Source organism: Raphanus sativus, chromosome 6 (genome assembly GCF_000801105.2).
Source record: "Raphanus sativus cultivar WK10039 chromosome 6, ASM80110v3, whole genome shotgun sequence".
Taxonomy (NCBI): domain Eukaryota; kingdom Viridiplantae; phylum Streptophyta; class Magnoliopsida; order Brassicales; family Brassicaceae; genus Raphanus; species Raphanus sativus.
In genome coordinates, this window is record NC_079516.1 from 48019555 (window position 1) to 48088300 (window position 68746).

At 35.0% G+C, this 68746-nt stretch overlaps 11 protein-coding genes across 13 annotated transcripts in view; 3 read left to right on the top strand and 8 right to left on the bottom strand.

Annotated features, from left to right (window-relative positions):
- The window catches only part of LOC108808728 (myosin-10-like), a 9417-nt gene extending 6147 nt beyond the window's left edge, over nt 1–3270 (bottom strand). Inside the window, exons 1-15 of the mRNA XM_056988407.1 lie at nt 3157–3270; nt 2900–3043; nt 2599–2744; nt 2347–2503; nt 2165–2223; nt 1907–2066; nt 1670–1819; nt 1454–1590; nt 1215–1361; nt 1027–1128; nt 720–777; nt 525–626; nt 377–414; nt 148–274; nt 1–29 (exon numbers count right to left, since the gene is read on the bottom strand). The exon at nt 1–29 is cut by the window's left edge and continues 142 nt beyond it. Coding sequence (XP_056844387.1) covers nt 1–29; nt 148–274; nt 377–414; nt 525–626; nt 720–777; nt 1027–1128; nt 1215–1361; nt 1454–1590; nt 1670–1819; nt 1907–2066; nt 2165–2223; nt 2347–2503; nt 2599–2744; nt 2900–2977 — 1490 coding nt within the window. The 5' untranslated portion in view covers nt 2978–3043; nt 3157–3270. The remainder of the gene's footprint in view (nt 30–147; nt 275–376; nt 415–524; nt 627–719; nt 778–1026; nt 1129–1214; nt 1362–1453; nt 1591–1669; nt 1820–1906; nt 2067–2164; nt 2224–2346; nt 2504–2598; nt 2745–2899; nt 3044–3156) is intronic.
- Nucleotides 3271–4330: 1060 nt separating this feature from the next.
- LOC108807190 (uncharacterized) lies at nt 4331–6277 on the bottom strand. Its single transcript, XM_018579448.2, has 2 exons — nt 4710–6277; nt 4331–4590 (listed from the first exon to the last, which is right to left on the bottom strand). Exons 1-2 carry the CDS (start codon nt 6167–6169, stop codon nt 4512–4514), a joined length of 1539 nt encoding a protein of 512 aa, XP_018434950.1. The 5' UTR covers nt 6170–6277; the 3' UTR covers nt 4331–4511.
- Nucleotides 6278–11594: 5317 nt separating this feature from the next.
- LOC108811098 (histone-lysine N-methyltransferase family member SUVH2-like) lies at nt 11595–13571 on the top strand (the record flags this gene model as incomplete). Its single annotated transcript, XM_018583151.2, has 1 exon — nt 11595–13571. A coding segment is annotated over one exon (1854 nt), but the record flags the coding sequence as incomplete, so codon positions are not given.
- A 491-nt stretch (nt 13572–14062) lies between these two features.
- LOC108806315 (auxin-responsive protein IAA13) lies at nt 14063–15802 on the bottom strand. 2 transcript variants are annotated; one of them, XM_018578394.2, is made up of 4 exons: nt 15292–15802; nt 14649–15035; nt 14502–14563; nt 14063–14414 (listed from the first exon to the last, which is right to left on the bottom strand). In XM_018578394.2, exons 1-4 carry the CDS (start codon nt 15510–15512, stop codon nt 14365–14367), a joined length of 720 nt encoding a protein of 239 aa, XP_018433896.1. In that variant the 5' UTR covers nt 15513–15802; the 3' UTR covers nt 14063–14364. The 2 variants fall into 2 exon arrangements, with proteins under 2 accessions (XP_018433896.1, XP_018433897.1); XM_018578395.2 differs by having other exon boundaries at nt 14649–15032; nt 15292–15793.
- Nucleotides 15803–25808: 10006 nt separating this feature from the next.
- On the bottom strand, nt 25809–27961 carry LOC108811001 (uncharacterized). The gene has a single exon (XM_018583068.2). The coding sequence runs from the start codon at nt 27612–27614 to the stop codon at nt 25809–25811; it is 1806 nt and encodes a 601-aa protein (XP_018438570.1). The 5' UTR covers nt 27615–27961.
- A 5740-nt stretch (nt 27962–33701) lies between these two features.
- LOC108813865 (plasmodesmata-located protein 3) lies at nt 33702–36341 on the bottom strand. 2 transcript variants are annotated; one of them, XM_018586540.2, is made up of 4 exons: nt 35612–36341; nt 34905–35270; nt 34445–34543; nt 33702–34040 (listed from the first exon to the last, which is right to left on the bottom strand). In XM_018586540.2, the coding sequence occupies exons 1-4, from the start codon at nt 36039–36041 to the stop codon at nt 34033–34035; spliced, it is 903 nt and encodes a 300-aa protein (XP_018442042.1). In that variant the 5' UTR covers nt 36042–36341; the 3' UTR covers nt 33702–34032. The 2 variants fall into 2 exon arrangements, with proteins under 2 accessions (XP_018442042.1, XP_018442041.1); XM_018586539.2 differs by having other exon boundaries at nt 34445–34552; nt 35612–36338.
- An 839-nt stretch (nt 36342–37180) lies between these two features.
- Nucleotides 37181–42038, bottom strand: LOC108805976 (pre-mRNA-processing factor 19 homolog 2). Its single transcript, XM_018577982.2, has 18 exons — nt 41854–42038; nt 41669–41754; nt 41280–41351; nt 41137–41199; nt 40697–40783; nt 40443–40584; nt 40231–40352; nt 39804–39920; nt 39420–39515; nt 39286–39345; nt 38920–38994; nt 38724–38828; nt 38468–38584; nt 38299–38376; nt 38124–38208; nt 37984–38035; nt 37820–37890; nt 37181–37735 (listed from the first exon to the last, which is right to left on the bottom strand). The coding sequence occupies exons 1-18, from the start codon at nt 41867–41869 to the stop codon at nt 37599–37601; spliced, it is 1581 nt and encodes a 526-aa protein (XP_018433484.1). The 5' UTR covers nt 41870–42038; the 3' UTR covers nt 37181–37598.
- A 4497-nt stretch (nt 42039–46535) lies between these two features.
- LOC108810411 (uncharacterized) lies at nt 46536–47777 on the bottom strand. Its single transcript, XM_018582526.2, has one exon. It carries the CDS (start codon nt 47158–47160, stop codon nt 46555–46557), a length of 606 nt encoding a protein of 201 aa, XP_018438028.1. The 5' UTR covers nt 47161–47777; the 3' UTR covers nt 46536–46554.
- A 2364-nt stretch (nt 47778–50141) lies between these two features.
- On the top strand, nt 50142–51799 carry LOC108808729 (uncharacterized). The gene is made up of 5 exons (XM_018580837.1): nt 50142–50156; nt 50251–50964; nt 51203–51397; nt 51475–51603; nt 51692–51799. Exons 1-5 carry the CDS (start codon nt 50142–50144, stop codon nt 51797–51799), a joined length of 1161 nt encoding a protein of 386 aa, XP_018436339.1.
- A 9119-nt stretch (nt 51800–60918) lies between these two features.
- Nucleotides 60919–63931, top strand: LOC108812694 (uncharacterized). The gene is made up of 3 exons (XM_018585024.2): nt 60919–61271; nt 61905–63416; nt 63507–63931. Exons 2-3 carry the CDS (start codon nt 61971–61973, stop codon nt 63684–63686), a joined length of 1626 nt encoding a protein of 541 aa, XP_018440526.1. The 5' UTR covers nt 60919–61271; nt 61905–61970; the 3' UTR covers nt 63687–63931.
- Nucleotides 63932–64294: 363 nt separating this feature from the next.
- LOC108812695 (probable peroxygenase 3) lies at nt 64295–65783 on the bottom strand. The gene is made up of 6 exons (XM_018585025.2): nt 65592–65783; nt 65293–65442; nt 65077–65162; nt 64880–64974; nt 64676–64801; nt 64295–64589 (listed from the first exon to the last, which is right to left on the bottom strand). Exons 1-6 carry the CDS (start codon nt 65692–65694, stop codon nt 64430–64432), a joined length of 720 nt encoding a protein of 239 aa, XP_018440527.1. The 5' UTR covers nt 65695–65783; the 3' UTR covers nt 64295–64429.
- Nucleotides 65784–68746: the final 2963 nt, after the last annotated feature.

A 68746-nucleotide genomic window follows, 5' to 3' on the forward strand; every position in this document is an offset into this window, starting at 1 on the left:
TCCAAAAACAGTTCAGTCTGATAAGTTACCTGAAGTTGAACGAGGATACAATCATCACACCAAGTTTACATGTTTTGAGAGAAACTTCCAAAACAGACATATATATAAAATCATACGCTTCTAAGGTAATTTAATAAGATCACTAACATCACCAGCATAATGGCAGATGGTAAAGTCTGTACGAGCCAGTTTCGGTTTTGTAAAACGCTTGTGGCCGTTAAATGTCTGGTATAGCTTTTGCGCAAGTGTTTCATGTGTCGATCTTGGAAACATACTGCCGATCAGGCAAACAAAAACTCGGCCAGTTATTCAAGAAAATTAAAAAAAAAAAAGGAATAAATCAAGAAAGAAAGTAAATGACGGTTTGATACATTACCAAGCTTCATCGATAAGGGCAATAATGCCGCCAGGTTTCTGACATGACGCAATGTGATATTAGAAACTGGAAATCAACATGTACGAAAATTTGAACTACTAGGAAACTGATCATAGGTTTCAACACCACTTATTGTGCTATTACTTACCTTTTCTATAAGTTCAAGGACATCCTTATTATCAATGAACTCTATGTAACTCCAGTCAATCTCTTCTTTAGTATACTCTTCTTGCTCCATTTTGAATACATGCTGTAAAATAGAAAAACAGATGCATGAATATGGATCAACATTATATCATATCAATCAAGAATCAATAATCTGAGAAGAGCATCAGTCTCCAACCTGGTTGAAGTGTTGTTGCAGCTTCTCGTTTGTCAGGTTTATACAAAACTGTTCAAAACTACAAAATGTTTGTGAAAATAGAAAGTCAACGTTGGAACTGTAACACAATCTGCTATCAAATGAATCACTGAAGGAATGTAGGTAAGTAACTGAAAGCTATGGTATTAACAATAAACCATCAGCACATTGCTTGAAATATAATATTAAGAGAGCATATATATGCAGGAAGTAACGTAGCTAGTTAGAATTCAAATCTTAAAACGGATATTTAACATTAAAAGAATATAAGAGCGTACCGGTTAAGCACCTGTTTGTCTTAAAACTCTCGAATCCATATATATCAAGGACTCCAATAATGTATTTTGAACTTGGGTCTTGGCCAATAGAATTATTGATCGTAGTCACAAGCCTGAGAGCAATAAGTTTTGTAAACCTCTTTTAAAACTAAACCCCTTGGGAAAGAGTGGGAGTCAAGGTATTGTTAAACCTACGTACCAATCAAACAATTTAGAATAGACGATCTTGGCAAGAGCATCTCTGCTTAGAGCTGCACTACCAGGATCAAGCGACTTTGTAATGCTTTCACCACGAGTCACCATTACCCTTTTGCACAAGGAGTCCTCTAAAGCTTTCTCATCACACCTGCCAACAAAAGAACAAGCAGGGTTTCTAACACTCTCGTAGACAAGAACACTGTTGTTTTTAAGAACACAGAATACTGGAAAAAAATGTACATGAAAAGTTCTGCAGCTACTTTCAGATGGAACCGGGATTTATCGTCCTTGGGCTCTGCAGCATCTGATTCTTCTCCTTTTACGAACTCAATGTTTCCCAGATGAAGAATAGCAGCAACTACCCGGAAGATTGCATCCTACAAAGTTAAAATGTAAGATGAGTTGTCCTCGTTACTGAATATACTGATAATGTGAATGTCAAAAGTTAGAAAGTACCTGTTCTTCAGAAGTGATCCCGACAACGTCCATAGCTTTCCTCGTATCTATGTATTCCTTGGAATCATCAAATGCACTCAATGCATGGCAATTCGATTGATTTAGGTAGTGGAATGTGCTTGGTTTCCCTAGTTTATACCGCTCAATTTCCTGAAATCTCATAACAGAAGCTAGTTTTTGTCAGTATGAATATCACATACACAGCCTAATGTACGCATGGAAAGGGACCATTTTAACCTGTTCTGGTGCAGCGCAGAGCATGTAAAAGCAATGATAGTTTCTTTCAGGGTCAGAAACTTGACAAACTCGTGACCTCTCAAGCAAATACGTCCTAATAGCAGCTCCTGAGATTCTTCCCATATGATTGAACTGAATCTCCACAAATTTACCAAAACGACTGCAACATGAGATTAATAAATATGTCAAAGTTTTGGCTTCAACAAATACATAAACTGGAGAAGAAAAAAATCAAGAAATGTGAAAGAGACACTCCACCTTGAATTATTATTTCTGACGGTTTTTGCATTACCAAAAGCTTCTAAAACAGGATTTGACTACAGAAACAGAAAATTTAAAATGTGAGAAGAATAACAAGACATCTCCGGAGAGGTAGAACTGATCAGTAAGTCTATATCTATCTTTAATAAAAATATGTTAGATAGAGAGTTTGTATCTACCTCCAAAACTTGCTGCTCTACAGATCTTCCTTCACTCTCAGCTTTACCACCCATGTATGCAAGATACTGCATGAGCATCTTTGTGCTCTCAGTCTTCCCAGCACCGCTTTCTCCACTCACCAAGATCGCCTGGCTCACTCCCTCGTTGATCATCTTTCTAAATTTTACATTATTGATCGATGATTGTGAGGCCAAAAAGAAAAAATTGCTAGTTAAAAAGGTATTCAGCTAGGAAACAAGAAAGATCATGACCTATAGGCAGAATCAGCAACAGCAAAAGGATGTGGGCTTAAGTCACCAAAATCTGAGCCTTTATACTGTTCCATGATCTCATTTCCGTATAGGTGGGGTAATCTTTTAAAGGGATTCACAGCTATGAGTATATTCCCTGTGTATGTCTGTAAACCATTTTCAGTTAACAAATTAATTAGCCATGATTTTGCAGTAATCTTAACATGAAAGGAATATGATAAATAAGCTAGTGAATGAATTCACAAGTGAGTGTAAAAGAAAAGAAGGAAAACTGACAAGGGGTTACATGGATGAAGCTTACATAAATTTCATTTGCATTGTAGCGGGACTTGAGATTAAGAAGAACCCCTGGTTCATGCAAATAGGCAAGCTTTGTCATGTCGTCGACACCAAGTTCAGGAAACTCAGGATCCTTGGGGTACACAGCATTAACCTTTGCTACTATCTACATAACAAGTATGAGCATTTTCATGATGTAGCTTAAGAGCCAAGCAAATCTCATATCTGGTAACAGATGGATTTATGCTCAATAGGAGGAGGGAGGGGGGGGGTGCTAACCGTCTTAGTTTCGCATTTTACTTTGACCTGATCATCGTTAGATTCAACTACTTCTCCATCTAACCAGGCCTGTTCTGCATCTTCTACCCAGACGTAAGACCCCAAAGCTACCGCAGCAGCCTGATCAAAAGTTCAAAAAAATGAGCAACACGGAGAAATAGCAATGCAGCTTAGAGAAGAGACTATAGTACCATTGTTAGGGCCAAATATATTTGTTAGATTTTCCTAGAAACGTTCCCGAATAAAGATTTCCAAACGGGAGGAATCATTAGGAAAAGTAAATCTCAGAGAAACCAATTCAAAAGGTGTTTCCTGAGAAAGTTCTCCACCATGGATCCAGCGATGAATCAGACACACAAAATATTTCACTAACGTTTATCTCTGTCTCCAATATTAAGGCTGCATTCACGTTTCTGTCAGACGAAATTTTACCAAATAGAGATAGCAGAGACCTTAAACCCCTTAAAGCTTGTCCCTTTCCCTGTGCACAGAAAAATAAAATAAAAATATGCCCACAGGAAAGCAACAGATTCTCGTAGAAACTAGGAAATTTTCTGGCGTTTTCCCTCGGATGTTTGTTTTTCCTGGTTTGATGCATTGTCTCTCCCCCCTGGTTGCTGGAAAGAGAGAGAGAGAGAGAGACCAGAGATCCACGTAGACGTGCCAGGTAAGATATTTAGCTTTGTGATTCCGAAACTAACCCTATGATCAAACCGGATTGTTATTCAAACATTCTCCCACGGACCAATCCAGTTAGGATTTTTTTTTCTGGCAGTAGTACTAGTACATGTAATAATCAAAGTTTGTGTCTTTCTGCTCAAATAAAGATGTCTTGTTGATCTATCATATTTACTAGTACACTGTATGCTCTCTGACTTTTAGGTTGATTTCCCTGTCCAAAAAACTCAGAACATAATTGGAGACGAACTTTGACCTCAACCCATAGCTTTTTTTGTTGTTTTCAAGTTCCTCATCTTGTAGTCTCAGTGACCAAAATAGTCTCCTACTCAGCACAGGCTTTAGTTTTGTATCAGGATAGCTATTAAAATCAAATTACTGAGTGATATTCACTTGACATCTTATGTAAATTCAACATTTAGATTTTTTTTATACATCATCTCAAGTCTCTGCATTTGATTTGATTTATCTTATCTCTTTTTTTTTTCATCCAGCGTGAAATTTGAATTTGCTATGTGATAAAAGACTTTTAGTGTTTCTACAAGGAACCAGAGAACGCATTTTCTTTGTCAAGGTCCCAATCCTTCTACTTTATCTACGCCTGGTTAGCCCAGTAAGATCATGTCTTATGTCTCCGTAGAATGAAGCAAACATTACATATCTGTTTGATGCCCTATCTAATGCCATATTCCCAGTATAACAGCGATTACAAATAAGACCAACAAAGTAAAGTTGCCTCCTGGAAGAACCCATAACCTGCAAAATATCAAAAACCTTTTCGTTTCATATCACTCCTTACAAAGATAATTGACATAAAGAAATAAAACAGAGGACTAAACAGAAAGTTGTATAACATTGCTGGGTGAAGAAGATACCTGAGCTTCTTTCTAGACTGCTGAATATAAGCCATCGCAGGAGGCAGTACACCAAAGAGGAAACAGTTTGCATAAACACCTGCAAAATCCAAAGCCCTCGAAAACGTCGAGGGAAAGTACGTTGCAATCAGAGCTGGAACTCCAAGCACAAACAGCATCACCACCGCTTCAAATCCATCACGACCTCTCCCTACTGGTTCACTGTACGAAACTCCCCCATCAGTTACCGTACCAATTCTTCCATCTCCACTCGATTGCTTAGACTTAGACACAAGCTCCCATGTATCAAGAAGCTGTTTAGGGAAGCTAACAGCGTATCCGATCAAACTAGTGGCTAAGGCCGAGAAGGCAAAGCCTCGAACAGCAGATAAAGCAGAAGGGTTCACAGATAGAAGAAGCGAGATCGGGTCAATGGCTGAAGAAGAGACTTTGATCCTCGCAAGCCCCAAAACAATGAGGTTCCACGACAACACCATAACAAACGGCACAACACCGCCAACGAGAACCGCTCTCCGAGCATCCGTAACCGAATCCCCCGCGAGGTTGCATATGAAAGGAGTGATGACATGAAACCCCAGCGTCAGCACCATAACAGGAACCGCGGGTAAAACCGCGGAGACCTTCCAGCAAGACTGACCAAACGAGGCCAACACGTTGGACCTCGCCACGGACAGACCAATCGCAACAAGCGAAGTTATGGAGAAGAGCATGAGGAAGCAGAGACACCTGTTGGTGACATCAATAGCATCAAAAGGGAAGAAACCGATCAAAGTTCCAGACACCAGAGGGAAGATAGCATTGGCTAACAGAGGATTCATGGTGGGGAACCATTGAGAGACAACAGAGCCGATGCCAGAGACGCAAGCAACCATCAAAGCGAAACTCAGCGAAGCGTAGACAAAAGCCACAAAGATTCCAAATTTGTTCCCAAATGATTTAGTTGCAAGGGATGTAAAGCTGACCTCCGACGCGTTGTCTTCTTCCATAGCTGCGAAGCTGAGCTCAGCGACGAGGAGGATAGAGGAGATGACGTAGACCCAAGAACAGAGGAGAGCTACGGTCGATGGGATGGAGCCGGATCTGATGGTTGCGGCGGGGAGGCCGAGCATTCCGGGACCCACGGCGGTTCCGATGATCAGACTAACGGCGGCCCAGAAGCTTTTCCCCTTCTTGGGTTGTTCGTTGGTGATCTCCGAGTCCTGTAAAGTTTGGATCTTTTCGTCGTGAGTTGACTGAGTTTCGTCGTGGTGACTGCATCTGACGAGTAGTGAGTGGAGAGAGACATTCGGAGAGATGGGTTTGGTGAGCTGCGTTGGAGGCGAGCTACGGATATGACGACGGTCGGAGAACTTGAGAAAATTACTCCGGCGAGAAGAGAGTGTACGAGGAAGGGTATTTTGGGGAGAAAGATAAGATTTTGTGGGGGTTATTAGGCAATGCTGACGGAGAGGAAGAGCCATTGATTGTGATGTGGGAGATTCTCTGTCAAGTGGACCTGATCTGATTTGGTTTTGTTGCGAAGTTTTGGAGTGTTAACTGTGTTGTGTAGAGAGTTTGGGAAGTTTAGTTTAGTTGACTATTTTTTTAGGGCTTTTGTCTGGTAAATCAGACGCTAGAGCTTGATCCGTGCATCCGCACATATTGTTATTTTTATTTTTATACATTTGTATTTTTGTTTTAATAATATAGATGAGTCGTAGATCTTAATTAAAACGGATTAAAAATCGGGGTTAATCCTCTCGTCTCTCACTCGCTGCTCTTTAAAGTTTTTTTTGGGATGTGACATGTTTCTTGTGACACAAGGAGCTTCTTTTTTCTGAGTAAAATTCATGGTGACAAAGATGTTCATCAAGTTCAATCTAATCTCTATTGATCCTACCAGTGATCTTCGGTCTTATTGTCAGCACCCCGATTTTATGGATTGGGTTTATTAGATACAACTTAACTAATTTTATTTAAATATGCATTTCCCTATTTGTTTCTACAATAAACATTAGCTATAACTTAACTAATTTTATTTAAATATTTACGATAAACCATTTTTGTTTTTATACCAACTATTTTTTATTAAATACTAATTTTATGTTTAAAAAAATTATATCTTTTTTGTTTTCTCTATGAAAAAATTTCATTAATGTTAAAGCAAATACACGACGTGTAGTCTACTTTACTTTGATTTTTTTACTAAAAGTCAGATGAGTAATCTATATATATTTTATGAAATGCCGTGAATCCTCCATGTTTCATAAGTATGTTTCATAAGTATATAAATCTTGGCGTTTATTTCCTCAATATTTTTATATATTTTAGTATAAGATTTTTTAGTTAACTATTGATTTTATATTCTTTGTTTTACTTTTTTTATTAAATATTACCGAATATGTAACCTTCATTAGTAGATTCATTTCTGGGTTTTAAAATTTTGTTTCATCTATAAAATTAAATATCTATTAATATTTAAAATATTCACGACACGTGTTTATTTAACTTGATTACTTACTAAGTGTTTTAGTAAAAATAAGATATGTAATCTATATATATAAATCATCAACTCAAAATTCTCAAAAATAACTTATAAATATTTTTTACAGAGAAAAAAAGTCCAATCAAATATTCATCTTTTCAAGAAATGAGGTATTCCCCCAACTTTTAGTTTTGATTTTTGTTTTTTTTTTTCATAATCAATTATGGCTACGAACTACAGTGCTTCTTGTGGTTGTGGAAGAAGAACTCTAGGTTTCAGAATCCTTATAAATAGAACTGATGTTAAACTAAAGTATTTTTATTTCATTGTTTTGTAAAGAACTCTGGTGTCTCAAAAACTGTCTAAACTTTCAAAGATCTAAAAAGTTTAGCCTTGGTGGCAACTGATACAATATGGATGCATATTCAATCATTGCAATGTTTAACTTGTCTAAGCATTGATACTGATCATATCCATATGACAAGGTCAATGATCTCGATATTTGGATTTGTCAAAATAATTAAACTAATAATACCTTGATATATAAATAAAATATAAAATATTCAGAATATGTAAGAATATTGAAAATTATGAAGAACATTAGTTCTTTTGATGGAATGTTATGGACATTGAAACATATGTTTCTGTTCTTATAAATAGAGATTTTGTTTTTCATATTCGTGACATTTTATAGTATTTTTAAATTTAATACTATTTAATAATCTAAATATCTCAATTTTTGAATCCACACAGTAATAACACAAGGTTCTTTCCTGCTCTTGACACCTCAGACTTTTAGAATCATGTGGGAGTGACATGTCAATAAATGAAAAAACTTTTTAAACCACTCAGAACATTTTGTTTCTCCACCTCAGAAATCTTTCTACGCTCTCTTCTTCGACATTGTCGCTCTCGTGCAATCAGAAACTTCATTCAATCTCCCCTTTTTCAATTTGACCTTCTTCGATCTATCGGTTCCATAACCTTCGCTTTGATTTATCAAGGCCAACGACGATCGGTTGATTTCATAGCGAAATCAACACAACTCCTCCTCTCGCATCTATACTCAGAACAGAAGAGCACCGTTCACAACTCGATCTATACTCACAACTCCTCCTCTCTCTTCCTCTCGCATCTATGGTTCTTCTCGATAGAGGCAATCTAAAAGAGAAAGTCTCAACCTTTTTTTATTCTGTTTTGCTTTGCCTCTGATTTGCTTTTGCTTTTGTCTGTTTGTAGTTATCAAATACGCTTATATGTTCTTTAAAAATGTATCTATATATATTGATTTATGCGTGCTAATGTTTCCCAGGATCTGTCCAGTGCCGTGGAGCAATTCAAACTCGGTTCTCTGTACCAGGAAGGAAACAAACGGGTCTTACCTATTTCCGTGCAGATGAAATCCCAATCTAGGCTTTGGTACGTACGACAGAACTTGGTCTACCCATTATCTTTGTTTAAGTTCTGAATCAGAAAGGAAGAGATGTGTTGCATAGACAGTGATGATGGGTTTTGATGTCTAGATTTCCTATCCCATTTGATTTTGCAGGGCATAAGGAGAAAGCGTACACGGTGCTACTGACACGGATGAAGAGATTAGTGGTTGAGGCAAGAGACAGTGTTGTGTCCTATATAGTTGCTTAGTGCAAGCTGCAGAAAAAAAAAAAGAAATGATATCCTATGGTGTGAAGAAGATAGTGAGAGGTCCGGACCTTTGTTTGCTTACTAAGGTATGTTTTCCTCATGAGCTCTTTAAGTTTTGAAACCACACCCATGTCAGTGTCTTAAAAGAATGGTGATTTTCAAATAGACATAATACATAGCAAAGACAAGAAAAACATAAATATTAATAAAGTAGGTGTTGCATTATGTTTCTAATAAAAAAATAAAGCAAATGTAGAAATAGAAACCTACAAGATGAGACTGTGCCTAATCTTGATTTACACATAATTCATATAATCAATGAAACATAATATTTCTTTGTAGATTAAGTAGCAGTCACATACTTCGTCAAACTGTCCAACAACTCATTCATCACCAACCTCAATTTGAGAGAGTAGCATTTCATAACCACGGTAATCCCTTACACTCATCTCTAGAACAACTCGACTGCAATTTTCTAGGCATTGCCAAACAGCTTCAAATTTGGATGTTTTGCTCCCTTTTTTCTTGGGATATCTCAGAACAGCCTTTAATCCTTCAATGTTTTTCTTTGTCGAAATTTTGCAGCTTGCAAAGAGAGGAAGAGAAGATAGCAGTTTGGAACAAAATGCACAAGGTTTGGGACACTTGTGAGGATGAAAGTAGAACCTGCCATTAGAAAACTCGGTCCTCCTTCACTTATATGAAAACTCCCATAAACCAATCAAACCATGATGATTGTACTGATTTTTTTTTTTTTTGCTTGAATCACATGTGAAGCTGGAGAAGAAGAAAGACCATTACTGGATAAGATCTTTTACAAGCTTCAAACAACCAAGTCGAGAGGTCAGGTGGAGTTCAGTATTCAGTGATCATCAACGAGAACAAAAGTTTTGACTATAGATCCCTGCAATAAAACAGTAGCACAATATATATATACCAATAGCTACAACTCAAAAAGTTGAGAAATGAGATTCATGACATAGTGATTGGTGTCATGGAAGTTATTGAGAAACCAGAATTAAACTCTCATATATAGTTCCAGTTGGTTCTAAACGTCTGCACCAAAACCTGTAAAGTAGACAAAGGATAAAAAAAATCATGGGTTGTTTTTTTAAGCTTGGTCTGAGTAGTGACGGATGCTTATGGTTTGATCAGAGATGCGTGTATTGTTTTATACGAAAGTTATAAAATGAGATATGATGATGGTTAAATATTATCCTCGGGTCATCTAAAAAATAGACTGCACATTTAAAGTGATGAAAAGAAACAAGATCAACAATTAAAAATATAAAGGGATCTTGAACAATCTCCAATTCAAAAAGATATGAATTTCCTTTCACTTTGTTAAGGTTTTTTTTTTTTTGAAAAGGCCATTCTATTGTTAAGAAAAAAAAATGCACATTTGAATTCTTTGAAACTAACAAAAAAATAGAATTGTGTATTAGATCAGACATGTCAACACTATTGAGCCTCTCTTCTCTCTGTTATAATAAAATTAGAGAATGATTTTAGCTATAAAAAAAACTCTTCTAGAAAAAGTTTTCGTAAAGAATGCCCTTTATTAAAAAAAAAGTTTTCATAAACACTACATTTTTAGAAAGATACCAAAATCTAACAAAAAGTAATGTCAAAAATAATAACTACTATACAATAATATTTGTCATGCTATTAAATCACATCAAATTTCACCAATTTATTCTCTAAGATTTTAGTATTTAGTAACAAGCGAATACACAAATGTAGAAATTACAATATATGTTAGATTGTAAATATAAGAATAAGAAAACTTATAATTGATATTGATGTACTTATTTATTTTCAAAATATTTTTAAAATTATATTAAATTTAAGAAAAAATTAAAAAAAAAACTGCAGCATCGCTCGGGTAATTACTTAGATTTTGATTTCAAAATCTATCTTAATCATTTAATTAAGTATTTTTTCGTTGTGAACGACAATTATAAACAGAAATCGAGAGTTATCTAACTCCAACAAATATTGTCTATATAAACTAACAATAAGTATTTCAATAAGATGTATATACTCTTATTATATACTAAATTTAAATGTTTACAAAGAAACGTTATGATTTGATCTTAAGATATATACGTCACATTAAGAAATGATATTTATTCAAAATCACACAGAAAAGAACACATAATTTAGAGAAAAAAATATCTGATTTGAATTTTTCTATTAGGCCTCAAAATTATTTTATGGGATATCATTTTTATGTTTTAATATAAATTAAACCAAAAATTTTACTCCTTAGAATATAATATTTAATTATTTTCTTTTATGAAAACAATCCCATTGTTAACAAACACAACGAAGAATTACTATTTTTAAAACTACATAAAATGTAAAAGTAAAACCAAAGTTAGGAGTGCATTGTCTTACTAGATATGCATGGCTTCTTATATATATAAATATTCATCATTTTTTATTATAGTTTATTATTCATTGCTAACAAAATAAATTTTATAAGTTTAGTAACATTTTCTAGAATTGTAACTTCTCAAAATGTAGAAATATTTGTTATAAAATATTCATTTTTAATGATATATATATATATATAGATCATTTTCTCAAATCTGTAAGATATAATATTTCAACAATATTTATTAATTTTATAATATTTAAAAAATATAAGTATAAAATGATTTTAACAAAATTCAACCGCGGCGTAGCGCGGGAAATATCCTAGTATTATTAAATCCTTAGAAGAATCGTAACCTCTTCCGTCTGGTTGTAACATCTGGATGTTGTCACTGTAATCTCTGACTAACAGGAGCAACTCCTTAAACGCACCTGGAAATGATGGAAGGTCTGATTCTGATCGTGGCTCAAGTTATTCCCGGCCACGAAGTCCAGGTGCTGTTCTGCCTCTCCCCGCTTCGCATGGGAGAATGACTTTTCTAGTCCCGATCCCAGACCTTAACCTCATGCCGGATTCCCCACCCCAGGAAACCTCCTCAACCGCCGGAATCACCCCCGGAGGGTCATTGGCTTCGACACTAGACGTTGAAGCGGACAAGGGTTCGAACTCCCTCGCGATCGTCCCCGTACCGGATCACGAAAACCACGTGGTTCAAACGCTCGACCAGGACAACCAGAAACTTGACCGGTATGTCTTCAAACGGACTCGAATGATCTACGACTCTCTCCGGCTTCATCTCACTGTGGAGGAGTTGAGGCGTCCCGAACCTAACCCCTACCGGAGGGCCGTCAATCTCAAAGCTTCGAGACTGATGGAAGAAAGTGAGCTGTGTCTGCACAAGGGTCAACACTTGGTAGGTTCAGTCCCCGGAGTTGAGATCGGCGACCTTTTCTTTTACCGTAAGGAACTGTGCATGTTCGGTTTACACCGCCCGTTACAATCCGGGATTGACTATACATCAGCTCACCGAAGCTCCTTTGGCGTGCCTATAGCAACCAGCATCGTCGTATCAGGTGGTTACGAGGATGACGAAGACAAAGGAGACGAACTGGTTTATTCAGGCCAGGGTGGTCGGGACAATTCCGGGCAGCAACGTCAGCACCAGAAGCTAGAACGCGGGAATCTAGCTATGGTACAAAGCATGCACCACGGTGTCGCGGTACGAGTCATTCGCGGGTTTGAGTACGACAACGGAGTCAGATCGAAGGTGTTCGTGTACGACGGCCTGTACAGGATCGTGGAGTACAGCCTTGTTAGAGGGAAGTCAGGGTTTGATATCTTCAAGTTCACACTTGTTAGAATCCAAGGACAAGCTGAGCTGGGCAGTGCAAGACTGAAGCGTGCACAAACACTTATAAGCACACCATTATATGCGTTGCCTGCTGGGTATATAAGCTTTGACCTTTATGGTAATAACCAGGGTGTCCCGGTGTGTCTGTATAACGACATTGATTTTGACCGCTCACCGCTGAACTATGAGTATATTGCGCAATCTGCCATCAGTAGTGTAATAACTGGTAAGGGAGAGACCGACGGTGGCTGCGAGTGTAAATACTCATGCAGTGATGATTGTATATGCGTAAGGAAGAATGGTGGTGAGCTTCCTTACAGCCCTTACGGAAAGTTATTAAGAGGGAAACCAGTTATTTTCGAATGCGGGATTACGTGCAAGTGCGCTTATGGCTGCGCGAACCGTGTCGCGCAGAGGGGGTTGAGGAAAAAGATGGAAGTTTTCCGAACCAGGGAACTTGGTTGGGGTGTGAGGTCGCTTGATTTGATTCACGCGGGCGAGTTTATCTGTGAGTATGCTGGTGTCATGGTCACAAAAGAGCAAGCGGAGATTATGTCGATGAACGGGGATATGCTGGTCTATCCGGGACGGTTTGCTGGAACCTGGAAGCTGTGGGGTAATTTATCTGATGTTTACCCGGGTAATGTCCCGCCGAGTTATCCTACTCTCCCACCAATTGATTATGCAATGGATGTGTCGACGATGAGAAGCGTGGCTGCTTTCATTCGTCACAGCAAAGAACCAAATGTGATGGTTCAGTTTGTGTTCCATGACCATAACAACTTGAAGTTTCCTCGCGTCATGCTTTTTGCACTTGATAACATCTCTCCGTTAACTGAGTTGAGCCTGGACTATGTGTTGGCCGATGAAGTGGACGAGAGACTCGCCATCTGTAACTGAGTACTTGTTTCCAAAGCTTGTTTCTGTGTTTGTCTTTTTTTTTTTTTTTTGAACACATGTGTTTGTCTTTTCTTTTTTGTTGGATCTTGCAAACAAATGCTTTTGACTTTGTTTCTCTATTTCTTCCCTTATCTTTCTGCAAGTTAATTTGTCATATTCTTTTCTTATTATCTCATCTGATCTGATATTTTTGAGAGTATTGCCATTTTCTAAGCCGGTATGAACAAAGTCATAAGAATATGATTTCACTTTCAGGACCAAGACATTCAGTGGACATACAGTCCTTACATAAGAATATGATTTCACTTTCTGAACTGTGAATTTTATGGGAATGGACATCCATGGAAAAGCTGAGGTGGAAACAACTAACAAATAAGGAGGAATGAGTCAATAGTGAGTCTGTGTACCAATCCAAAACTAAAAAACTTCGTAAATGAAATTATATTTCATTCTAAAAATAGAGAAATTAAAAGCTTTGTTTCCATTTTGTACAGATTGTCATTTCTCTATTTTTAGAATGAAATATAAAATGTAGATTATAGACTCGTTTATAGATGTCGTGTGGATTATAGACTCGTTTCTTGGATCAATTAGAGCGAACCATAAAACAAAAGTTTTGTTACAAAACCCTTAAAACGAGACTAGATAAGCTTCAAATATTTACAGTGTGGTAAAAGAAATAAAGAGCATTCTCTTCCATAGTATATGATGAAATCACAAACAGTAAAATAAAAAGACAGCAACCAAAGATAAGAAAGAAAAAAACTAAAGAAAAAACTAGAAAAAAAAACCATTAGAAGAACCAAGAAACATAAACAAACTTGATAGGATCAATCTAGCTTCTGTGTTCTTCCTTATGCTTGCTTCAAAAACCCCACAAAATAAAACCTGTAACAACGTAATGTCGAACAGAGAGCTAAACCGGTTGCTTTCTTTGTCTCTCGTTCGGTTCTTGATGCCTTGCAGCTGCATATACTAATATGTTTTAGTCCAATATTTTTATACATGTCTACACAAACAATAAGAGACACCAAGACGAGATAGTCTACATACCAAGTCCATTAGCTTCAGAGGTTTTCATCACCCTAAGCCTTTTCACCGAGGTGGTAAACATTCTGAAAAAAAAAAAAATTAGATCATTATAAAACATTCATCAGACTTTAAGACATGATAAACTCAAAGTTTTTTAGATGTTTTTACCTCCATGGGACATCACCAACAAGCATCCAGTCTCCTTCCTTGTCTTCATAAGTAAGTACAAACTCAGAAGATCCATCTAAAAGCCTCAACGGTTTGGTGAACTGGCCCGTTAACCCGATAGTACCCGGTTTAGAGCGAAAGAACATATCTTCCAGTGTCTGCGCCAGATTCTCGTAAGAGGAATGAGCATTCAAGTCCACTTTCCTTCCTATAGCAACTCCATCCATGTTCACCTTAATAAACCCGACTTGCACTTTCTTGGCCACGTCTTTAGGCTCATCATCATCTACTTTCTTCTTACCAGCTTCCTCTTCTTCCCTAGCCGACTTTGCAGCTAAACTGTTCATCCTGTGAGATCCAATAGGTGGCCATCCCACAACTTGACTGCTACAACACAAAGCAAACCATCACTACTCAGGACTTGTTGATACCAAAACGAATCAATAGCTATTTTCTCAACAAACCAAGAACATATGAGACTCTTAATTACAAAAACAGAGCATTTCTTCATACATAAGTTAACAGGGTCGGTCCATCTGAATAAACTGAGCTAACTCTTAGCAATAGCCAAACAATAAGAGTCTTTAGCTCCTTTTTAGACAAAAGCTAGGAAAGGATTAAACTTTAATGACAAAAGACGAACCTTGAGCGAGGAGGAGATGCACCAGCGTGAGAAGCAGAGTCAGCAGCTCGTTTAGAGCCAACAGAAGGAAAATCTTTTGCTGTCAAGAGTCTCCCACGCTCTCCCCACGCGCCGCCGCCGCCTGGTTTACCAATCTTGGCCGCCGTTCCACCGCCAAGACTGAGCCCTAAACCCAGTTCTAGCTCACTTTCAGCTTTCCCCATCTCAAGCTCAGTAATCATTTTAGAGAGCACAACAACAGCAACAACAAACCCACTAAGAAAGAGTCGTAAAGAAATTCCAAAACAAAAGCCAAAAGAGACTTTTACAAGTGAAGAACTAAAGAAAACAACCTGAGAGTGCAAAATGGAAAGGAGACAAAGAAAGAGAGAGAGAAGAAAACAAGAAAACAGACAACACAGAAAGAGACAGAGAGAGGATTTTAAGGGGTTTCTTAAAATCTGGAGAGAGTTGAGGGGAGAAGAAAGAGAGAGAGGATTAGGTGGTGGAGAGAGTGATGAGAAAGGGGACCCATATGTCTGGTAGTGGTAGTGGCCATACCAACAACAATGCCATTCTTCTTCTTTAAAGTCCTTTTCTACTTTTTCATTTTTATTTTTTTTTAAGTAAAGATTTTAACTTTTCTTCCCGACATTATCATACTTGTCGTGCTCTCGTCGCGTTAATTGTTTTGTTTTTAAATGAAACTAGATTTTCACCCGCACGCCCGTGCGGGTATTTATATTTATTTTTATTTCGAAATAGTTACGGTATTTGTTTTTATAATTAGTATATATATATATTTTAATGTTTACCGTATAACTAATTATGTATTATTATATTTTTAAATGTATCGTGAGAAGGTTTGTTGGTCGATATTGACCAATGCTTATGATATAGAAAATGTTTGTTTGTCGATATTGTCCAAATGGTTCAATATATAATAATAATTGGAATTATTTATGAAAAAAGTATTCAAATTATAAAAGTTGTTTTCCTTAGTTTTTATGCTCACTTTGTAATCCAAAGAATAACGAACTAATAATATGTTCTTAGTTGAATTTCCATTGACTGAATATATGATAATTATATGGTTTATATTTTCCATAAAAAGTTATAAATTTATAGTGGAACAGTGTATGATAAGAAGATGCCATTGTATTTTTGGTGTGATTCCAAATTTATAAGACTTCGTATTGCTTAAAGAAATGGATGATGAGTGGTTAAGGCTTTTAACTAATTCTGGTTTTAGTAATGTGATTGAATTGACCTTTGTTTGGTTATTTATTACTACGTACAGTTTGGTTAGTTATATAAATTATATTTAAATGGTTTGATTTAAGTATTAAACATGGTTTAAATTAGTGACATAGACTTGTAATATTTAAAGAATATTGAGGGCGAATTTCAGTTTGTATTATATAATTATTACTCCATCTGTACCATTTTAAGTGGTGTTCAAAGATTTTTATTTTGTTTCATAATAAGTGATGTTTTCACTATTATAGATAATATTTATTGCAATTTAAAATTTGTAACCAATTAAAAAATGCTGTAATTTTTTTATTAGTTGAATTAATTTTTTTTAATGTTATTTTTATGTAACCAAGATAAATTGTATAGAAATATGTATTTTCTTAATATTTATGGAAAAACCTTAAACACCACTTAAACTGGTACAAATGAAGTATATTTTAGATTACATTGAGTAATTTTATTTGGTTGTGTTTTTCATATATTTTATCATCGATATTAGATATCATATAACAATCCAACATTTATATATATAAAGTTATATATGTATAAGATATATAAATAACGATTGCTTTGAATTAAAAGTACGAAAAATAGACAACTACGGGTTAGTATGTTATCAAAATATGATACATAAGTTTTAACTATTGTAACAAAATAAAATAATTGTTCAATTTCTATCTACTCTGTAACATATAACAAATTAAGATTATAATTTTTAAGAAAATAAAATGAAAATACCAATTCAATTTAACTGATAACAAATTACTATTGGGCTTAACTTTGTGTAGATTTTTATTATTAAATTAGGTTATATTAAATTGTTAAATGCAAAGGAAAAATTTGATAAATGCCCACTACCCGAATAGTTGAGTAATTATTTTGTAAACCCTATATATATATATATGAAACCTTAGAGTGAATTTAAGTTCACAAGATATTATGTATGTATAATATATTGGTTAGCACAAATTTAGGCAATATTTTGGATGCTAATTATTGACAGTGTTTGATATGGAGATTTGAGGAACTAATTTATAGCTGATTTTTAGTTAAAATTCAAATTAGGAAATCATAAATTAAACAGCAAAAATAAAAAAATATTTAATTAATTCAATGGCATTCCACTGTAAATATTGAGCAAATCTATGGGGTATTTCTTATTTGTACTTTAGTTTTAATAGATTAGATTAAAAATTTAAAACTATATAGTATCAAAAACTGTTGTATGTGTGTTATATTATTTTTGGAAAGCTTTGTTTAAACATCACTCTTTCTTTTTCTATTTTTGCAAGAATTTGTATTCGTTTTGATGATCACCATATATGGAGTTTATTTTGTATTCATACAATCTTACTTGGTTGTTATGCTTCATCATATTCATTACACGCAAAAGTGCTACATCTATGAACGTATACAGGCTAGCCAGTTTTGAAAAGTTTAGTTAGGAACTTAGGATTAATAATGCAATCTATATAAAGATAGTGGAGATACATCTGTTAAAATCTAATTGGAACGACTAATCATTTTTAGTCTTTAGTCATGCTATCATCGTTTGAACTTAAAGATTGCTATGTTTATTCATATCTATATACATGTATCAGTGATAATGATATGATATGTTTTCTTCACTAATCAAATGAGTTTCATTTTAATACCCATGTATTTGTTTTTAACAAAAAATATTGTCATTAGATCATGTATATTCATTCCCCTTGCTTATTTATTTATGTTTCGTTGGGGACTATGATTGATGTCAAATAAAGTGAGTTGCACAATATGAATTATCAAATAAATAGTAGTGATGAGATTAGGCATCATTATGTTTCCTGATATGCTATGATGATTCTTTGAAAACTTTTTTCAATCGCAATTGATGTGTGGAAATTCCCCTTTCGATCAAAATCATGACTAAGTGACATTATGAGCTCATATATTTCATACTCTATTGATGGATTTGTTAGAAAAAAAGGAACTTGGTTTTCTTTAATAATTTGAACATTTTGAAAATTGAATTAATAATTTCGATGGTCTAAAACATGACCGTCGCAATATGAACAACTAAACAACTATTCCGAAGAAGGAAAAAAAAAAGACAATATAAAAGATAAGACTTTTTTGTCTTCAACAATACAAAATTGCATAAATATAATTTTAGTGGCAAGCTTACTCTTATCTTGACGTAAACCTTTCCATATAAAAATATTTCTTATTTATATATTATATTTTTATTATTTGGTAAGATTGTATATTTCAAAAAAAAAAACATATAGACACATTGCTGTTTTTGAATAACCAGAGGTAATCCGACCAATCTTCCAAGACCAGGCGCATCAGTTGGTAATACCGAAACATGACGTAAATCCATCCTCTTAGCGAGAATCGAACTATGGGCAAATATCTACATACATTGTTGCATACTATTTATGATTTAGTTCCATGTTTTTTTACCAAATCATATAATTACTCTCTTCTTACAATTTTAACAGTTTAATCATCATTCTAGTAACATTTTAATCAATAATCGTAAGCTAACTATAACATACGTTTGTTGTAGATGTGAAATTAGTAATCATAAGATGTTAAAATTTCAAAATGTCAATATCATATTTACAATTGTATTTTAGCAAAAAAAAAGTTACACATGTGGTATTTTTCTTAGGAATTATTTATAGGACACTTGCATATCTTCAAAGCAAACGTATTCTCTCGGTTCCAGGATCCATCAGTTAGTCAATATCAGATATTTGATTCTATGTTTTTCAAGATATATCACATTATACGTTTGTTCTAGAATTCCGTGAAGTTTTTAAATTAGCGATTTATTCATCTTCCTCCTTTTGCAATTTTCGTCGCTTCTTCTTTGGCTATCTGTGTCGTTCCTTTATAGGACAAAAGGCACGAACATTGCTTTAACCATAAAGTCGGAACCCAAGTGGGCTGTGGGGTTTGCTAGATATGTAATTAAGAAAATAGATTGATAGAAATTAACATTTATTTATTCATAACCGCGATTCCGCATTAGCATTTTATATATTTGGAAAATTAGAGAGAAAGTTGATGTGTCGAGTTATAAAATTCTAAGAACTGCCATAAGTGCATAGTAATATCGATGTATCATTTATTGGTTGATTTCACAAAGTATCGGACGATGCATGATGCTCGAAAAGTGGAGAAGCGTATTAAGCTAAGACCACATGCATAAGTAAAAGCAGACCACATGCAGATACGTATGAATCAAGAAACAAAGACTCGATCATCTCAATAAGTTGAAACTTGAGATAAAATGTTGTGGGAATGCTAGAAGCTTCTCACGCTGAAACCTAAACGAGTCATCTGATATATACCTTTCAAAATATTGTTTACTTGTCTGTTAACTCGTTTCAATGGAAACAAAAATTCGTTATAATGGATTTACCCCTCGTTGCGTAGATTAATTTACTAGAAACGCAGATGAATCTTAATTCGAGGATTGCAAATTTATGTTTCGCCACGTATATAATACGTGTTGTGATCCTTTACGAAGTGCTGGTGAAAAGAAAAAAAAAGAGTGAAGCAACAGATAAATTACGTTTTAGCTTGAAACAATATTCTGTAAAGCTTTATCAACGTTATCTAGCGTTCGTGTATCTTTTAACTAATCAAGTTTCTATATCTGACGAATTATAATCGATCAAATTTACCGTGAATTGTGTATGTCTCCTGGAACATGCATGCGCAACTTGAAGTTAATATATATGGAATCATAAGGAAAAGACAAAAGGAGATTCATGATATATAATTTGTAATCAAATGTTCAGGGTAAATGATGAAGACTTCACGCTTGAAAATAATAAATATATTTATGCAACATATATATGTGATAAAGTATAAACATTCGAATTGTACCATATTCCAGACTTCAAGCTTTCATGCATCTATATATGTGTGTTTGTTTTAATTTATCGTATAAACATTTGGAGTGTTTGCAACATTCCTATTGTAAGTTTGTAAGAAAACTGTTAGTTGCCAAAACAAAAACTATTTGGTAACGTATTGAGTTTGTAAAAAGAATGTATACTGTAAAATAAGATTAAATACTTATGATTTTAGAAAGTATTGATTGTTTATGTGAAATCATTTTATAGAATAAAATAAATTAGTGTTGTTCTTTTATCAGAAAAGATTAGCGTTTTCCTTAGGATTATATGGCATCCGATCGAATATCATGCTATTGAAGAAAAGTCTTAGTCACGATTCAAAGATTAAAGCATATAGTTGATAATCACTCGGTACTAAAAAAGAAAACGTGTGTAATATTATATATTTATATATGACGACGGAAATAATATATAACTCGAAGACATGTAAGATGAACTTATCGTAAAGTAAATTACAGGAAGTGTCTTTCCAGCTGCCAATCGGACTACAACACGTAACAAAGCTTCTTCGAACAAATTGACGACACCTTCTTGTTACGTGTTTCGTTAGTGTTTCACACTAAATCAGATGCTTATGTTCTTTCTCGAAGATCACATCTTCTGTTTCATTCATCCTTTACCAGAATATAGTATATAACAAGATTATAAGAATATAGTTCTCTCTATCGCATCTGTTCATCTCCCGGATCATTTCTACCCACAACGCAAATCCCACCATTTATAAACTCACCATATTGTCTATTATTGACCATTTATGCCCCATATATCTGTTACTGACCATGGCTTATACCTAGGGGTGTCAAAATGGGTCATGACCCATTGGTTGACCCAATCCAAGTTGACCCATTAACCCAAATGAACTGTTTATTTTTGATTCAATGGGTTAATGGGTTAACAGGCTAATAGGTTAACAGGTTAATGGGTTAACAAGTTAATGGGTTAACAAGTTAATGGGTTAACAAGTTAAATAGGTCTATTGGGTTGGATCAAATCTGATCCATTTAAAAAAATTTAATTAAAAAAATCAAAAAAAATCAAAAAACAAATTCTCACAAAAAAAACAGAAAAACACAATTTTCCGCCACGACCAGAAATGCAATTTTCCACCAAAATCCGAAAAAAAACAATTTCCCGATAAAACCGGAAAATTGAAATTTTCCGCCAAAACCGAGAAATATAATTTTCTGTCAAAACCGGAAAAACGCAATTTCCCGCCAAAATCGGAAAAATGCAATTTCCCGCCAAAACCGTAAAACACAACTTCCCGCCAAAATCGGAAAAACAATTTCCCGCCAAAACCGAGAAAACCAATTTTCCGCCAAAACCGAGAAAAACACAATTTCCCGTCAAAAACGGAAAAACGCAATTTCCCACCAAAACCGGAAAACGCAATTTTCCGCAAAAACCGAAAAATTGCAATTTTCCGCAAAAACCGAGAAATATAATTTCCTGTCAAAACCGAAAAAACGCAATTTCCCGCCAAAATCGGAAAAATACAATTTCCTGCCAAAACCATAAAACGCAATTTCCCGCCAAAATCGGAAAACAATTTCCCGCCAAAACCGGGAAAAACAATTTTCCGCCAAAACCGAGAAACACACAATTTTCCGCCAAAACCGGAAAAACGCAATTTCCCGCCAAAACAGAAAAATTGCAATTTTCCGCAAAAACCGAGAAATATAATTTCCTGTCAAAATCGGAAAAACGCAATTTCCCGCCAAAACCGGAAAAACGCAATTTCCCGCCAAAACCGGAAAAATGCAATTTCCCGCCAAAACCGTAAAACGCAATTTTCTGCCAAAATCGGAAAAATAATTTCCCGCCAAAACCGGGGAAAACAATTTTCCGCCAAAACCGAGAAAAACACAATTTCCCGCCAAAACCAGAAAAACGCAATTTCCCGTCAAAACCGGAAAACGTAATTTTCTTTCGAAAGCGGAAAAACACAATTTTCCAAAAAAGCAGAAAATATTTTTTTTTTAATTCGATCAAATTGGTATTAACTTAAAAATGATTCATTATAAAGATGTTGGGTTGATGGGTCAACCATTAATCCATCTGACCCATTCAATTTAATGGGTCATAGGTCAACCCAACCCATTTAATAAATGGATTGGGTTGACCCATGACCCTTTAACAGTCAACCCATTTGGATTATGGGTTGGGTTGACCCATTTGACCCATTTTGACACCCCTACTTATACCTATTACAACATTTCTTCTAGTATTTAGGTTTCTCCGGCCAGTCACTTATCCCCTTCTAGTTTTAATTAAAGAACTAGATCATGATCCGCGCGTCTGCGCGAGTTTATCTTTTGATTCACATATTTTATATACATGTTGTATATTATTTAAGATTTATAATATAAAAAATTAGAATGATCCGGAACAAAAAAAATCGATCCGAACAAAAAAAATCAAATACCTACTTAGATCCAAATGTTGAGAATTCGAAAAACTCATACCTGAAATGAACAGATTTATATCCGACTCATTGAGCTAACTTTCAAACATAATATTTTTTGTTATATTTTTAATTCATTTTTTTGGGTTAGTAAGATTTACTATTTATTCGGAAGGTTTTTGGCTAACTTATTGGTATATATATTCATAGGTTTCTTTTTTTCTGAACAGGAAAAAAAAGATTTGGGTCTTGATTAAATTTATTTTATATAACAAATTACTGCTACAAATAATTTTTATAAAAACTAATTTGTAACAGTAATATCATTTTTTTTATAAATTAGTATATCATGGTTTATAGGTTCAAAGTATAGAGTTAGTCATTTTCATAGTATTGCTAATATTGATAGATGCAAGTTAATGAATACATATAATATATTGTATTATTAGTAATATGTCGTATAGTATTATATGTTAGTAGATGTATTATTAATAATCTATCTTATAGTATAATATGCTAGTGTGGATGTATCTAGTTTATAGTAAAATATATGCAATATAAAAAAACATGCGTAGTGGATATAATAATAAGGTAAGAAGTAAAAAACTATGGTAATGGTTGATATTAGTTATTTATAAAAAGGCATGTCTAATAATAAGTAGATTAATATATCATTAATTACATAAGGTCCAACTTTAAAATCTAGCTAGAAAAAGTTGTAATGTTTCTGTTTTAATAAGATAGAAGATATACACTAATTTTTGTATCTTATGAGAAACCCCATTAACCATATTCAAGTTTCATCCGAAGATATGTCTTATCTACATCCGTCTAGCAAAGAACCAAACTTGGTAAGTTCAAAGAAAAAAAAGAACCAAACTTGGTTCACCTCTAATTATTAAATTATCTATTCTATTCTCACCGGCAATTGAGGGAAAAAACAAGAGAAATTGTCAAAAATATCATTTTTATAATACCACTTTTCATGTTTACACTAATCACTTTTACCATTACTTTTAATGAAGGTTTTAAATTTGAAGGTTTAGGATTTAGGGTTTAGATTTGATATTTTAGGGTCTAGGGTATATAGTTTAGGGTTTAGAGTTGAGGATTTAGGGTTTAGAGTTGAGGATTTAGGGTTTATAGTTGAGGCTTTAGGGTTTAGGGTTCAAGATATTGAATTTAGGGTATAGAATTTAGGGTTTAGGGTTTAGAATTGAGAATTTAGGGTTTATGATTTAGAATTGGGGGTTTAGTATTTAGAGTTTGGGATTAGATTTTTGAAAAACATATAAAAACAAGTATATAAGAGTGTTTAACCTTTTAATAAATAACTAGATTTTAACCCGCGCTTATAAAGCGCGGTATTATTTTTAACAAAATTAGAGTTTATTTTAATTAGATAGTGTATACTTATATATATATAACTTTTGAGATATTTTATATAGCTTACTAATTTAAACCTGTTCTGAATGCAAATGATATTTTAATTTATTTTCTTTTTAATATTTAACATTGTATTCAAATATCCATGTGGAAAGTAAAAAAATCACATATTTTATAGTTTCATTTTGGTATAGATGATGATAGTATATAATTTATATTAATATGTCTTTATAATTATATTTAAATTTGCATATATTATATAGTTTAATATTTTATTTAATATTTTTGTAGTTTAAATGAATGCATTTCATATTTTCAAAAAGTAAGTAGGCAATAACATTAGTTTAATATGTCTTTTATCAACAAAAATATTTTTTTCAAATCAATGGAACAAAAAATCTACAGAAGATATAGTTATAGTTATAGTTAATTTTAGAATTTTCTCTTCTTAACAAATATTTCACTTTCAGTTATTATTTATTTTTTTCAAATATAATATGTATTTAAATTAAAAAGAAAAAAACTCTCAAAAGTGAAAGCTATTATTTTAGATTGTTTTGGAAATATATTATGTTCGTATATTGTTTGAAATAACTATTTTTATGCTTTAATATAGTTGATTGATTGAATGTTAAATGATTATTTACTGTTTATTTGTTTAGGCGAATTTTACATGGTCTTTTTTTTGGGAAGTTGTTACATATTTGTAGGTAACTATTTCAATTACTGTTAAACACATTAAAAATCAAGATTCTAAGAAGATCTCAAAAAAATAATAAGGTAATAAGATAATTAAATAATAGTGTCATATCTTGTAATTTTATTTGTAAAGTATTTTTAAATATAATTAATTTGTTTTAAATGCAGTGGCATAAGTTGGTAAATATTAAGGTAAATTAAGGGTTATTTCTTATTTGTACTTCAGTTTTAATAGATTAGAAGGTATTCTTGAAAATGTGTCTTTAGTGGTGATAAAGATGAATAATAATATCTTCAAAGTGGTATTTTTGAAAATTCCCAAAAAACAACTTACCCACTGTTGATGGATCCAAAAACTACTCTTTCCCAACACAACACTTTATTAATTATATACTAAATAAATTTAGCGAAAACATTTCTAAGTTAATAATTTATGAAAAATGTATGTTTCGAGTAGTAATATTTACTATTTAGGAACGATGGAATGTAAAAATAATTCTATTAAAGGCATCTATCCAATAACACTTCCTAAAATGCATCAGTAGGAAAGAAATAGGACTATAGGATAGTAATATTTCAGAAATACTCTTTTAACATGTATTTATGCTTAAACTGGTTCACATTTTGAAAAAATATTACATTTCAATTAGAAAAATATTCTAAGAAAATTCATATTTTTATTTTAATGTTTGGTATTTGTATATGCTTTTGATATTCTTTTTAGAACGAATTAGAAAAATGACCATGAAATTGAGCTTAATCAATTATTTCACAATTTTTTTTTTCATTCACAAACTCCCTAAAATAAAAGAATATTGGTTAATCTATTTTATTTTGACATATTAATCGGTCTAAAACTGAAAATGTAAAAGTAGTTACAAATAACTCAAATCATTAGCGGAGGCCAAACGAGGCAGACGCTTGGACCCACCTTTCTTTCTCGACCCGTCATGATCCGACCCACCTCCACAAACAAAAGTGCATCCAACACCGCAGAGATTACTAAAACACGAGAAAATATAGTTTCCTCCCTCGCTGTGCCGGCGGTTATGCTTCTTCTTCTTCGCCGTCGGAGTTTTCCGTCTCGAGCTCTTCCTTCCTCCGCATGCGTTCGCCGATACTGGAACAATCTCCATCCCTACATCGCTGCTTTGATGACTCGATCCAAGATCGTAAAGCGGAGGAAGCTCCGTCCGCCACCGCTCGAGTTTCGAGCGGACACATTCAATGTTGCTATCGTCGTCGAAGCTCCACTCGCTGAGGATCGAACTCTCAGCGTCGTTGCTTTGCGATCTCTCTTTCACCTTCTTATTTGCTACTTCTGAAGACGACGGACCTAACTCGGATTCGATTAAAATCAATCCTCCAACTAAATTAGATCTCATCGGTGTTGATCTGTAGTTAGATTGTATCGGAGTCGATCCGACGATATTAGATCGCATAGGACTAGATGTAACCACGTTAGATCTGATCGGAGTAGAACCGACGATGTTAGATCGTAACGGAGTCGGCACTAGGAAGTTAGATCTCCTTGGAGTTGATCGAACGCATGTGGATTGCATAGGACTAGATGAAACCATGTTAGATCTGACCGGAGTAGACGCGACGATGTTTGATCTCAACGGCGTTCCGTGCTTTGACAAGTACGAGGAAGCGCGATTGCTGCTACGGTCATAATCCCTCGGTTTCTCGATCATCGGCGTTGTTGACCTTCTAGGAGTTTTGCGTGAATTATCATACAATTGATAAGGTGATGATGAGGACTCGTCGTATCTCTCACATCTCGGCGGTATCACATTGTAGTTCTCGCTTAATTGGTCCACGAAATCTAGCTCGAACGAATCATATCTCTGCCTAGGAATATTAGGAGTTTCATAAGGAGACTTGTTATCGTCTAAGTCCGACGTCGTCGTATGGTGTCCCGACGTCGTAGTCGTAGTTTCCGAATTGCTGCTCACAGGCTTCGTATTAGCCACACGGCTCCGCTCAGCTCTGTTCAGAAGATCAGAAACAACCATCGAGCTAGTATCACTTCTCGTACGACGGAGCAACAACAGTGGTTTAGAGACTATGGATTGGTACTGTTTCGATGACGATAATGGAGATTGTGGATTCTTGGAGCTCTCTTTGAAGCTGTTAAGATGAAAATGCGGATCCTCTTCACCAAGCAAGTCTCTGGGACCAACGGCAGACCTGTCTATGTGCGAGTAAAGCGGCAAACTTCGCATAGATCCGTCAAGGACGCCCACACCGATGTTCAATATCCCCTGAGGACGACCAGATGGCCGACGAACTTGAAGCGCCACGAATCTCATCCTAAGAGGTGGAGTATGGCGGTACTCGTCGTTGCTTCGGTATCCAGGTCGACGGTTTGGTGGGATTAGGTTGCTGATGAGGACACGGATTGTGCCTACGTGAACGTCACGGAACCAATGCAAGGTGTAGATTTCAACCACTACTGCTGAAGTATCTGCGTAGAGGAAATCCTCGCTGACTCGGAAAACGAACTTGTCATTCCAAGTTGGGTTAGCGCCGCCGGAGTAGTCGATGCGGGTGGTGAGTTTACGCTCGGAGTGAATCCAAGCCACCGCGTACGTCTTCATTTTACGGGAGACGGGAGCTAGTTCCTGTGCGGACATTATGTTGAGTTCTAGTAATTGGAACGAGTGAAACATCGACATTGTTTGTGTACAACGATCAATATGTGTTGTCTAAGTCATTAGATGAAATCTTGGTCGGAGTTTTAGTAAAATTGTAAGGGATATGGAATTGGAATCCCAAGTTCTTGGTTAGACCCCGAAGGTGTGAAGGGTTCTCCATTGGATAGATCATTAGATTGTTATTGTTTGGTGGCTAATCTCCGAATGGTGTGGATAAAGTATTGGCCATTGCTTCTTATCTTTCTTTTTTTGCTCAATCATTTTCTTAAAAGCATAGAGGGGGGGAAGAGTCACTCCTAGAATCCATTTTTGGTTTTGCTGTGAGAGGAAGATTAGATTAGGGATCGTACGTTATATTATTTAGTAGTGATTTGTAGAAGTTTGCTATATTAGGAGGAGACATGATTGTGATAGAATTGTCAATTCTCGGAGATATTATTAGAACTCTTTGTACGATTGACACCAGAGGCTAATGTATTGATGCAATTAGATTTAAATTGTCAATTAAATATCCGCTTTGGTACCAAAATATAAAAGAACTAATTTACCAAAATTTTATGGTAAAAGATTAGTATAAATTTACATGTAAATGTGTATGACCTTTAAATCCGAGGGCCCTACTGTCTTCATACACAGGTGCATGATTGATTGATTGTTGTTGCTTATCAATCTTGAGGAGCTGTTTTTATGGGTATATACGGCAAGTCTTCGGCCTGTGCTACTAATGGGCTTTTCTGATTTGTAGCCCAAATTAAACAGTCCTGGATTAAATCCAACTTCATTGTAGGTTTGGTTAAAGCCGCGAGTTTAAGCGTCACTCTCTATCTTAACTCGTGATCGGGGTGAGAAGCTTTGTTCTGCTTTTTCTTCCTTTGTAGCTTTTTGTGAACTTCATCTTAAATTCGATAACATTAATTCTCTTATTGAAAGTAACAACTGGACCACCTACCATATTCCAGTCTCATAGTATGCAATTAAATGCCAAAACATTTGCTTACAATTTTAGCAAAAAAAAAAAAAACATTTGCTTACAAGTCAGCAAGTCATTAAAACTTGTGCGGAGAGTATAGATGTTTGATCCCAACAGGTAAATTGAGATTCAATTTTTCGCTATTCCCCAAAAACATTAAAACAATTATAGGCCTCGCACAGTCACACGTACTTCATGAAATCGCATGAGCGACGTAGTAGTATAAAAAATTACAACGAGTATACCGTCATACCGCATGATATTTACAATTATAAACAAACGCACGTTCAGAAAATACTCAAATACATAATCCGTGAAGTCAACGTTCGCATTTCAAGATATTTAAGCAAATAAGGTTTTAAGAACGCGGTGGAATACAACTCATTACAAAACAAATAAAAAACTCCCCTCGTTATATTATTAAAGTTTCTTATCGAGCGAGATTTTGATAAAAGTACAAAAACAAGTTGGCAGAAAAAACAAGATGACAGGAACTTAAAAGCAACGTAACGCTCTTAAAAGTTGCAAAAAAAAAAAAAACGTAACGCTCTACAGACAAAATATTATAAAAACATACAAAAAAGATATCTAGCGTAATTTATACACAAAGAAGTAATATAAAATTTGCATCTATACAATGTAAAAAGTACTAACACTACTGATTCCAAGAAGAAAACAATAAATTAAATTGGGTTCTAGTGTAAGAATTGTCTCACATTACAAGGCTTGGATGGACAAACAATCGAGGAGGATGATAGAACCGTGTCGTATGCGGCCCCTTCGAGATTTGTTCGATCTCTCCTTCTGGAGAAGGACTGACTCTCCGGGAAGCCCTTACGAAGTGCAGAGAACCGGGCTACTCTTCAGTTTGCCGTGAATAGGATTCAAGCCAGCTTATCGAAGCCATTAATTCTGAAAGCTCTTTCTCAGAATTATATGGCATCATTGCTCATATTCTTGCTTTAGCTTCCTCTTTTCATGTAATTACTTTTCACTGGATCTCGCGTGAGATAATTAGTGATGCTGATACTTTAGCCTTTTTTTTTTTTTTGCTAAATTGTAAATATCATAGAAATGAAGCAGAAGTTACAAAGTTAATCTACAAACTTATTCCATCCTGGCAAAAAAAAGAAGTAAAAAACAGGATGGAATACAAAACAACCAACAGGAACAGATTAACTCATCCACATTGTCAAAAGATGATGAAAACCTTTCCTTTTTCTCCTAGCTGATATAATAACCCTCATCTCTTTATCAATTCCACAAAATACAGTTCTCGCCGGAAGAGATGTGTGGTTATGAACCAAGTTATTCCTCTGTTTCCAGAGATAAAAACAAGTGTCTGGACTGCCAACTTCTTTAGAAGCGTTAGCCTTTTCGAGCTTGACGATCTGATCCAAGATAGGAGTTCAGCCCAGGTAGTGAACATCGTAGAAGGTGACACGCACCTGAGCAAAACCTCTTTCCATACATCAATGGTGAACTCACAAGACAGAAGCAAGTGGTCTATAGTCTCCTCATGCTTGGAACAGAGAGGACACAGTGGCGACAGAGGGAGCCCCCACGCCGCTAGTCTCGACCTTGTGGGAAGCCTGTCATAGTTGGCTATCCACATTGTGAATTGGTGCTTCGGAATGCCTCCCTTGAACCAGACCACATCCACCCAATCTTTAATCTCCTCCCTAGGTCTCAGCAGCTCCCACGTAGTAGAGGACCTGAAAATAGTAAAGGAGGAGTCAGCAGCAACCCATTCATGTTGATCAAGCACATCAGTAGATAAAGGAAGTTCTATAGTAGTGAGATAAGAGTGTAAGTCTACTTCCTTTTGGGATCTTGGGTGAGGTAGAGACCAGACAGTGTTAGAAACAGCGTCGGCCACCACTGCGTTGTCTTGAATTCTCAAAGCTCGAGGGCCTGAAGCACCAATATATTTAATAAGCTGGCTCAATGGAGTCCATACATCGTACCAGAAACTTGCCTCCTGACCATTTCCCAGTTTTGTTTTGCAAAATTGTAGAGCTAGAGGTCTGAGCTCAAGTAGCTTTCTCCAGGCCCAAGAATCAGACGCCGAAGCTTCGATTGACCAGAAGGATTTATCAGAGAGATGAATGCTCCAGTGCCAGTCAACCCATAGAGATGGAGACTTGGACAGCAGCAACCATATAAACTTTAAGCACATCACTTGATTCCAAACAGAGTAATTCCGGAGACCGAGCCCACCCTCAGCCTTAGGTAGGTAAACCGTGCTCCACGCTACCTTGGCTATAGCTTTCTTGTCGATATCACCAGCCCATAAATCTGATGCACAGCGATTCAATATGCTTGATGCAACCTTTCGGAAGAATAAACGCAGAGACCCAGAAAGAAACTGTCCCAAAAATAACTGTTCTCAGAAGCTCCAGCCTCCCTGCGAATGACAGGAGCTTGAAGGACCAGGATTGAAAGGTAGTGGTGATCTTCGTCATCAGAGGGGCGTATTCAGAGATTTTAAGCTTGCGACTCATGAGAGGTAAACCGAGATATCTAATAGGGAGCTTACCAGAGATGAAACCGTAGTTAGCAATAACCATGGATTCATGTTGGTCAACCCCCGCTGTGAAGATCTCTGTTTTAGAGCTATTAATTTGCAGGTCCGACCAAGAGGCGAAATCGTCAAGGCACTCTGCAATCCCGTGCAAGCTGTTACTAGAGCCATCAAAGAAAATCATGACATCATCTGCGAACATTAGATGCGAGATCTTAAGCTCCTCAGTCCTCGGGTGGTAACCAATACTTCCGGAGTCATAGCGAGAAAGTAAAAGCCGTGACAGACACTCCATCGCCAAGACAAATAGGTAGGGCGATAACGGATCCCCTTGCCTAAGACCCTTAGTACTTTTGAAGAAACCACCCAAAACCCCATTGACTGAAACCGAGAAGGAAGCCGTAGATAAACATTGAGAGATCAGGCTTATAAACTTCTCAGGTATAGCGAGTGCAGGAAGGGCAGAGAGAATAAAATCCCAGCGCACACAATCAAACGCCTTTCGTAAGTCCACTTTGAGCATCCCTCTGGGGGAGATTCCTTGGGTGTTGTATCCATTAACCAAGTCAGTCGCCAAGAGGACATTCTCCGCTAGTAGACGACCCGGTAAGAATGCAGATTGAGCTTTGGAAACTATCAGAGGGAGGATCTCTTTGAGCCTAGTAGCCAAGAGCTTGGATATGACCTTGTAGACTGTATTAAGGCAAGAGATAGGACGAAAATCTGTAGTGAGGGATGCATTAGACTTCTTTGGTATCAGTACCAGATTGGCGGAGTTCCACTGCTTCAGTAGCTGACCTGATTTAAAGAATTCCAGAATCGCTTCGGTTACCTCATGACCAATAATAGGCCATGCCGTCGTAAAGAATTCCGCCGAGTAGCCATCCGGACCCCCTGTTTTGTTCTTCGGTAGAGAGAAGAACGCATTCTTAATTTCCTCAGCAGAAAAATCCTTGTTGAAATTTGCAGTCTGGGCAGTGGAGCAACTGAAGTCAAATAATAAATCCAGATCGCTCTAAATGAACATCTGTGGGTGAACCAGACTTCCTAAGAGGTCAGAGAAGTAGTCAAAACAGAGCTTTTGGATACCAGCCTGTGAATCAACCCGCTCACCACCACCTGAGATCAGAAAATGGATGTGGTTCATTGCCTGTCTCGATGTTGCATATCTATAGAACAGTCTAGTGCTTCCATCACCACACGAGACCCAGTTTATACGAGATCGCTGGTAAAAGAATGAAGCTTCGGCTGTAGATAATTCTTCCCAATCCTGAAGAGCCTGAAGTTCCAGAGAAGCATTAGTAGTAGAGGGAGTAGAGAGCATTGCAGTTTGTGCGAGAAGAAGCTTGCATGAGCCTGAGCCGTCTTCTTTTCAATCCCCGAGTAATTTGTCTTACTTAATTCACGGATGACATTCTTTAGAAGCTTGAGTTTCCTTGTAACTCTGTACATCGCTGAACCAGTTATGTTGCAAGAGAACCAGTGTACACAGATGGTGGGAAGAAATTCCTGATTTTGCAAAAGAAAATTATAGAATCTGAATGGCTTCCTTACTCTCAGCCTATCGGGTTCCAAGGTGATTGTAATAACATCATGATCGGAGAAGTCCGGGTTGCCCACGAACGCCACTGATGAGGGGAACGTCGAATACCACTCGTCATTCACCAAGCTTCTATCAAGTTTCTTGGCTAGAGGAGAACTCTTGCATTTATTCTACCAGGTAAATGTTGTTCCTCTGAAATTTAAATCGTCTAAGTTAGCACTCAACAAACATTGATTAAAATCCTTTATCCTCTTATCCATGTTGAGCGTAGGAACCAACGAGTGTTCAGCAAGGTCTCTGATCTAGTTAAAGTCGTCTAGAATAAGCCACAGTTTATAATCCATTCCAAACCGGTAATTTTCGCTTCCTGGAGAGAGAAAGTTACTTTAGCTAAGCATGTGTTTTAGGAAACCTTTGTAGCTATCATCTAACTCTTAAAAATTCAATGAAAAAATTGTGTGTTTTTAAAAAAGTGAGTTATAGACTTATAGTGCAGACGTTGCCTTATTGCTATTGGTAAGAAAAACATTACAGTATTATCTGGTCAATTTTCTTAAAGGGTGATTGGTCCGGTCCAGTCGTTAACAAAATACTTACCTATGGTTGATAACCCTATCTTATAATCTAAACAGTAAACACTATCCTACTATTATTGATAAATGATAACGACAGTTGAATAAAAACAGATACTTTTTGCATTTCAAATTCAAAACATCACGTAACAATCTAACATTAAACAATTGATATTCAAAATCACTAATTTAAAATTATAAGCAGAGCAAATACATTAAACTAAGAGTTAATAACATAAAGCGAACAAAATCTAACATAAACATTTCTTATATTTGTTTCGAGGATGATTATTAAATTTTTATAACATTTTAATCTTTTATTAAAAGTATTAGTCAAAAAACTTAATTATATGTAAAATAAGTTTAGATATTTAAATTTATAAAATAATATTTATTTCTAACAGAAAAAACTACTGTGGTACGACAAGCAATATGAAATAAAGGGAATATAAAGTTATTTCGTTAAATGTGTAACCATTTTAAATTTAAAATGTATATCTGGTTTAATGGTTTCTAATAGACATTACCGAACTTAAAATATAGGAAATTTAGACAAACGTCTTTAGCAGCTACGGATGATCAGATTCATTTACAGTTTTCTTTTTTTTTTCCACAGAATTTGAAAACATGTTTGAAGACTCGAGTCCCCTCTAACATAATGTAATGGTCCCATTTCCTCATCCATCACCGCAAAAAAAAAAAATCAAATAGAATATCAATCCGAAGGAATCCAGAATCGGAAATTAATTGCATGCACCTCGGAATCCACATTAGCTTTTACCTCTATTCCGGGGTTGGTCTCTTTTTGTTGGCTTCATCCCTCCTTATTTTCAATAATCTGCCAAGATAAACAAATAGGTACACAATCAAATAAACTATTTTGCCTTTATTTGTCAACTTGCATACCTGTATATACAAATGCTTTCACTTTCAAATCAATTTATTCTACATTAGAAAAAGGGAGAAAAATGTTTTGTGTGAAGATCTGGGATATCGGATAGAATCTTACAACCAAATCTTCGAAACCACTTTTGCTCAAATTAGAAGGAGAAATATATAGTTATGAAAAAACCAAATCTTTATTTTGGCAAAAGAATAACATCATTAATAAAAGGGTAATCCATTATGAATGCGTCTGGGTTACGTTACGTATGCATGTGGGTTTATACGTGCATGGGTGTAGAACGCCTGTTAATTTATACGTGTTTGTATAAATGTGTATTTAAAGAAGAGAAAACGTACCATCATATTTCTTCCTCATCAAGTTTTTGACGAAAAGCAAACAAATGATAAGAAATCCAAGACCAGCTGTTCCTCCTACTATTATTGCCACCGTTTTGCCTGTTGTTCCTGTCCCATTTCTCTTTATTTTATTCTTTATTTCAATAAACCATTATATATATATAAATGAAAATTTTATTAGGAAAATTAAATCCCCAATAGTTCACACTCAATTTTAAATGTTAACTAAATAGAATGTTGAAAAAACGAAAAAGCAAAAGTAATATTTGAAAAAAAAAGTATATCAATTGGATTGGAGCCTGAAAATGAAAGAACAAGTCTCACACTGAAGTCTTTTGAATTAAAGTTGAACATTAAGTATTATTTTAAGTCAAATAAAAAGTTTAATTAAATTTAAATCGTACTATACTTTAAACCAAAAAAAATATAAACACTTTTTCAAGATTAATCTAATTTGTACCTGAAGAAGAAGAACCCGAAGAAGAGCCAGAGCTTGACGGAGAAGAAGAAGCTCCTCTGGGAACACCATTAGGGTAATACTTATAACCGATGAAACACTTGTGAAGATAAATCTGACCAGAACTCGAGCTTCCACATTCCACTTGAGCCTTCTCTAACGCGTTCTTGATGCAGCCGCTACAATCTGAATCTCCTACATCGCCTTCGCATTGTCCTAAAACGTAAACAGATTCGTACGTCGTCGCGTAGAAGCCGTGCCCTGAAACGACTCCGTTTTGCATTACACCAAAGGCAGTGTCTCTCCTTTCTTCGAACCCTGTTCCGGCCACGTTGTTCTTCCCACATGTCTTGAATAACATCTCCATTCCTGAGAAAGATATTAAACCGGAGTGAAAATTAAGTTATTCACTCTCGGTTCGGTTTATATTTAACCGTAAATGGATAACCTAACATTGAAACACCCATTTCTCATAATAACTCAACCAGCTAATCCAAACCCGGTTTGGTATAATTAAAAACGAAGAAACAATCTTAAACCCCCGAAATCTTTACTGTTGAACCGGAGAAAACCTGATGCTTAGTCCGTTTTTTCAAATACGGATTAGTTATAGACAAATTTCGGTTTAGCATAACCAAAATTCAAACATTAAGACTAAACCGTGTAAGTGAACCAAGCACTGAGATTAAACCGGATATTGTGGGTTTTACCTGAAATTTGAGCAAAGCCAGCAATTTCATAGAGAAGATAACAGCCGGAGAGCTGAACTCTAGAAGCAATGGTTTTGCCGCAGAGCTTCCCGGAGAGAACAGGGAGACGGCTAACACAGTTGTAACAGTCGTTGTTGCTCAAGTCACCTCTACACTGGAAAAGACCAGTAATGGTGGTTTGGCTCGTCGTACCAGTAGTGGTTTTGTAGAACTTGGTTTTAGTTGACTGAGTGACCAATGAGCCAAACATTGCCGAGAGAGCCTGCGAGTAAAGACCAGACGGATCTGAGAACTGCTGTCTCGCGCATCCTTTGTAGATTAAGTTTGTGTAGTCTGGTGATGCAGACTCCACTTGCTTGAGATCTGAGAACAGAGCCAGGGAGAGTATGATGATGATGCAAAGAGAGGAGAGCTTGAGTGATAAACCCATGCTTGGTTTTCTTCTTTGTTTGTAAGTGAGTGTAGTGGTGGAAAAGAGATTTTGAGGTGTTTTCTATGTTTTTCTGAGGAAAATATTTTTGGAAATGGATGTGAAAGATTGAATCCTTTTTTTTTTTGGTGGGATTTTGTAAAATTCTGTGGATGGTAATGGCTCCTCAGTAAAAGCTCTTTATTTTCCTTTTTCTTCTATTGGGTTTCTGGTTTTAATGGTGAAAGAGAGAGAGAGAGGATTTTGTAGGCTTTGGATGACCAATCTTATCTCTCTCAATAGATGTGGAAGAGAGAGAGTAGTATAAAGAAAGAGAAGTTCTATTTATTTTTCTTATTTTATGTATAGTAAAACAATCAATCAAACACTCTTCAGCCACCAGTCTTTAAGTACAGTACAATGTGTCTGGTGAAATGCAGGCTTTCAGTAATTCCGAATATCATTTATTGATTTACGCTGTTGATTTATTCCATAATTCCCTTTTTACCAACCTATTTTTTGTTTTGTTTGGGGTCAAATTTTACCAACCTAATTAAAAAGGAGATTCATGCTTAGTAATTTAAAGTAACTAATCTTTCAGCTCACTTTACTTTATGAAATAAGCATCCACGAATCCACCTTTATATGGTACTAAAATAGCTAGTAAGTTTCTAACGTCTATATTTTGTACTTGTTACTAATCCTACTCCAAAAAAAAGTTTCTAGCATTTATGTATCATTTGAAGGTAACTTGTATTTTGTAGTTGTACATTATGGTTTATTCAAATTGTAGATAGTCCCATATGTACATAAATGTTTCAATTATGGAGAGACATTCTTTAGAATTTTTTTAAGAAACACGTGGTTATCTATCACTTAACAAGAATTTGCAATCCTGGTCATAACAAAGGAAGGGCATGATTTGCAGGTCTCAATACCAAAACTTTAAACAATCTTTTTCATTGAGATTAACCAATATTGGAATTGCAAAAGGAATCTGATATTCGTTGGAAAATGTAAACACTGTGATTTTGATCCCAGTCCAGTACAGTCAACTGTATCTTTTACCTCTTTTTCTTTGGACAACAATTTTCAGTCAATATATATTTTCAGTCCAGTCTTATACTCTTATTAATAAAGCATAATGATGAAACATAAAGGAGACAAGCAGACATCATTTTTCATGTATGGGCAAGTATCAGCAAATAAGTAACTCACCTAGTCACGTTAGTATGGAACATAGCCACTACCTAGTACAAATTCCGGTTCAACCCAATCGGTTTAGGTTCTACATTTTTAAAAAGTTAGCTTCGAATTCGATCGTTGCCAACAGAAATAGAAAGCTTTTGGTTTGAAGGTACATGGAAAGAGAGAGACAAGAACATATTAGACAGAGAAACAGAGTAAGAAAATTCAAGTGTGTGCGAACTGTGGTCGTTTGGATCCCATATGAAGCACCACCGAAGAAACAAAACACCATGACAACTTCCCATAGCTTTCAAAACAGTAAGATACAAGAGAAGTTGAGGTTCAAATGAACATCTGCAATTTGCTGCCTGAGTTTTCTAAACGGATTCTTCACGAGTCTTGTGCAGAGTCATCATCCGCGTTGGCGTTTTCGTCACCAGGAAGACCAAATATCCGTAGGTTACGGTCCATTGAGCCAACTGCAACGTATTGTGCATCTGGACCAAACTTCACACATGTAGCTTTACCTGCATGTACAAGGGTGATATGCAATTTTAGGAACATAATCGCCAATGTGACCAATGCAAAAGAGTTAGTGAAAGGGATCTTACCAGTGCCGGAAAGATCTGGGAGTGTCTTGATAAGGTTCCATTCAGCTTTCACACTCGCCGTCTGGTACAGTCTGCACCCGTTACAAAACATATTGTTAAAGTTTAGAAACCCAAGTGAGCTTGGCGGCCTCCTTGACCAATTAAATTCTAAAACGTGTAATCACCTGATATCTGATGCAGCAATACCAAGATAAGAACCGCTAGGATCAAATTCCACTGCACAAAAAGTATTTTTATTCAGTTATCTTATACATTGAGTTCTCTCTATCAACAAAACGACCAGAGCTAGGAAGTATTTGTGTACCAGAGTTTGCGTCTGCAGATGAGAATGACCTGAAGTTCCTTAACTTGCGCAGGTCCCACAGTTTAACACCATCCTCGGCAGCAGTCTGTACAGTTGCGGAACCAAAAAAATAAGTATTCATGTACGCAATTGATAGTTGCATTTGCACTTCTCGGAGTTTGTTCAAAGTACTCACCGCGAGGAAATAACCATTCTCGGAGAAAGATATAGAGGTAACTTCACCGGTGTGTCCATCAAACCTCGCTACATTTGCCTATTATCCAACACAACAATTTGAATCAAATTAAGTCTTGTGGACATAATATTTTTAAGAGGTAATATAATCCAGAAGGCAGAGTTTTTACCTGACTTTTAACATCCCAAATCTTGACAACAGATTGAGAAGTACCGGTTCCCAGAATGAGACCATCAGGATGAAAAGCAGCAGCCGTGTAATCCACCTTCTCAGATTCATCTGCTACCTGAATAAACACGAGAAATATGAAAATGGCCTATACTAGGAGTACACTCATCATACATTGACCTTATGTAATCATCATATACTCAAAGCTATACAGGAAGACACGTTTAGTTGCTTCTTTGATGATATAGATTAGGTACCTTTGCAAGGCATAAGCCAGAGGAAAGATCGTAGAAGCACCATGTACTGTCAAGAGACGCCGACACAAAGTATTTATTTGTGGCATGCACAGTTACAGCTCGCACCTGGAAAAAGCATAACCGCTAGTAAGTCAATGAAAAAGTGTATGAATAAAATAATAAAACAGACCGTAAAAGTGAAGAACTTCATGCTTACCTCTTCAGAATGATCATTCAACGTATGCCCACAAGCATACTGCCCATCCCCAGAATCCCGCCACACACGGACTGTCTGCAGGTAAGTATTATTTAGTAATATAACGACAATTACAAAACAGAGTATCAAACAAAATGGAAAAGATTTCTGGTGTGAGTGAGCGAAACGTTTTTACGCAGCAAACCAAAAAAATTCAAAGATTGCATCTACAGATTTAGATTTCATGGCTACAAATGCGTCAGCCATCCACTACTTTTCAGAATAGATGCAAAAACAACGCTGGTTTACAACCTACAGCAATAGTGACTACAACTACGTAATATTTGAAACTATGGATTTCAAATCTGTAAATATAGCTTGAGTTACCTTGTCAGCTGAAGCAGTCAAAAGAAGATCACTGTCACCTACAAATTTTACACTTGTAACCTACAAAAGAGTCGACAGATATCAAGCACAGAGCTAACAAGAAGAGCAAAAAATAATTTGGCAAAATTAAAGACCTTTTTCGAGTGACCAGTCAGTGTCGACAAGATTTGCCCTGAAGGGCGATCAAAGATAACAGCAGTTGCATCAACTCCTCCAGTAGCAATGACATCCTGATTACCATTTAAGAAAATGAATAATACTAAGAGGTAAGCTTTTTCACACCAAAATCAGTGTAGTACATGTAAACCAAATACGGATCGCAGGTCATAATACAAGAAACTATCAGACACGAGCTATTGGTATACCTAATATGAGGACATATAAAAAACATTGCCGAACCTAGGACTCAGAGGCTGTAATGTATTCCAAATGTATGAATACAAGTCTGCTTGTCCGTTTTCACATGCTATGCAGTGACTCCGCAAACAAAGAAAAATAAGAATAAAGTGATTAGAAACCTTAGAATGTAAGATGTCCATAGAACAAATGCCAGGTTTGTTGGTCTTGTGAAGTGGGTGGCTTGATAGCTGAGTGAACCTCCCCAAAGCATCTATTGAAGCCAATTTTTCAGGAATCTGTAGAAAATGATAAAACTATCAAGACAGCAGGAACCAATGCAAGAAAGCAAAACACAGACCATTTGTGAATCGGCTGGAACAAGCGAAAAAACATGCAAAGAGAGTCAGGAAGTAGCAAAATTTCGTCTTTACGTTTCAAACGCATACTAGAATATAAATACATATATTGAGTAACATGAATCATAACTTCCACTTCTACATTGACTGTAACAAGCATAAAAACGATACTTAAAACTGCAAGTCTCAGGTTTTGTCATCTAACTTACAAATGTATGATTAAAAATTGATGGTAGTTAATATTTAGTACCTGTCGCTTTTTGCGCTTCTGGGAGAGAGCAGCATTGCAATCTGTCAATTCCGTGATGATGTCAGCAGAAATGCCAGGACACAACTTCTTCGCATCAGGACCTGTCTCCTCATCACGCGCAGCTGATTTACAGCAAAAGAGTACAGTAACATGTTACAAAGATAGAAAACTAATTAGACAGCATATTATAGGTAAAAAGTGTATAATCATACCTCGTTTACCATTACTCAGAGGAGCATTAGCTGTCACAGCCTCTGTGGAAGCAGGTATATGTCGCTCAACCTCTGCAAGCAATTGGCGTGCTTCATCTCTTTCTTTTTTAAGTCTAGCAATCACGCGACAAGCAGAATCATGCTGCAAACAAAAGGCAATTTTTTTTCCACAAACACACTTAATAAAAGATGAAATGGTTGAGGAAATTAAAACAAGGGTTATTAAATTAACAAACAAAAAAAAACGAAATTACCTGGTACAATGCATGACTCAGCTCTTGCCTTGCAGTATGCAGTTGTTGCTCCAGTGCAAAATTTGAGAGCATCAAACCATCCCATTCCTACCAGTGCAAAACAGATAAACTTCTCACGCAATGACCTTATATAATTCAACCTAACTAATTAATAATTTCTATTGATTTAGCAGTCAGAAAACGAGCAGATGATCAATATAATAATTGTTCAGTTAACCAAATCTTGTATAATTCCAATAAACCTTATAACCAACCCTGAACTATTCCAAGTCTATCAACCAAACTCTACATAACAAAAAAAAAAGAAGAACATGTGGAACTTTTATAGTGAATTCCCATAAAGAAAAACAGGCACAAAGCCAAGAGAATACTTTTTTTTTTTGACATCGACCAAGAGAATACTTAGTAGGAGAAAAGTTGGAAAACATCTAAAAGCTTACATTCTGGAACGTTCCAAGCAATCCAGGGATACTAGCTGTATGCAATAGTTTCGGTTTTATGACCTGCAGAACAGTAACGGCTTAGCTGAATATCTTAAAAAGTTCTCCAGATCAAATACTAAAAAAATAAGAAAGCATACTACCTTCCCAGATTTGATGGGAACAATGTCATCAATGGTAAGAGACTCCCCAGTAACCGGGCACTTCCCATAATCCTACATATGCAGAAAAAGAAACATATATAAAAAAACCATTAGAAGGTGATAATCTAAAAGGACTACAACTGTGAGATAGAATGTTGATAACAACCAAGATCTTATCCATAAAACTGAAGCTACAGACTCAACGACTGAAATCTACGGATTCATCCAAGGGCGGATCAAAATTTTGATTAGTTTTTGGATAATAAGTACTGTAGATCCGCCACTAGATTCATCAAGCAAACTCGAATCATCATCCTAGACCTGAATTATTGCTAAGAGAGAGCTATAGATTCATGAATCAATCTCAAGGAAACAGCTCGAAGCTTTACCGATATATGACTCTCGATTAATCGCCTCTCGAAGAGCAAACCTGACTTGGTCGAAACCACAGGCACCTCGGGGACTTCTCCAGAAACTGCACGGAGTAAAAAAGCAGTGACGTCACCAAATCAGCCAAAAGAAAAACCCTAAATCGGCAAATTGAGAAGAAAGAGAGAAAGAAGTGGAAGTTTACTTGCACAGTTCATCATAGAGAGAGAGAGAGAAGGGATGAACACGACGACGAGCGAGGAGTTAGGATGAAATGGAACTCCCTCTGAGGTGGCAGAGTTAGGGTTTTATCTTCTCCGGTCCGGCGCTACAAATCAAATCACGGAAGCCGGGAAATTGGTGGAGAGAGAGAGAGAGAGAGACTAGCACTCAAGTGGTGATTAAGGGTTCGATTTTGTGAAACGATGGGCCTTTTGACGGTTAATATGTTATATATGGGCTTTCTGACGTACTTGGGCTTTTAAGTTCCCAAAATTTACAATATGATTCATAAGGAGGATATATCACATATTGATTTTTGATCAAAAAAATTATCACATATTGATTTTTGATCAAAAAAATTATCACATATTGATTGTTGATCAAAAAAAATTATCACATATTTTTGTTTTAAAGGATGTTGTCACATTTTCTGTATGAGTAGAAAACTAAAGATAATAATCTTGGGTTTAGAAATATGACTCGTTTTGAAAATGTCTTTTATATCTCTGGCTATTTATAATGTAATTTGCATGTCTTGGAGTATAGGGGAAGATCTCTTAGCTTCAATCTGATATCTGGGTAGATATTTCGGTTTGATTATATGTTTGATTTAGGTTTGGTTCGATTTGGTTTATTTGACTTTAAATTTTTTTTAATGAAAATCAACCTAAATTAATTTAATTAAAATAATTGATAAATTTTGAACCAAATGATTTATATATATACTTTGGATCGGTTTCCGTTAGTTCGGTTAGTTTCTTCCCCATCTCTAAATCCTATGATGAGAAATCTATTAAGAACTCACTTTTTAATTACATGCGATGCTAAAATGAAAAAAAAAAATGTAAGCTATATGATACGTTGACAAATCTTTCAAATTATTTTAAAGAGTGAATCAACCAGTCCGCTGAAATATACCCCACAAACTAACATTGCATATTTATATATTTGGAATCTATAGGGCGAAATAATCAGTGTGTGAATCTTTTCATCATTTATATGATATTTGCAGTTTAGCAAAAAAAATAATCAGTGTGTGTGTGTGTGATAGTTCATTGATAAGTATATGTAGTTATAGTCTATTAGACAGCGATATCGATATGCATAATAATGTATAGGCTATTATATCTTTGACGGATGTGTTAGTATATTGGTATGCAACTATGCATTCGCGTTTGCAAATTCGAGGGTGTGACTTCCACGAATTGCATAAAGAGTAACACAATAACTAGATTTTGACCCGCGCTTAGAAAGCGCGGGTTTGTTTTCGATGTATTTTAATAATTATGATATTTGGGGTTTCAATCGAATAATTTTGACAATTATGTGAAAGATATATATCTGATATGCACATGCACTGTTGATTTATATGAAATTTGATCACGTGTTTTGTTTTTGAATTTTGTTCAAAATTTATTTGAAAGATTAATTTGTATTATTAGTATAGAAATTCGAAAATGAGTAAATATAGTGTTATTAGGAAATATTTGTGGTACATTTATTTGTATGTATATCAACTATCAAACTACCCAAATATAAAACAAAGTAGTAAATTTTTTTATATTTAATATTATCGATATCTTAAATATAAACTAAAATATCAGCTTGAGACATATGTTTCATTATTTAAAGTTAGAGTTTTAAAATAAGTGTTTATTAACATTTATTTATGTATAAAATAGTCTTTAAGTATTTGGATTTTTTCCTATTTTAAATTTAACGTGGGTCTGAATTTAATTTTGTTTAAAATTATGTTCTTAGTATAATAGGCTATAATTCTCAAACAAAATAATTTTGTTATGTTTTTTTTTTGAACTGAAATAATTTTGTTATGTTTCGGCCTAAGCCCAGTTAACAAATTCTCTCTGCGACTTCCTCTTGTTTATATCAAAAGTTAAAAAATAAAAAAATTCTCTCCGATGTCTAGACAGCAGGCCCTCTCCTTTCCGACGATTCATGGTTAACATCGTCACCGAGTGGTTCGTGTCAGATCTGCTCTGTTAAATAATTCCTCCCATATTTCTTCTTCATGCAGCTTGAAGAAAGTTCAACTTTTCCATTTTTTATTTTGTAAATAGGAAGATCTAACTTTCAAAAAAAATTCAGGTTTAGTTTGCATGTTGTTTCCGATAACTTCTAAGTACACATCGGACATATTGGAATGGTTATCATTGATGTGTTAGAAGAAAATCTGCAACAAAGTCCGATAAAACATGTAAGCACTCCTATATGATAAAGAAATATTCTTTTTAAATAGTTATTTGTTGTACACAAATCTTTGTTTCTTAACATCCATCGACGTTTTTTGTGCGACACATCCATCGACGTTAGAGAAAAAAAAGAAGAAAAACATCCATGTTTATTACAGGATTTTATATTTTTGCTATAAATATATATATTCTGATTATATCATTTAGTTAATTACCATTTTGTCCTAATTACTTTTCTATTTTCAGTGATAAGATATCTTTCAAAAAAAGAAAAAATACACGACAATATCAAAGTAAGATTCAGATAAATAGATTGTTGTATATGCCTGCAGAACTATTTTCATCTTCTTATTGGTCCTTATTTTTTTATATGCAGGGAAAAAAATAAACCAAGTCTTTAGTTTAGTCATCTGTTATCAAACGTGAGAAGGTAAATATTTTTTTCTGTTTGATGTTCCGAAAAGAACAGAGGATGCTTGACAAAGGATAAACATTTTTATTTGTATTTCTCTGTAGCATTGTAAAAACGAAAGTCAAAGAAACCAGGAGGCAATTGGAAGCAACGGAAATAGTTTTCCACGTCCTCTAAAGCAGATGAGTGAACATGAAAAGAAGTCAGTGTAAGTACATTTCTTTTTTGTAAAAAAAAAAAAATATATATATCATTTCTTGTAATATGAATTTTGTTAAAAGAGAACTACAACTATAAAGATTCTAATTTCGAATTTGTTTCAGGAGTCTACTAACAGCCACATATATATAGTAGCAAAGGAAGTATCTGCCTTCTTTTCACCTGCAACATCTGTATGTATGGATCTTTTCATTTTCAAACATCCGAGGTCTGGATTTTCGTACCCTTCAAAAAATAGCAATGAAATTATATCTGTTAGTGTATTTCTTAAAAATATAGATAAACATAGAGATCTTTAATCGCAAACATATAAAGAACACCACACTTACATGTGTATCCGATAGGATTACTTCCAATGAATCACAAGCTATTTTATTCCATTGTTTTTATGAGTGGAGAACTTTCACTTGTACACGCCAAGGAATCTTATGTGGCTTGACACTGCATATTTTTAACCATGTTTTTGAGTCCTTTGTTTGCTGGTTTCTTTGCGGTGTTTTTTTTTTTGTTTCGATGGTGTTGATGTAAGAAGTGGATTGAGATGGCCACTATTTATAATAACAGAGGTTTGGAGTCGATGTAGGTTAAGCGAAGTTAGGATGGAATATTTGGTAATCAATATAGGTTACCGAAAAATCTTGGTAATCAATGTAGATTAGCGAAAATCTTGGTAGAAAATATAAGTAGAATTGGTTAGAGATTTCGGTTGATAGAAATAAGGAAAATTATTAATTTCTGTGTAATAATAAACTTGTAGACCAAGAAATTTAATTATTTTCTATATTTTGATTTTAAAAACTAATCTAAGAATATATCTAGTTAGCATATTCTAAATATATTCGTTTTTGTTTACCTACTTAAAATTTGTTACGATTTAAAAGTTTCAATTTTAAAATTGTGATTAGCAAACAAACTTATCTTTTAAATTATACGTAATTCATATGTGATCTATTGTTTTTACCGTTTCATAAAATAATAATTGTTTATTTTATTTACAAAACAAATATAAGAATATATCTAGTTAGCATATTCACAATATATTCGTTTTTGTTTATCTAGTTTGTTACGATTTAAAAGTTTCAATTTAAAATTGTGATTAGCGAGCAACCTTATCGTTTAAAAAATATGTAATTGGTTCAATAATATCGTTTAAATAAAATATGTAAAAGGGAAGTCGTGTTCTTCCATAGACATTAGTGTATGATGGTGCATTGTGTTATTGTGAAAAACATGTATTGTGTTCTAAATTGTCGTGTATTAACAAACATGTTTTGGACTATCAAATATAAAGCTGCTTTATGGCTAGATTAGTTTGATTCAAAATGATACAGTATATGTTAGGTTCTGCTCTGAATCATTTGGCAGATAGAGAATGAATGTGTTCTTTCATATACTTTAGGGTATGATCCTGCATCATTGTGTTACTGTTTACAAATTGTCGTATATAACACTATAGGTCTATCAAATATAAACTTGATTTATGGCTGTTTAAAATGTGGCGTATGTTTGGGTCTATCTAAATTAAAGTTGGTAAATGGCTGGTTTAATATAGTAAGCTAAACCTACGGTGATATTTAGTTAGTGGGTTAATAACATGGTAAGACATAATATATATATTTAAATGAATGGGTGCAGTGACTTTGCATAGGTAGATTTTTTCAGAATGTTTCTCTTTTAATAGAATAGATACAAAGAGATACCCAAGCAAAATTAGAAGTGCCTTTTTACTCTCTCTTTTTTTTTTTTTTTTGATCGAACCAAACTTTCATTACTCTTAAATATGTTTAGCCTCTAACAGAGGAAGATACAACTAGGCTATTGACAGCCAAACTAACAACAATAACTAGATTATTGACAGCCAAACTAAACACAACAACAACATGAAAATAGGAAACAGAAACCAAACAGAAAGGTGATACAAGTCCCAAACAGAAACCAAATGAAATCGTATCACAACATCATAAGCTTCTTCCAAGACCGCATCTAGTGTAACCCGTGAGATCACACCCACTGCACCATACGCAGAGAAGAGCATTCGAAGGGAGGAAAATCCTTGCAATACCAACGAAGCTTGTTCATCCATTTCACTCTCTATAGGAGGAAATATTAGGAGATAAGACTGATTCAGATGAGGGACAAGCGGGAAATCATAACCCGCACCATCCATATTCATCGGAGTAAGAGTGACTATGATTTTTTCTTCTACCTCAAAAGGAAGAGTGGTAGGGAGGTCGAAACAAGACCTGATTGAAGGCCAGTCAACACCCCCAAATAGTAGTAGTAACCTGTATATCACAGGAGAAAAAAGCCCGTAGGCGAAGGGAATGTCATCGACACAACCCAATATAAACCTGTATATCACAGGAGAATGGAGCTCGTAGGCGAACAGAGTGTCACTTGTAGACACTAGGAGACCATCACCATCACCATCACCAGTCTTTATAGCCATCTTGGGTAGAGGCTTAAGAATTGAGATCTGGGTAAAAGCACGAGGAGATGGTATGGGAGCGTCGCAGCTTTAAGACTCAAGCGTCGGAGTTGGAAAATCGAGATCTGATATTCGGGTCTTGGCTTGAGAGATACTGGTAGAGGTGAAGTAGAAGCGAAAAAGGACAAACGCCGTAGGTATATCCGGAAGGCCCGGTGGTTCTGGCGGAAGGACGGTAGAGGGAAACGCCAGCGAACGAGGAGCAGACCCCATCATCAACACGGAGGGGGGGAGAGACTGCTTCAGAGGGTGGAGAGCTAGGCGGAGGTGGAGGGGGTGGAGGAGCGGAGGAGATCCATCGGGCTCCTGGTACGGCGGTGGATCTGGAGGAGGCCGGGGCCACAGCGGAGGAAGAGGCCTGGACAGCGGACAGAGAGGAGCAGTCACCATCATCATCACGAAGGAGGGGAGGAACTGCTTCAGGGGGTGGAGAGCTAGGCAGAGCGGAGGAGATCCATCCAAGTGGCGCACATCAGGATTCGGGCCTGAGAGGTTTCCTAGGGCGAACTCCTTACACTCTCTTTTTTATAAGCCGTTTTATTAAGTTAAGTCTATCTAGTGGTCTGAAAGGATGAGAATACTACCATCTGAAGCACGATGAGTGCGCCCTTTCTATTTGCATAAAAGTTATATTCTTATGGTCCAAAGATGAAAGCGAGACTATCATACAAAATAATCAAAAAAATATATTATGAATAACTTTTTTTTTGTAAACTAAGAAATATATTTTACATATTTAAACCTTGATGAAATCCAAATCATTGAACTTTTTGAAATTCATAATCAAAACTAGATGACAGAAACAAATAACGTATATAGTTCAAGTGATTACTACATTTTCTTTTGTTGTATTTGAATATTAAATAAAGCGGACGTACTATTTTTTTTGGTAAAAGAGACATACTACGTTTGAGATGAGATGAGTAATTAACATTTAGTGAATTTTACATACTTATTATACATACGGTCAATGACCGATCATTGGTTACCTATTTAATCAATTGACATGATTTAATCATTTGTTTCCTCTCATAAAGTGAAAACTAGCCAAATCATGGTCATGGACATAATCACATTCTTAAGTTTGAAAATGTAATATACATAGAACTATAATTTAAAAATTATAAAATATATATATAATTAATAACTTAGCAAACGAGATACAAGATAGAAACCTAATTAATAAAAATAGAAAACTAATTCCATGAATATAGGGCTTAAATTAGGATAATTTCGAGTCAAAAACGTCAAATTCCACGCAACTAGTTGTGGGTCAAACTCATTGACCGGTCAAAACAATTTCCTCCTACGCGAGACACTTTCTCCACGTCAACACCAAAATATCCATGTCATACTACCACGTCACAGAAGAGGAGAGTCTAGGATAGCACCTTTGACTTTAAATGCCACGCTGGCATATACTACGTCTTGTTACGTGAAAATAGTATTTACATGCACTGATAGTCTGATACAGGCATGACTCGGATCATATAGAAACACATAGATACATACACATAAACCAAAACTATATATATGTGTGATGGTTACATGAAACTCCCATAACCTCTTTTTCATTTATTTTCTGTCCAAGCAGAAGAACCTTTGTTCTGTTTTCATTTCGTCATCTCTTTGTTTTTCAGTTTTTGTTTTGTTTTCTCTTCGACGTTTGAATTTATTCGATGGATTTTCTCGTTCATACATCACTCATTCCAACGTTATTCCACAAAGCATCCGTGAAGGCCCGCACGTTAATTTTCTTGCTATAGTTTCACTTTTTTTTTCTGGAGATTCTCTCCCCTTTTGGAAGATAACTTCCAAATTAACATTGGAGATCAAGAGGACAATCATGTTGCAAGATCAGCTTTCCGTCGTAATTGTTCTCTTCTTTTCGATACCTTTTCAGTTTTCATTTGCATTATGATGGATTAATTAAATATTATTGTTTGCTCTTGGGATTTTTTTCCAAGCATTATTGAACATTTCATATTATATTTTTATCTAAATTCCATGTAGAGATTCAAGTTATCTTATAAACTGAGTAACTTTTTTTCTTTTTCTAGTCTCTCTTATGGGACAACCCTAGAATTTCAGTTCATAGGTTTTATTTTTCTGTTTGGTGTACGTTTTCTTCTCCCAATATTTCATTTATCTCCACTTTTAAATTTCTTCATTCTTTGTATTAGTTTCTTTTCTTTCTTTGTTATTCTCTACAGAGTTCAAATGATCTCCCAAAATTTATTTACATACGAGTTTTGAACATTACCATATCGTACTTATTCGCCTGGGGTACTTGATTGTTACTTCTAAGCCAATAGAAAATCGTCACATGATATAGAATAAAGTTCTACAACCAAGAGTCAATTTCAAGTATTTCTATCATATTCGAGTAAACAATTCCTCACCTTTGAATCTATAAAGTGTGGTTAATTACTCTACTAGGAGTATTTTGATGTGTATATATATGATCATAGATTCATAATGAAGTTTTTTACACGTTCTTATATTTTATGAAGTGCATTTACGACTTATGTGGGATAAATATCTAAATGTTGGTGCATACCAGGCAATGTTAAGTTATCTTCTAAACACCAAAAAGAAATATCAGAATCAGGAAACTTTCCGTTTATAGAAACTCCACTCTTCTTTACTTTTGTTCTTTTTAGCCTTTGGAACTTGGAGCACTTCTTATAAACATGTCACACGAACATTAGTGCTGCTCTAAACTGATTAATAACCAAAAAGATTGGATTTGAACAAGGCACAAAAGTCTTGGAGTGTTTTGATGTCGAGAAACAGAATAAAAACATATCTTATATATTCTATATAGATTACTCCAGCATAAATCTGTCTACGGAACCAGTTTTGTTATCCCTCAAGGATCCCACATAGTTCTGGTTTCTTGTGACTAAACCCAAAACTTTTATATATATTCTCTTATTTTGATGTTTGGCTTTAACGTAATGTCTTCAAAAGATCTTGATAAATTTACATTAATTCTTTGTTTTAAATATTCTTTAAATCTAACGCTTATTGTTTGTGTTATTTCACCAGGATGCTCAAATTTTCGATTTTTGTGATCCACAACTGTTTCAAGAAACCTTCAATCAATCCTCTGAAGCAGCCTCTGCTTCAAACACTCTTGACAAATCTGGGAGCTTCCACGACAACAATAGTGGCAAATCCAACACTAACACAACCACAACCACTGCGAATAGTAACACCTACACAAATAACAAGTTTCGAGATGACGAAGAAGACAACAATAACGTGGATATCTCACCAATTTTCGATTCAAATGAAGATTTAAACGATATAGTCGCTTCAATCGATTTCTCATCATCCTCTTTGCAATATCCAGCTCTAGATCATCTCCTTACAACAACAAACGAAGACCAGTTTGATTTGGCACAAGGAGTTCAAGCTGTTCATCAGCTTCCTAACATTCCATACTCAGGAGACACTCTGGCTCTACCACTGGTTTCATCTGTAGCTCCTTCTTTACCATCAGGGCTTTTTGAAGAAGATTGTCTTTCTTCGGTCCCAAGTTACAATTTTGGCTTAAACCGTACTCCTTTATTCCGTACTTCCGGTTTACCGACATATATGGTGAATATGAACACCGAATTATTTTCTTCTGAAAGTAATTCCGGTTTATATCCTGGTCGTGTTCATATGGGACCGGAATTCAACAAACCACGTGATCAATTGATGAATTTTCAAGCTGATAATGGTGGATTATTCCGGTTTAATCCAGAATATCTACAGGTAAAATTGAAAATTAATTTCAAAATTTTGTTACACTTATCTGGTTTACTTTTATGATAAAACGTGCGACTTGGTAAATACATACCAAATGCTAGTCCATGTATCAAATGAGCCAGTATGGTGCAGCTAGATTCCCGGTTTCTTACTTGGTTATCTCCCATCCAAAACTTTTTGTGCTTGGTTATAAAGAAACATGAACGGTTCAATATTGCTAACCGGGTAATTGTTTGTTGAGAAGGCACTTAATAGCATCGAGAGCCAGAGCCACTTAGTGGTACCTCAGACGCATCCACCATTAGGACCGGTCGAGATAACCGGTTTAGAAGACTCTACGTTAGATAAAGTAGCGAAACTCTCCCCTGAACAAAGGAAAGAGAAGATCCATAGGTACATGAAGAAGAGGAACGAAAGGAACTTTAGCAAGAAAATCAAGGTTCTGTTTTACTAAATCAAACCGGAATAAACTTTCCGTTATTGTTATTCCATTTATATTTTTTTTTTTTGTTATAGTATGCATGTAGGAAAACATTGGCAGATAGTCGTCCAAGAGTTAGAGGAAGATTTGCAAGGAATGATGAATTATGTGAACGACATAAACAAGGTTTTTTAAGCCATCATTATGATGAAGATGAGGACGGTGTATGAACCCCGGTTTATTTTAACTCGGTTTATATGAGTTTATGTTTAGATGGAGTGTTGATTTGAACTAAACCTTTTCGGTTTTCAGGTGGGAGGGAAGGATGAGGAGCAATTAGTAGATTCTTCAGACATTTTTGTACACATTAGTGGACCCAATTCCTTCAAGTGCAACTACCCAATTCAATATTGGACTTGAGTTTCCAGTTCCACACCCTAATTAAAGACTCATGTAAACATGAATCTTATAGTCTTATAAATAAGTTAACTAGTACTTCTATAGAGCTATTACTTGTTAATTAGTATATTTATCTTTGTAACAGAACAAACTAAGAACTAAAAAAGGAAGAAGAGAATAAAGGGCATAGGCAGGTTTGGATGAATAAAACAGTAGCGAAGAAGAAAGTTCAATTACGTTACATATAATTTGAAAATTTTGACTCATGCATACTTCATCATAATATATGATATATGTGATTGTCTTGTAATTGAATAGTTAAGTTTGTATTCTTTTTCACCTGAAGACTATATATATGTGTGTATAAACCTTTGGATTTTAATTTTGCTCATTTCACGTTGAGCACATTTTTAGTTTGTATACTTTTTTTTTTGGAATTTTTTTTAGTTTGTATACTTCAGATATCCTTTCTGCTACCTACGCATTTTCTTATAAACAGGATTGAATAGGCTGGACTGATTATTGATCATGCATGTCTGAAACCCGGTATGAAGGATTGGGCCAACAATTTGCAAAAAAAAAGGATTGGGCCAACAAAGGTTTAGAGATGGATTATTTTATAAGGGCTTCTCTTCTATCTACCATTTAATAAAAGCTCAAAATATTTACAAGACAACAACTTTGATACATGCTAAATGTCGATCGTACAATAGTTCCCATATATAGTTTCTGAATAGTAAAGATCGAAAGAAACAGAACACTTTCGTGAAGAAGAAAACTTTACTTTTATTATTTCTTGCTTGAGCGATTACAACTTCATTACATCAAATATATAGAGAGATGCGATCTTATCGTCACGCCAACATCAGCACGTGACAGCACACGATCCAAGACAGCCAAATCTGTTTGAAACGGCTAGGACGTGAGCTGGCTTGAACGTACGAGCACATGACCGTTGCACCTTGACTACTTTCTGTTTGGAGGAAGACGATAAGAGAGCAGTCTGCACAACACCGGTGGGCTGAGTCTTTGTGTTTTCTTCTGCTAATGGGCTAGTCGAAGGCCCATTGCTAATACTCCCCTTCAAACTCAGAGTAGGAGGAAGCGATACACTGAGTTTGGCTCGCAGTTTGAAGAACGGTTCCTGAGCTAACGACTTAGTGAACACGTCGGCGATTTGCAGAGTTCCGGAGATATGTTTGACCTCCAGCTTCTTCATGGCTACTCTCTCTCGAACATAATGATAGTCGATCTCGAAGTGTTTCGTCCTCTTATGAAACCTTGGATTGGCACTGAGACAAACTGCAGACAGATCATCACATAACAATAACGGTATGATCCGCTGTTCCAATCCCATTATACGCAGGAGGTTCTGTATCCAAGCTACCTCAGAAGCTGCGTCGGACATTGTTCTGTATTCCGCCTCAGTTGATGACTTGGAGACAGTGTCATGACGCCTCGCAGACCAAGAAATCAGGTTAGAGCCAAGGAACGTACAGAAACCTCCGGTGGATCATCAAGAGGAAGAGTACCTTGTGGTGTATGCAGAGCAATCGAGCCAATGTGGGTGATAGGTAGATAGTCTCCGTTTCCAACGATCACCTGATCATTCCCAAGATACAGTTCTGCAGAACTCATCTGTGAACTGTTGTTGGTGATGTGTGCAGATGCAGCAGAGTCTGGATACCAGTCATGTCCAGCAGCCTGTTCCTGGCCAGACAGCTTCATCGTGGTGAGAGCATTGTGAACATTGTCCGGAGTGACATAGTCCTGATCAAAACGACTGTAACAACGTGCAGCAGTGTGACCAAATTTGCCGCAGATTTGGCAAGTGGGTCTTGTTGTGTTTGAGCCAGGAGCAGAACTGTTGTTGTTGCCTGCGAACTGCTGGTGAAAACCTCTTCCTCGTGTAGAGTAGGAGTTGTTTCCACGACCTCGGTATCCTCCACGGTGATAGTAACCACTGCGTCCTCTGTTGTTAGAGTATCCTCTTCCAACATTGAACGCCATATGAGGGTTAACCTCTGGAGCTTGATTGTACACATTCAGCTTATCTTCAAAGTTTACTAGTTTAAAAACCGCATCTTCAAACGACATCTCAGGTACAACGTCCATGGAGTGCTCAATGACAGTGCAAATAGACTCATATTCTTTGCCTAGACCACTCAAAGCTCCATAAATCATCTCGTTTTCAGAAACAGCACAACCTATTGAGTCTAGTTGATCACAAACACTCTTGATTTCTCCTAGGTACTCCGTCATGGATCTTTGATTCTTTTTCATACCTTGGAGTTTGCGTTGTAGATCTAGCTTCCTTGTAGCTGAGACACGGTTGTACTTCTTTCCGAGGCTGAACCAAACTTCTTGAGCTAAGCTGAGACCGTAAACAGAGCGAAGTGCGTCTTCTGACAACGAGCCAAAGAGCCACGCCATAACAAGTTGGTCTTTGCGGATCCATTTGGTGAACTCCGGGTTGGCTTGTTCAACGTCTGTATCATCTTGTCGAACAGTGATCGTCGGCGTCGGCCGAACAGCTCCGCCGTTGAGGAAACCGAGCAGAGATTGACTTGAGAGAAAGGATTCGAACTGTGTCTTCCAAAGCAAGTAGTTGGAAGAGGTGAGCTTCAACGTCATACACTGAGATATACTCAGAGATGGCGTCGAGATAGCATCAGTAGCTTCCATAGCTCTGATACCATAAAGATCGAAAGAAACAGAGCACTTTCGTGAAGAAGAAAACTTTACTTTTGTTATTTCTTGCTTGAGCGATTACAACTTCCTTACATCAAATATATAGAGAGATGCGATCTTATCGTCACGCCAACATCAGCACATGACAGCACACGATCCAAGACAGCCAAATCTGTTTGAAACGGTTAGGACGTGAGCTGGTTTGAACGTACGAACACAGGACCGTTGCATCTTGACTGTTTTCTGTTTGGAGAAAGACGACAAGAGAGCAGTCTGCACAATACTGGTGGACTGAGTCTTTGTATTTTCTTCTGCTAATGGGCTAGTCAAAGGCCCATTGCTAATAAATAGTTACTAAAGTGAAAAAATATTGTAGTAACTGTCTAATAAGACAGTTTATTATATTTTCTTGATTATTTTCTTTTGATCCGTTGCTGAGAATTGAAAACTATGTGTGAAAAAGTGAAAATTCCAAAATTTAGCAAAAAAATAAAAATAAAAAATGACTTGTAACTAACGAATATTGTTAAAACTGAATTTATTAGACACATAGTTGTCCCACATCGGGTATTGGAGGGGATCCTTAGCAATATATAAGATAGGTGGGTCACTCCTTTTATCACCAATTGGTTTTAAGTGTGAAGCCCATCTAGCTTAACATGGTATCAGAGCCCGATCCATGCAGTCCAACCCGATCCACATCGATCTGGCCCAAATTTGGCACATCGATCTTTGCCCGAGCATTCCGAGATTGATGTTCAGAGAGCCATCATCTCGAGGGGGCGTATTAGACACATAGTTGTCCCACATCGGGTATTGGAGGGGATCCTTAGCAATATATAAGATAGGTGGGTCACTCCTTTTATCACCAATTGGTTTTAAGTGTGAAGCCCATCTAACTTAACAGAATTCACGAGGATGATAGTAGTTTCAACCAAACGTATAAAAGGCAGAGATTAAACTATAACGATATTGACTTTAGGAGAAAGATGACAATGACAATTTGAAAGGTCCTTTTCAAAACTAATGAAGTCTATATAGTTTTTAATAAATAAAAACATTCAAGAATTTACCTATGTCATTTGACTTAGAAACACGGAATACACAGTTTTTTAAACTTAAGAAAACGAAAAGTATAATTCATTGTGAGAAAACAAAGGGAGTTCACATTGTTTTTCATTCCTTAGTTTATCGTTTAATCAACGTTGAGAGGCAACACCTAAACTTATCCTGAAATCCCAATGAATGAAGTATAAAATTCAAGATGCTTCGAAAACCCCACGATGCCAATAATTAGTATATTTACCAAGTGTTGTTATCTTAACTTTAAAATACTGTAAGCAAATATTAGAGATTAGAGGATTAAATAATACTTGTAGCGAAACTAATATAAGATGATACGGTTTCAAGTTTGAGTCATGTTTTTTTGATAATTGAAGATAGCGTTTTGAGAACTAATAACGCATCTCGATCTATAGGAAATAGACTCGTTCAACTTGGTTATGATACATTCTTATCAACTTCGAATCTTTTTTAGCTTATTTTCCACAACACCTACACGTGTACTACGAAATAACAATTTCAGACCAGACAAACTAACGAACTATTAAAAACAAATAAACTGACTGAATTTGACAAAAAAAAAACTGACTGAATCACATGCATGAGAAAACATGAATTATGGTTACGGCTTCACGAACTATGGCTAATGATTCACATTAAAAAAACGTTTATGCGGTTAGTGCAAACATATGGACCGGATTTGGTGGAGAGGATTCTTAGATTATATACAAACGGAGGCATCAATTTTCAAGCTCGGTAGGTCGATTCAATTTACACGAATATTTAATATCATATAGATGTATATTTACTCGCATATGATATTCTAGATGAATAATTGAGCTGACATTTGTGACCTTCAAGAAGAATAAAACACATAAATAGTGGAACTAGTCTTAACTATACTATTATATGGAGGTTTACGTGTTTGAATTTTGAATTTAAATAAATTGCGTAAAATGCAAATGAAGAAGCAACAAAATGGTGTAGACAATCATGTGCCGCAAGCTCACGGCCTGGTATGAGACAAAACAGTTTTGTCAATTTGTTGGTTGGTCCATAGATTCTCATTTTTGTATTCAAATATTTTAAATAAAATATCAATACATGTTCTAAAGACTTCAATCATGTATATTTTTTTAGAAAGGCAAAATATGTAATGTAGGTTTTGTTTTAATTTTTTCAAACAATATGATTGTTTAATTATTCCCATTATTGTACGCGGAGCTTACCACATATACTACACGTCTACTACAAGTCCGTTTTCATTACAGATTTACACCACTAATTGAAAACATACAGGTTTCCTAACACATGTACCACTTTAAGGACCTTGTTTAGTTTGGTGGATGATTAAAAAGATGTTAACACAGGTTTTCTGTTATCACTTATTTGTGTTAATGGAGTACAGATACACTTGTTAAATTTAAAGAAAGACAAATTTACAAACTAACTAGAGAATTTAGAAAACTTTGTTGAGATATACTTACATGCTTATAACAAATTTCTTCTTTGTACACGTAGCTAAACGTCAAGATGATTAGTCCATTTATGTCTTTTTGTATCTCATTAACTTTTTTTTTTAATTATAACAAACGAAAAAGATAATTTAGCAGCACTAACCTATATACTAATAATCAATAAAATAACTGTGAGTTGTGTAGATAAAATATTGCGCATTTGCGTGTGTAATATGTATTATATGTAAAACTACCTTCTTACCAATTGTGAATTTTTTTCTTATCAATCAAATCTAAAAAGCAAAAAAAGAAGCCATGGATCTGCAATTCGAAAACCTCCAATTCTTAACGTTAATTGCCTAAAAAATCAATCTCAATTCTCAATGAAGAAACGACTAGCCTCAAAAAAAAATATCCATAAGTCGATCCCTTGATTCATCCTCGGTTTGACCTAAGATCGTCATGTAAGTCATGCATATATAGTTGGATGCTTTATGCTTACAAGATCGGCCTTTAAGGTTTGATATCCTTGAATCAGAGTTAGAAACAGCGGTGGTTGCATGTGATACCATATATGTGGTTGGCTCTTTATGATTTCATTGAATATAGTGAATCAGTCACCGTTTGAGAAACGATTTATTCAGTGTTATAAAATAGTAAACAATCGTGTTCTATACTGTTATTTGAACTTATTAATTTTTATTATATCATATACTATATTTTGGTAAAAATTAAAGCGGTAACAATAGTGTTTTTGATTGAAGGCTTTATAAGTTATACTAGATTTTAACCCGCGCGCCCGCGCGGATGTATATTTCAAAAATATATTGCTATTTATTTTCGTGTCAATATTAGGGCTGGACACAAAATTCAGATCCGAAGAACCAAACCAAACTCGATCCGAAAAAGTAGTCCCAAACCCGAACCGAAATTGATCAAATATCTGAATTATTCAAAATTCTGGTATTTAGAGAACCAAAATCGAATCCAATCTGAACCGAAGTATTTTGAGTACCCAAATGGATCCGAAATAGATTCATATATATATATATATATATATTATATTTTTAAAATTAATTTATATAAAAACATTCATAATATATATGATATTTTTAATTTGGTCTTAATACTTGAAAATATACACAAATAGTAAAAAGTAAAAATCTAAAATAGTTAATGTATACTCAAAACACCAAAATACTTGAAAAGTTATTGATTATTTATCCAAATATTTAAACCAAACCAATTTATATGTTAATTTAGGTATTCTTACATATGTTATTCAAATTATATGTAAAATATTATTTTATTTATAAATTTTGAGAAAATGAAAGTATATAATCTATCTTATTAAAACAGAAACATTCTGTTGGACCTAACATTTAGTTTGTAAGTTTTTAAATTAAATACACCTTTATACTTTATAATTAAACATACATTAAATCACTAATGTTCATTTCTTTATACTACTATCAATGTTTCCAAACAATATACTTATTTCTTTATAATACTATCAATGTTTCCAAACAATATACTTATTTCTTTATACTACTATCAATGTTTCCAAACAATATATTTTTTATACTACTATCAATGTTTCCAAATAATACAATAATTAATCTTAATTATTTTATATCTATCATTTTCTCTTTAAAATTTTGTAGAAACGTCATAATTTCATAAATTGCAAAATAGTGAACTTTAAAATTTCGATTATAAGATTACAAATTATGAAACTTTTACAATTTAAATCCAATTAGATTACATATCGGTCATCCATCAGTTCAATCGGTTAGTCTCGGGTTTTAGTGATTTTTTAATATGAATATTTTAAAAACATAAATTGAATTGTCAGATCTCCAGATTAACCGGTATAATCACAATCGGGTTGAATTTAAAAATACTGATTTAAATACAAAAATATTTTAAATACACACTCTTTAAAAATTACCAAAATATTTGTTAAATTATTAGTAAAATTTTTCATCGTAAAATATCCCGCGCTTCAAAAGCGCGGGTCAAAATCTAGTGAATTTTAAAAATTAAAATAATTTAAATGGGATATCCGAACATGAAATGAACCTACAAAGATCAAAATCGAACTCAAACCAAAATATAAAAATATTCGAATAGGACTGAAATTTTTGACCCCAGAAACCCGAAACCTAAAACCTAAACATACTCGAATCAAACCCGAATTGGTACCCGAACGTGCATCCTCAGTCACTATTATTTATCATATATGTGTCATCATATAATTAATATTATTTTATACCTACTGTCATATAAGCTATCATAAATTTAATAGTATTTTATACGTACCATCATATAAGTAATCACATATATTATATTTTTAAAATTTAATGTGAAATATAAAACCTCTAATTTAAGTTGTTATATTAAATTGGGTTTTGTATTTTTTTTTTCTTATATATATTGAAAACATTTTTTTAATAATGATTAGTGGCAAATATTTTAGTAAAAATCAATTTTTGAATATATGTATATTTTTGAATCAAATTTTTGATATAAATCAACATTAAATTATCTTCTTGATTTGAAATATGTATATAAATTTTAAATTTTGTTTTATGATTATTTTAGACCAAAAAAATTAAGTAATTAAATTGACCTCTTTTCGTATATCTTAAAAGGGTCTAGATAGATATTTTCTGATAATATAATGAACTTTCAATTTTTCTTAGTAGCATAAGCTAATTACTTTTTATAATATACTACTATCCAAAATAAAATATTTATGTAAATTAATATGTTATCCTTTTAAAAGATTAGACATGTGTCTAAGTTTTATAATATTGACAATAAATTCCATTTCTATATTATTTTGAATTTTGGGTTGTATTCTTAATTATAATTAAAAAATAACTTTATATGTTTTAATAAAACATGTATAGTTTATATTTTGCAGGTGAAATCAAATATTTTTGATATATATATAAATATATATATATATATATATATATATATATATATATATATATATCATTTAAAGATTCTACTTTCATTTAAATAAATTTATATAGAAAGGTTAGATTAGCTGTGAATCATAATTATAAAATCTTCATTTTGTTAGATATGTAGAGATTTTAGGAATAAGTTAAAAATATGTTAGGAACTGTTAGGGAATATATGTTTCTTTTTTATAAATCAAATCAATAGCAATATTCAAAAGCTTTATAAAAAGAAAATTTATTTTAAATGTGTCTCGTTAATCATAAACTTTGAATAATGGCAGATACATTTCATTTAATACATGTAAACCAATCGGTTTAGTATTACTGTGAAGGTTTGTAGCTAAGTACATCATAACTTTGGTTTGTAATTTACATCAAGATTTATTATTATTGTGAAAGTTTATATAATTTAGACACTGGTGTAAAACTGTAAATCAACCGGTTTATTATCTCGAGGTTCGAAAAATACACATGACGTTCTTTATTGGTAAGTGAATAATATGACTATTTTGGTATAAATGTGTTAATTGATTTTTGGTTAATTAGTAGTTATTAGTGCAGTGGCATTCCGTGGTAAATATTTAAAAGAAGTAAGGGTTATTTCCCATTTGTACTTCATTTTTAATAGGATAGATATTCTTCAGTAACAATGAGCTAACTGGAAATGTTAAAAACTGAATAAATTGAGAAAAAAAAGGAGAAACAGAAAAGTGGATAGAAGCAAATGGGTATTAATGTGGGCACTTTCTTTATTAACTTCACTAGTCCCTCTTTTTTAGCTAACGAGTAGCCATCACCAATTCACCACCACACCACCACACCACCTTCCTTCTCTATCTCGATCGTGCCCAACAGCTCAGCTCACTAACTTTGTTTCTCTATAATTTCCACTTTTAACAAAACCCCCTTAATCTCAAGCTTTTTGCCACAATAGAAAAAATAAAAAAAAAGAGGTGGGGCCCTGCATTGTAAGAACCCTCTATTCCTTGAGTAGTGCCCACCATAGTCAAGTCTCTCACACACACCCAAAAAAACAGAAGTTCCTTTTTCCCTTCGTCTCCATTGCCCATTGGTACTAGTAGTCAGACATTAACGTGCCTTAGTGAAACACCCACCCATCTCTCTCTCTCTAGAAACCCAGAAAATTTCTTGCTTCCAAGCTTCTCCCACTTTCTTCTTCCCATCCCATCCCACTCAAGCAGAATCTGATTCTTTTTTTCCCTTAGATAGAGAACAAACAATTCAGAATTGGCCAAAGGAGATTGCTTGTGTGTTTCCTCCGATCTACACCCTATTTTTCTTACTCAGGTACAAAGAAAATTAAATGAAAGATTTTGTCTTTTTCCTTTTCTTCTTAAAGCTGTTCTGTGTCTTATTGCATAACTTAATTAGCTTCTGGTTCAGTTTCTTACTTCATTCCCAATTGAGCACAACCAGTTCCTTGTTTCATAGTTATGTACTCTGAATTAGCTTCTAGGTCAATATTGGGTTTAACTTTTGTACTTTCTCTTACATTAACTCTGAGTTGGTTGCAAATTTTTCATCAATGTTAATCTTGAGCTTGAAAACTCCGTCAAAGTTTTAGCCTTTTCTCTAATTCAATTAATGGGTTCATCTAAAAATTCAAGCTTTTGTTTAATTGTCAATTTTTGTTGTAGGGTTCTTCATTGTTTGCTACCTTTTTTTTAAATTGCCTTTTAGGTAAGAGATTAGGTAATATATATTTAAAAAACCTTGACTTTTCATCAAAAACTCTCATCTTTTGTAGACTTGAGAGAGGGTCTTGAATCTGGCCTTTTGTTTGGACCCAGTAGATTAGACTTCATTTCACATTTTGGATTCTACATAATTTTAACTATTTTGAAAAATATCACACAATGTAATGGTTTTGAACATGTCTTGTACTAATCTTTTGTCCTCTTTTCTTGTTTGTCTTTTCAGATACATGTATGATAGGATGGGAAACTGAGTTTTGTTCGCTTTTGATTTAAAGCTAACGAGCAAACAATGGGGAGTATTACACCTGAGGCTCTGAAAGATGATTCTGAGCTTGAAGATTCATTGAGCATTAATGAGAATCTTCCTGTCTTGTTGAGCCAGAAAAGACAACAGCAATGTAGTTTAGTTTCAAACAGCGGAAAGTGGCTACACCTCGTCAAAAACGGTCCCAGAGGGTCATTCTCTCGTGCCACTAGCTTCTTTGATAGCAAGATCCCAAGGCATTTGGTGTCCCTAGACGAGAAGTATCTCCGTAGATGCCTTGAATTGATTAATATCAGCGCCTTTAAGCCCTCAGCTAGTTGCAGCCTCTCTATGATGAGTTCCTCATATCACTTTGACTCAACTATCATCCCCAAAGAGAATGTTGCTCGTCTTCTCTTTGATCTTCCCTTGGTTGATGATTCAGGGAACGTTGTGATTAGCCCTGTGATCACAGGTTGCAAGAGGGTTACGCATATGATTGATAAACCATTGTTACAGAATCTTGAAGCAGTGGATAGTGGTGATACAAATAGCAGGACAAGCTCAGTGATCTCTTCTCCCTCTTCTTCTTCTTCTGAGCAGTCTTCTTCATGTTGGTCTCCGTCTTCATCAACAGTTTCTCAAGGAACGCTTCAGTTCACTATGAAAGACAACAAGACGCCTTGTTTTGTTTTCTCATTGGATGATCAGAAAGAGTTCTATGTAGCTACCTTGAGCAATACTTGTAGTGTTGGTTTTGACCGTAGTTCTCTAGACTATTCGTACATGATCCATTTGAAGAAAGGGCGTGTCTCTGAACTGGTTGGTAGACTAAAGGTATCAACTCTGTTCTCTGTCTCGTCCACTAATGAGAAAACCGTAGAGAGGCAGTTTGTTCTGTTCGGTAACGGTGGGAATCAGCAGTTACCATGCCACAATGAGATCAGGAAACACAGAGGACTGTCTAAGAAAGTCGTTGATGCGCTCAAACGAGGTTCAAGGCAAAGAAGTATCTCAAGATGCAGTAGAACAAGCTCCATAGCTGATTTTAGCTCTTGGGAGCCGTTTCAAGAACCAGAACAAGATCTTGAACCCGTGAGTTTGCTAGATGACGAGCTTCCACCTAATCTTGAAGCCTCAGCTGTTGTTGTGAGAGAGAGGTTTCTCAAGGAAGAAGATGAGGAAGAGAAAGGGACTGGAGGGTGGGGCATGAAGTTTCTCAAGAAGACCCCCTTGGCTAGAAGAACCAAGAAGGCTTCTGAAAACTCTAAGCAAATGAGCATTGATGTTGTGATTCCTTCAGGGATTCACGGAGGGCCAAGAAGCAGAAACGGCGGTGGCGGTCCTTCGAGCTTGGTTGAGAGATGGAAGTCTGGAGGAAGCTGTGATTGCTCTGGATGGGACTTAGGTTGTCCTTTGACCGTCTTTAAAGGTCAGGCTAGAAAAGATCAAAGTGAAGGTCAATGCAATCTTTTTGAGCTCTTCACAGAGGTAACTAACCTTCAAGAACCATTTACCATTACGAGATGTGTGGCGTTAGATTCAGGTTTGTTTAGTTCTTTTTTGTGTTGTTTTTTTCAGGGATCAAAGCAGGGGATACCTGGACTGAGGATCATGAGTGTAAGAGAAGGTCTTTACTTCGTCCAGTTTCAAGCAAAGATGTCTGTTTTGCAATCTTTTTCAACGGCTTTGGCATACGTTCATAGCCAGAGCCAGAGACTTAGGCCATGGTTGTCAGGGAAAGTGTGTAGAGAAGCTTAACTAAGCTAAAGAGAGATTGCACAAAGTAAAAAAAAAAAGATAGGCACAAACTCAGCCTTCGTAATTTCAGCAGGTTCTTGAGTTACTATTATTATTTTTTTAAAATTTATTTGTTTTCTATTTAATATTTTTTTTATAGAAAAAATGTTTCATTACTAAGAAATCATATGTAAGTTTGGTGTGTTTTTTGTTGGTGTGAAATGTAAATTCTGACTTTCGATTTTGACAACTATGATGTTCTGGTTCTTTTTAAGACTTTTGTTTTGTCAATTAACTTCTTTTTTATACAATGAAGTCAAAACTTAAAATCCAATGTAATCCAAAAACGAACAATAAGTCAGCAGGTCGCAGTAACATGCAAACAAAACATGACTAAAGTCTTCTAAGAAGATACATGAGGAGGATGTTTCTCAGCGAAGTGATGGCATGGCTCTCAATACCTTGGGCAGGACATGCTCGATCACTCTTATAGTCTTATCTTGCAGCAGACAAATATCATTTAATTCATAGACAAGTATAGGAACAACTTCATCATCTTCTGGTTTAGATAAAGTGAATTTTAAATAACTAAATAAGTAGCTCATATACTTTTTCTTCTGCCAAAATGATTGATGAAAATCTCATTTTATTTGTTGAACAGATTTTACACATCAACTTACACAAACGGTTTCTTCAAACATGAGCTTAACAATAATAGGCTGCAAATACAGTAATACTTATTCATACAAAAGATAAACAAACTCTTAGTCTTGCTTGCGAGAATTGGCCTTCTCTTTATTCTTTTTAGCACAATATTCAAATAAGCTGCCATCAAAGCAACTTCTCACAGCTTCTTTGGACACGAACCCTTCCTCATCTTTTGCAAGGATATAAAGTAGTATCCATTCAACTTTGTTAGAAAGCCTGACATAACCAATACACAGAGCAGACCTATTTAATTTGATTTTAACGATTATTCAACAAAGAACCAAGAATGTTTTGGTACTAACCATCCAAAAGGATCGATTGCCATTCGGTTTCCCTCGGTTAAGTTCCACATCTCTTTGAATGTTAACTTGTTTGGAGCCGTTAGCGCATACTTGCTAAATATGTTTTCCAGATTAAATGGGACATACCTATAATTGTGATTTTACAAAATTGAGTATCACGAAAATTCTATTTTAAATGATCAGGTGTGTGTGAATGAATGTTACCTTCCTTCGGTATCATAGGTGCTTGAATCACTCCCATGTTTGGCTTTGTGTATGTTGTCGATATAGACAGGCAGTAATGGTGATGGCAACCAACTCTTTTTACAATATTCACCATTCACAAAACAGTTATATCAATTTCAATATAGGTAATAATTAGAACTAAATTCGAAGGGTTAATTAGGGTTTGTTAACAATACCGGAAGTGTAACGTAGCTAAACGCTAAGTTTATGATTAAGCTCCAGAAGACAGAGGAGATTGGGTTGAAACCGAGGTCACGGAATCCTACAAAATGTTCCAATAATTGTTGAGGTAAATAAATGGTTATGTTATTTTGTAAATAAGTACAGTATATGATTTCTTATTTTTATGAAGTTAAAAAGAGTAAAAAGTTATACTGATAAAGAGTACTTACCTGCATAAGTCTCCCAAGGGTAGACAATACCGTCGCCGTTCTGGTCGAAGAAAGCAACATGTTGTTGCATAACACTCATGCCTTTGTTGTCATGACCTTCTGTTCCATTCGGATGCTCTGTATCTGGAGCTACTAGTGCTCTTGCCAAATCTGATTTTCATTTTTTTAACGTTGGATCAATGTATATATTTCAGTGAATTCTGTATATTTTTTGTTTTTAACGTATATAGAGTGACCATTTACTCTCTTTTTCTATTGTTACTTTCATTCTTTAACATAAATTGGACAAGCATACTTACATGGCTTTGGTAGTTTTTCCTCCAAGTCGCTCCGTACTTTTCGCTCACTGGTAACTGGAGCTAACGGCGCGGTCGTGGCAAAAACTTCTGACGCATCTCCCATTTCCCTCTTAGTTTCTTTCTCTCTCTCTTCGGTAAGTGTTAATAATTGAAGTTGCTCTCAGTTTCTTCTTTTGTAAACAATGGATACTGTTGTATTATTTGGTTTTCGTTGTCCTTTATAAGTAAAACGATACAAAGATCATGACGTGAAAAGGGACACGTGTCGTAATTATGTGGTGCGAGTTAAGAGAAATCAAAAGGACAAAGCAAACATGACCACATCTAATATGGTCCAGGCACGTGGTGACTTCTGGTTCGCTGTAATGAATCCACATTTTTATCACGGAGAGGTCGGTGGAAAAAAACATCGCGCTGATTATGAGTTATCATATTAAAAGAAAATAATAAATTATAATATGCAAGAAAATTTAGTATCAAAAATGTAAAATGTATAAACTTATACAAAAAATCTTGCCATTCTCGTGGCACAATCCATAAGACTATTTGCAGCTGTATATATATTTTCTAATAATAGTAGAATAGTTAAATTCTATATGATATGTTCGAAACCTCACATGTTACAGTGATATATATCCTTTATCAGAAAAAGAATAAGAAAATTCACATGTTATTTAAAACGATAATCACTATCTCCTTGTACAATAACTTAAACGGGCTCCCAATACATCCCAACTTCGAGCATTCTCTTATAGCTTCTTCGCGGACCCAAGTGAGAAGGGGCCATATGGATCAAATGCAATCGGGCGAATGTTTTATATTTATCCGATTCTGTTAACACGTAACTGTTTAAATATATCGAGATTGACAGACGTAATATATAGAACGACTTTATAATCAAAATCATGTTTTGATGACCGTGTTTTGTGCTAAGTTTGAAGTGTAAAGTGTTTATACAAAAACATCAAAAAGTATTGTGTATTTATACATTCCTTGAGTCACTTCCATGTTTGGCCTTGTGTGTTGTTGGCAATATACTCTGTAATAATGGTGATAACAAGTTGGCAGCAACTAACTCTATTTATATAAGTTCACAACATTTATTGCATTTAGCTTTACGGATTAAACATAACATGTCCCAAAAGTATGAACTTATGACTCCAAAGGTAAGAATCCAAAGTCCCCGATGTGTCAAATGTGTACAAGTTTTTGAATTAAAGTTTATTTTCGGATGCATTACGTAATAGGATACATTGTTCTCTTTTTTAACACAATCAGGCACTTGTTGCTGGTCAGACACATATTTGATGTGCTGTCTTTATTTGTGACATTAATGTCCTTCATTTGTGGATCACCGAGAGATGATGAGTGTGTCATGTGCGTAAAGGATAGTGGGAGCTAAGTTTTATCACAAGTTGGTTTATTACTGTCAAGTTTTAATTAACTTTTATCTCAAGTTTTATAATATATAAAATGAAAATAATTATCACACTGAATTATATATAAAATTATCTATCTTTTAACATCCATATTGATATATATATATATTATATTAACATATATACAGAAAAATATGGACATAGACATCAAAATGTGGATGATAAAATTATAGATTAATTGTGGACATAAACACTAAAATGTGGTTGTACAAACCATCCACAAATTACCGTTCACAGATAGCCATACACATGGACATACATGCAAGCCCACCATCCTCGTACAAAAATAAAGGTTTTGGATACAAATTAATTTGAGTTTAATAGGATTTGGAGTGCGCGAATAAAAGTTTGTGGAATAAACGTTGTGGCTAAATCACAAGAACCATTCTACATATTTTAAGAATCTAGGGGCAAAAGTGTGAATAACCAAAAAGTGAAACACCACAATTGCAAAAAACTGCTTTTGCTTTCTCCCAGAAAGCGTCTTCGAGATTGAAGGCCTTATCCCAGAAAGATCCAAGAAATCATTGCAGAGACAAACAACTTTGCTTAACAATTTTGTTTAACAATTTCGATCTGAGGCCAAATCAGCTCTAAGACTTTGTCTCTTTTGCTGCGGATTTCATGTCTTCTCCGTTACTGATTTCATGTCTCTCCTCCTCTCCGCCGCAGGTTTCATCGAATATGAAAAATCATCCAATCCGATTTGGCTCTTTTCCACGTCCATCTCCCAAAGCTCTCCATCAAAATCTCACACACTGCGCATCCTCAATCCCTAATCAGATGTTTCTTGTTCAATTCTTCGATATTTCCAGTTAAATCAACTAATTTTTTTTTGAGCTTTATAAAAAAAACTCCGATATTTTTAGCTTTTGTTATTTGAACTGTTTGAAAGAGGAGATATGATGAAAAAGCAGAAGATGAGTTTGAGTTTCTATCATGTTCTACAAATTTAAGAAGATGAGGAAAAGGGGATTGTGACGATTAGGATTTGAGAATTGAATCAAGTAAATTTGAGTTTCGAAAGTTGGAATAGGAGATAGACTTTTTTTTTTTTTTTGCTCAGGGATAGGGAATAGATTAGAGATCAGGGCTTGTATTTTTAATTAGTTTTTTAATTTTATCTAGTTGAGATGAAATTACTCAATTAGATAGAGAAAACCAGGAATGTATAGTTATATTTTTGTTAAGGGTAAGAAGGACAAATCGTATAGAAAAAGTGTGTTAGAAAGTAGAAAGTGTCTCAATGTGTAATTCTAAAGTGAAAATGTGTTCTATAGAGTAATTTTTTCTTTATTTTCTTCCGGCAATAGATAGAGGCGCCTTATGATATCTAAAAATTTGAACGTGCTTTATCTAGAAGAAATGGAAGTATTGGGCACGAGATGGAAATGGTGGGGACGTGTGTTCACGAGTTCATCGTTTACAAAAGAAAAAGGACGAGCAATATGACCACATGTATGGTCCTATTTACGTGATCAGGAACCGCTGATGTAGTCCATATGTGTGGGTTGGAAATCGAATCGGTCTTAAGATTATATTGTTTTGCTGATTAGCTAATGTTTACCAAAAGAAATTGTCAAGACGCAACACCACTCAATTAACTTTTAAATGTAATCAGCAAAACAATAAAAAATAACTAATCAGCAAAACAATATAACTAATCATATGATAAAATATATTTTTGAATCACATTGACAAAATATTGCCGTTGAG

What these genes read in the sequence shown, in the direction of transcription:
- LOC108811001 (XM_018583068.2), bottom strand. Translation starts at nt 27,614, where the DNA reads ATGTCGATGTTTCACTCGTTCCAATTACTAGAACTCAACATAATGTCC.
- LOC108808729 (XM_018580837.1), top strand. An exon ending in TTAATCCAGAATATCTACAG is followed by an intron (nt 50,965 to 51,202) that starts GTAAAATTGAAA and finishes TTTGTTGAGAAG; the next exon opens with GCACTTAATAGCATCGAGAG. An exon ending in ACTTTAGCAAGAAAATCAAG is followed by an intron (nt 51,398 to 51,474) that starts GTTCTGTTTTAC and finishes TTTTTGTTATAG; the next exon opens with TATGCATGTAGGAAAACATT.
- LOC108805976 (XM_018577982.2), bottom strand. An exon ending in TTCCCATCAAATCTGGGAAG is followed by an intron (nt 41,200 to 41,279) that starts GTAGTATGCTTT and finishes ACTGTTCTGCAG; the next exon opens with GTCATAAAACCGAAACTATT. An exon ending in AGAATGGTTATTTCCTCGCG is followed by an intron (nt 38,209 to 38,298) that starts GTGAGTACTTTG and finishes GCAACTGTACAG; the next exon opens with ACTGCTGCCGAGGATGGTGT.
- LOC108807190 (XM_018579448.2), bottom strand. Translation starts at nt 6,169, where the DNA reads ATGGCTCTTCCTCTCCGTCAGCATTGCCTAATAACCCCCACAAAATCT. An exon ending in CAGTCTAGAAAGAAGCTCAG is followed by an intron (nt 4,591 to 4,709) that starts GTATCTTCTTCA and finishes GATATTTTGCAG; the next exon opens with GTTATGGGTTCTTCCAGGAG.
- LOC108810411 (XM_018582526.2), bottom strand. Translation starts at nt 47,160, where the DNA reads ATGGCTATAAAGACTGGTGATGGTGATGGTGATGGTCTCCTAGTGTCT.
- LOC108813865 (XM_018586539.2), bottom strand. Translation starts at nt 36,041, where the DNA reads ATGGGTTTATCACTCAAGCTCTCCTCTCTTTGCATCATCATCATACTC. An exon ending in TGGCTTTGCTCAAATTTCAG is followed by an intron (nt 35,271 to 35,611) that starts GTAAAACCCACA and finishes TATCTTTCTCAG; the next exon opens with GAATGGAGATGTTATTCAAG. An exon ending in TTCGGGTTCTTCTTCTTCAG is followed by an intron (nt 34,553 to 34,904) that starts GTACAAATTAGA and finishes GAAATGGGACAG; the next exon opens with GAACAACAGGCAAAACGGTG.
- LOC108806315 (XM_018578394.2), bottom strand. Translation starts at nt 15,512, where the DNA reads ATGATTACTGAGCTTGAGATGGGGAAAGCTGAAAGTGAGCTAGAACTG. An exon ending in GTTGGTGATGTCCCATGGAG is followed by an intron (nt 14,564 to 14,648) that starts GTAAAAACATCT and finishes TTTTTTTTTCAG; the next exon opens with AATGTTTACCACCTCGGTGA. An exon ending in CTCTGAAGCTAATGGACTTG is followed by an intron (nt 14,415 to 14,501) that starts GTATGTAGACTA and finishes TAGTATATGCAG; the next exon opens with CTGCAAGGCATCAAGAACCG.
- LOC108812695 (XM_018585025.2), bottom strand. Translation starts at nt 65,694, where the DNA reads ATGGGAGATGCGTCAGAAGTTTTTGCCACGACCGCGCCGTTAGCTCCA. An exon ending in GGAAAAACTACCAAAGCCAT is followed by an intron (nt 65,443 to 65,591) that starts GTAAGTATGCTT and finishes AATGAAAATCAG; the next exon opens with ATTTGGCAAGAGCACTAGTA. An exon ending in GCAATCGATCCTTTTGGATG is followed by an intron (nt 64,590 to 64,675) that starts GTTAGTACCAAA and finishes TGGTTATGTCAG; the next exon opens with GCTTTCTAACAAAGTTGAAT.
- LOC108812694 (XM_018585024.2), top strand. Translation starts at nt 61,971, where the DNA reads ATGGGGAGTATTACACCTGAGGCTCTGAAAGATGATTCTGAGCTTGAA. An exon ending in TTTTTGAGCTCTTCACAGAG is followed by an intron (nt 63,417 to 63,506) that starts GTAACTAACCTT and finishes TGTTTTTTTCAG; the next exon opens with GGATCAAAGCAGGGGATACC.